Source organism: Amaranthus tricolor, chromosome 3 (assembly GCF_026212465.1).
Source record: "Amaranthus tricolor cultivar Red isolate AtriRed21 chromosome 3, ASM2621246v1, whole genome shotgun sequence".
Lineage (NCBI taxonomy): Eukaryota > Viridiplantae > Streptophyta > Magnoliopsida > Caryophyllales > Amaranthaceae > Amaranthus > Amaranthus tricolor.
The window spans coordinates 10,101,359-10,165,631 of record NC_080049.1 but is presented as its reverse complement, the minus strand read 5'-3'; the positions used below and the strand labels follow the sequence as shown (position 1 = coordinate 10,165,631).

The following is a 64,273-nucleotide window of genomic DNA, read 5'->3' as shown; positions in this document are numbered from 1 at the left end:
GCTAGCTACATAATCTTTAGAAAGTAGACGCTAGTCACCTTCTCTTGCTTGTAATACTCAGTATTGTACCCTCCACTGTTGCCACTCTCACAGTCCAGCTAGTCATGGACTCGGTAATCTTTTACACAGTCTTACAAAGGTGGATCAGGGGACTACATTGATTCAATTTTTAGGAGACTCCTTGCTAGAAGGCTATAAGCTGTTGGAACATTCTAGATTCATTTTATGGTTTTTAAAATTTTGTCAAAGTTTCATAACAATGGCATATAGTTGTTGTATTTACCAGATTCATTTTATGATAAATATGATAATAATGATAATGAAAAGAGGATTTTGCCATGATATATACATTAAGCTTTTATATAGTATATTATCGAGATGGTGAAGACGATGGTGACAATTTATTTGGAAGTTAATATGAAAATATATTTGGGAAGAGTGGTTGAACATGACTGGTTTAACATGGTGATGATGCACCGTAGATGATGATGGTGAAGACGATGATCAACAAAGGTGATGAGACTTCCCTGCATCTCTTGTACCGCCCTCAATGTCGCCTGCAGCCGCCAGACGATCAGCCCTCACAGCCACCACGTACAGCCGAACACTAGCCTCAATTAGCTAGCTGTCTATGCAAGTTTTCATTGTGTGACACTAGGTATTTGACACCAACAACTAAAAAAATGCAGCAAAAAATACAAGTCATGAAAACGCTGCCATTCCGTTTTAGTGAAACAGCATTTTCCCCCTTATCTGATTTGAACCCAGGTCCCAGCCCATTAGGATACAAAAATTCCCTAAAAGCTTATTTTTGCAAATAATTCCGCATGACACTTATTTTCAAATAGTTTAAAAAATAAGTTAAAAAAAAATTTACTTTTGTGTTTTATTGCTATATTTCATGGGGAAAAAGGTTGTAATACATAGCATAGGCCATAGGCTCCTGTGTTTGCTGAACCTATCCCAATATATTTCTATCATAAATATAAATAAATAATAAATAAATACTAATAAAACAACTGAAAAAAAATACATGACGGCTTTTTAGAATTTTCTCAAATATATTTAGAGTTAAATTAGGTAAGTATTTTTAGTAAGACTATAATTATTGATTGCATGGAAATTTATTTTCCTGAATAAATTTATAACTAAATAAAGACAAGTATTAAAAGAGTTCATCACATTAATTTTTTATACTAAAACAAAAATCTTTAAGAAATTGAGAGTCTATTCCCACAATATTGCAAAATAAAAAAATAATTCCCACTTTCCTTAAAATGGGAAAGTAATTCCCACTTTACCGTCCACGTAGGATTATTTTGAAATTTTTTTTTTTTTTTATTTTTAATATAACCGCTACTTGAGGTAGCGGTTTTGTTTAGGGAATTGAAGAAAATCGCCAGATGAAATGGCGGTTTGGTAATTTTTTTATTTTTAAAAAAAAAAAAAATTTGGGTAAACCGCCACTTGAAGTGGCGGTTTTATACCTGTACAAAACGGCAGTATCTGTTCTTTTTCTTCACTCATTTCATTTGCTTCCTTCCCTTCGCTGCTGCCGGTTATCTAAAAAAAAAAGTCTTCAATTCTCATTTACTTCATATTCACAATTCCTCTCATTTAACTAAATTAATCAACTACATTCTCATCTTCTCCTTCTTTACTTGTTCATATTCATCATCATTTAAGGTAATAACATAACCCTAATTTATTTCAATTTGCAAATTGAATATTTGTTCATTATTGTTTTCAATTGAAGTTATAAATACATTGATTGTTTGATAAATTCTCTTGTTTTCATGATATAAGCTTACATTTTACACATTTGTAGTTGAATTTTAGGATTTGGTTTGTATGCATATAAAGTGTTTGATGATATGCTTCAATGAAAGTTTATTACTTTGTATTTGCAGAATATGGATCATTATCCCGTTATAGTGTATTGGGGTGGGGAAGTAAGTTATACTGGATCCGATGTTGGGTATAATGGAGGAATAAATACAGTGATGTTTATCCATCGTCAAAATACGACTTTTGAGGTGTTTGTTAGCAAAGTCTATGATGTAATTGGTTGTGATCGCAACTCTTTTATGTTAAAATTGGAGATAAAATATCCGGTGACTGGGAAAAATGTGTTAGTCCCGATTAAGAATGATGAAAGCATAAGTGCTCTTGCTTATACGGCATCACAAGCCCCTGGAACGGCAATGGAGGTTTATGTTGAATTGGTTGCAAGTTTGGATAATGCGAGGGAAGTCATGAGTAGCATGGAACTTCCAGAATCAGGTCCTAGTGTACGCCATGATACATTCACAGAAATGTTAAGTAACCCAAATTACGTTAATGAGCACTTGGATGAGAATAGCTCTCCAACTCATTCACGTGGCATTGGTGGTGGTGTAATGAACACCTTTTCCACGAGTCACTTGGGTAGCCTTAATGCGAACGAGGTTGACTCTTTAGATCAGGAGGATGAGCATATTGATTCTGATTCAGAAGAGGATGATGAAAGAAGAGAAGCTCTAGATGCAGCGATTAGAAATGGTGCTCCATCTCAAGATTGGCTTAGAATTGATGAGGTTGATCAAAGATTGATTGATGCATGGATGACCTGGAACGATGACAACTCCATGAATGAAAATGGAGACTTTAGGATAGGGCAAGAGTTTAGCTCCTTAGACCACCTTAAGAAGAATGTTAAAGCATGGGCGATTTCTAATAATAGAAACTTCCGTGTAATTGAGTCGGAGCCTTCAAAGTACGTTATCCAATGCACTAATGCGGAGGATATAGGTTGTGAATGGAGGATGCGAGCTGTTATGACCGCAACGGGATCATTTAAGATTGTGCGATATAAGGGTCATAATCAAGATTGCTCAGTACATTACAGTGACGACCATCCCCTCCTTACTTCTGAATTTGTTGCTGATCTTATCGTGGATATGATTAGAGTTGATCCAGCGTTTAAGGTGAAGTCAATCGTTAATTTTGTAAAAAATAAATACGGATTTGTAATAACATATAAGAGAGCTTGGTTGGCCAAAAATAAGGCTATAACAAAAGTGTTTGGGGATTGGGATAAGTCCTTTGAGGAGCTTCCACGGTACGTGCAGGCATTAATGCAATCTAATCCAGGAACAGTGGTGCAATGGGAAGTCCAACCAACAATGGATCCTACCAAAGTGATGTTTCAGCGAATGTTCTGGGCTTTCGGACCATCCATTAAGGGTTTTCCCCACTGTCGTCCCCTTATTTCTATAGATGGTACACATTTGTACGGAAAGTACAGAGGCACACTTATGATTGGTATGTCCATAGATGCAAATTCTCAGTTGTTCCCACTTGCCTTTGCCGTTGTGGAGGGAGAGAGCAGCGACACATGGAGTTGGTTCTTGGATTGTATAAGGCATTATGTCACTAAGAGGGACGGCTTATGTGTTATATCTGATCGTCACAAGGGAATTTTGCATGCAATGAACAGAGTTGGAAAAGATTGGGAAGAACCATATGCATTCGGTTTTGTAAACGTCATCTAGCTTCAAACGTGCATAAGAAGTTTAAAAACATAGCGGTTAAGAACTTATTTGGAAAAGCTTCTGAACAAACAAAGATTCGGAAGTATAATTTTTACATGAATCGCCTTAAAGAGCTTAATGAGGACGCGTACAAGTACTTAGTGGACGGTTCTATTCCCGAGCGCCAATGGACTTTGATTCATGACGGTGGGCATCGATATGGAGTGAGAACTACAAACATGTCTGAAGCGTTCAACGGCGTTATGAAAGGGGCCAGGTCACTCCCAATCACTTCATTAGTTAGGATGACATTCTACCGGGTAAACGAATACTTTGCCACAAGGAGGGATTTAGGGAGAAGCAGATTAGATAGTGGACATGTGTATGCGAAGAAACCAAGTGATACGATTGATAAGAATGCTGAAAAAGCACGCTTTCATGATGTTAGGATATATGACACAGTGCGTGGATATTCGAGGTCACCACTGGTTGTGGCAATAGGATAGCAGAAAAAGGTGGAAAATCCTACATGGTTGACCTCACAGCAACATCATGCACATGTCAGAAACTAACCATCTTCAAGTTACCGTGCTCACATGTTCTTGCAGTATGTCGAGCTCGTAACATATCGTACGATGCTTTTGTGGACCCTTCATTTCGCACTACAAAATACGTATCGACATATAAGAAGTCTTTCATGCCCGTTCCAGACATGTTTACTTGCGATCCTTGGAATGGTCCTACAGTTGTTCCAGATCCCTCAACGAAGCGTGCAAAGGGTCGTCCGCGATCAACTCGTATACGGAACGAAATGGATGCACCGTTGAAGCGTCCTCGTAACTCGTGTACCTTTTGTGGATGTAGTGGTCATAATAAGAAAACATGCCCTCGAAGGTCAACAAAGTATGTTTTTTTTTTAAATTTTGTAACAACATGTTCAATCTGATAATATTTAAATGATTTTAATAACACTTATGTATGTTTCAGCGATCATGGCGATGTCGGGCCCAGTAGCGGAGGTTGACGAGTTCACACCATCTCATCGACCGGTGTGCAAAACAAAAGGGGTCGGGGGTTGTAGTTTAACAAGCTTTGTATATTCTTATACGACTTGAACTTCTTGTATGAGTTTCCATAATTGTAATATATCTTTGCATTAGTTTCATAATTATTTTTTTCAAAACAATCCGGTTCGTAATTGATTATTATGGAATAGATGGTATTGAACTAGTTTAATGCATGTTGCGTTCACTATTTTAAAATGAAAGAAAAAAAAACTTAAGGCAATTAAAAAAAAAAAAAAAAAAGTCACAAGCAAACCGCCACATGAAGTGGCGGTTTACCTGGACCAAACCGCCACTTCAGATGACGTTTTTGTGGTTAAGGCAAACCGCCACTTGAGATGGCGGTTTTATCTAGAAAAAAAAAAAAATTTTAATTTTCCACGTGGACGGTATTGTGGGAAATACTTTCCCAAATAATGCAAAGTGGGAATTATTTTTTTATTTTGCAACATTTTGGGAATAGACTCAGAAATTGATTGTTTCAAAAAAAAAATATTTTACATGTAAGTAAAGAAATACTTTTAAAGATTTTATTTATTTAAATTATTAAATGTTGTTTGAATTAGTTCAAAAATAAAACCTTATAAATTAGTTTAAATCAACTCAAAATAAACTCAATTCATTTATAAATAGTTACTTTATTTTATTTGATTGAATTTTAGGACACCGTTAAAAATTATCTTTTAGTTAAATTTACGAGATAAATTAGATTAAATATTTTATTAAGTTATATTGTTATCCAAAGTAATTATTTTATTAAAATATGAAATATTGACATACTTTTCTTAAACACTTCATGCATTGTACGGGCTTCTAAACTAGTTATACTATAATTTAAGAATAATTTAGCAGGCAAAGTGTGTCGAAATTGAAAAAACTGTTCTCTATCGATTGAATTTCCTATCCGACTTAAAACAGTATGGCAGATGACAACATTCAATTGTTGGTATCACTGAAAATCACGAGTAAGAGCGAGGGGGAGTCACTCGTCAGTGTTCTCATACCTTACCTTCCCACAGCTTTTGTAGTGGCAACAAATGTAGCAATGTGTTTTTGGGAGATCAATCAGGAGGCACAAGCACAAGTTTATAAGACATCCTGGTTCTTCAAAGTCATTATGATTCTTCCTGGTCCCTGATTCTTGTACAACGTAAATATATATCCTCTAAAATTATCCTTCAGTTCTTATCCATGTCAGAATATCAGCACAATCTTCTTGTGAAACAAAATGCCTTCAAATGTGAGCGAAATAATTGATCTCAGAAATAGTCCCAATTTCAATCTCAAAGATAACGTGTTAACTATTGTACCTATTTCTTGTCCTGTATGCCTTTAGTTCAGCCATTTCTCGATGATTAGAAATATTATTCTTCATTCTCAGGGATTCTGGTACTGTCAAAGTTGTATTTTGGTCAAGGTATGCGTCCTGGATGAAATTCAGGACCTGCTCCTGCAGAGATCATGCAGATGAATATTGTATTAGAAGCTTAATGGATCTCTGCCACCAACCCGATCAAACTAAAGGTGCACGAGAAGGAATGCATACCATGGGTCTAGAAGCATTGAGCCAATGATAAATAGGCTCATTACGGAACCATGTCAGTTGCCTCTTTGCAAAATTCCTGAAAATGTCAGCAGTACTGTCATGTTAAAAGTTGAAGTACAAGAAACTACAGAGTGGAAGTGAACTAGGTTATTAGAATATATTTCGGACACTCTTTCTGAAATTAAGCTTGATCTTGTGGTGATTATTACTGGCTACCGATTGTCATTCTTCCTTTTCGTGAAGTGCTTTTGAATGCTTGATCTTGTGAAAGCATCTAAAAGTAACACATTTTTTTAACCTAAAGATATCTTGCTCAAACATCAGAAGGGAAAAGAATCGAACTCATAATTCCAAACCATCTTCTGTCATTAGGCTTGTGCAACGGGCCGGGTTCGGATCTTACAAATATATAAATGGGCTTTAAACGCGTCAAGTCTATCAAGCCCAATCCAACCCGCTCCGATCCGGCCTGTGTATTTTATATCTTCAAAATTTAGTATTAATTAGGGCATGCTTGGATAGGGTGTAAATATTTAAGGGGTAAAAAAAGTAAGTAAGAAAATAAAGTTGTTAAATGAGAAATTAGTGAAATTTAATTGTTGTAAAAATGAAAGAATAGTTGCAAAGTAATGAAAAATAAAGGAAGCTCTCAATTTTGTGGCGTAAATATTTACCCTAGGGGAGGGTGGGGGAATGTATTACCTCCATAATAGGGGAAATCAACTTCTTTTTCCTTTATTATTTTTATTTCATGCTCATTTTAATTTCTTCACAACTATCTCAACTGCTTCAAATGCATCTCTATTTGCTTTCTTTTCATTAATTTGACTTTATTTCTCCCCTTAAATATTTACACCCTTCCAAGCATGCCCTTAATGTGAAATGGAGAAGTATAGCGTGAAATAATTAATATTTCACAAATTATTGTGAGAGACGATCTCCCGAGAGACGCATTAGATATATGGGCTAAATAGCTCAAATAATACAAATCAATGAGAAAATAAAAAGGTGAGCCTTTTGTTTTGAGGTCATCTCTTTGAAAGACGGTCTCTCAGAAGAGTAGCCGTTAATATTTAAGTAGAGTATTAAATTTGTAACATTAAGATAACTAGCAAAAATGTCCATTTCTCATCAAAATAATTCTATGATTCTAAAACGAGTAAAAAAAATTAAATAAATATTGACACAAATTTAACAAACATCAATAGTGAGGCCTGAGGTATTGCCGAGAACAGAGAGGAAGTTATCCAGTGAACAATGCAAGTAGAAGATGAGAAAACTAATGGAGATCCAAGACAATAACAATGACGAGACCGAGTATGCAACCCTTTGTTTTTAATTGGTACAACCCATTTACAACCCTTTTAGAACTCTAAACTAACCCTTATCTTTTATGTTTTCTGAAGTTTAGTTTTCAGCCCAATCCTTTCACAACCCACCCCGTTTACAACCCTTATTGAGGGTCGAATCAGGGGCCCCAATGGGGGTCCAACCCATTGCACAGGTATATATGTCACCCATTTACCAACACGACGAACTTAACCAAATCCTTGATTCTTCATCACCTTATCTGAATAACTTGGAAAAACTTTATCAAATTTATACCAGTACATGACATCCAATCTCTATGAAAATCATTCATCACCTCAGTAAACTGCAATAAGCCACAAACAGCAACAAAATGTGTCTCTTCCACCCCTTCCCCCTCCCCCACCCCCCCCCCCCCCCCCCCCCCCCCCGAATAAGTACTATGGCTATTTGAAATCATACTAGGTATTACCACAATCAAAATCTTAGAAATACTCATAAGTGGAGTAATGTGTTTGAATCTTACCAATGTTTACTCCTAAGCAACTAAGGTATAAGGTATAGTTCAAACTCATCCTATCACCAGAAAGGAACACTCCTCAGAACAAGTTTTAAATTCCGTTAATATTTGGAGAAATCTCTAAAGACCTGCAAGCACGTTTAAGAGCAGCCTTCACACTGAAAAATTCCAATGACGCTAATCAACATCTAAAAATCTCTCAAGCCAATCCACTCATCCTTGGACGGGAACTCACACATAGAATAAATTTCTAGAGTAGTATTATGTTCACCAGTAAAATCCCTTCTTACTAATTAATGAAACTTCTACCCGTGACAACCAACAAACTTTTGAACAAACTCTTTAAATGTTGCACTTTTAGCCAGTTTAGACTCACTTTCAAAATTATCTTGTAATCTTTTAACATATTCTTTAACGACACCAAATTATGCGCCAACTTTTGACCAACTTTTAACTTAAATGCCTTTCACAATAGTATTACATCATCAATACAACACTCCACCCCTGCGCAACTCAGGTCCCATCTTTCCCTTCTCCACTCTATTCTCACCATTATCTCTCTCATAGAAGTTGTGCTCATTGCAGCTCAACATTCATGTTAACTCTACGATTTGAATCTTTACATTATGGTTTAAGACCCACATACATTTTAAAACCACTCATTTATCAACTTCGGGATGTAATCTAATGTTATCACCAAGAGTAAAATTGCGTACTTCCGACCCTCCCAAACCCAACCCTAGGTGAGAGCCAATTAATCGCATTTGGTTAATGTAATGTAATGTAATACCAACTTCGGGATGTAATCAAACCAGTTATTCACAAGCATAGTTCTATCCAGCTTAGAGGTCACACAATGATTCCCCAAAACAAACAACATAAACTGGTCATCTAACTAGGGCAATACCATCTTTTTTACTACCTAAGATAAGCATCAAACCCTCTTAGTGATGGAACCACCTTTCTCTCCCTACCACACCTAATCACATATAGAGAAACCCCTAAAACCCATTGAGATAAACACAAACCACGAGATTTCAATAGCCTAAAGAAGAGTTCTTAACAGTCATAAAACCACCTTTTCTCTCCCTAGCACAAATACATATATTGAAGCCCCTAAAACCCATTGAGATAGACACAAACTACAAGATGTCAATATCCTAAAGAAGTGTTCTCAATAATCGTAAAGCCACCTCTTCTTTCCCTATCACCAATTACATATAGAGAATCCCCTAACCAATGAGATAGACATAAACCACAAGATCTCAATAACCTTCCCTGCCTTCACATAGCCTAACTATGACTTGTTCGCATAGGGTGCTCCTTTATAAGGTAGCCAAGGTTCTTCTTTTCTGATTCCCTAACAAATTACTATTAAATCACAGATTCTTATTATGTTGTTGCCTGTCATATTAAAATTATGCCACAAAAGTTCTAAAAAAATCATCAAAATTAAAACCGGATATCCATGTCCCGACCGGATTTATATTGGGTACCCGGATAAATCGGATCGGTACACGGGCTGTTAAAATAGGTACCTGACTTTTGGGGTACCTGAAATGCCAGGCACCCGGTTATGAACACCCCTAGCAACTGCTCACTCAATGAACTATCCTCATTGAAACTCATTCTTACAAAATGAGCAATACTTAAACCCAATTCCTGTCGAGGATGCACTCAATCTTGTGATAGTCCTCAGAGCTCAATAATAGCCTTCAATAAACCTATTTGTTTAACAAAAGCTTCATAGATTGTCCGATAACTCAATTGTGACAGCAACCGTATTTTTGCACTAAGCTAACAACAAAAAATGTCTTATAGTTAGGGATTTGGAAATGCACTCATTATACAGAGGCTATTTACTTGATGCCTCAACACCTGGATAAGCGTTGGAGGTGGCTGGCCATCCATTTATGGTAGTTACCACGGCAGAACTTTTTTTGCAGTAGTCCAGCTACTCTTAGTTTCCTTGTCTGCTATTATTTTACTTTTTGTAGTTTGAATTTGATTAAGTAATTGTTTCTGGTTCTAATACAATCTTATTGCACCACTTGAAACTCACTGATCGAAGTAGAGGAAGTTGCTAGTAATAATTTATCAATCAAAATCATAAAAAAAAAAAAATAAAACAAAGCACTCTTCCACCCTTGGGTTACCGAACCTGGATGCTTTTTGAAATTCAGATAGGAAAGACAAGAATTCCCTTGCAGAGCTTTGACCTCCTTCCCTACATCTCAACAAATACTCCATACCCTGAATATTAGTTGATAGGATGAGTCTAAATATGCTCACAATGAAAAGCTAAACAAGGTGTGAAGGTAAACATATAAAATTGTAAACCAGTTACTCATCCAATACTTTTTTATATGATGAAATTACTTGGCCTTTTTCTTACTCTAATTTTGGGCAGTTATTACCTACATAACAACATGAGATGCTAATTAACAAATCAAGAAATGTTTCCTTCCAGCCTAATCAAATGGAATGTCTAAAGATAGATAGAATATATATGAGTGGATCGCAATTGTATTAGTCAAAGCCAAATTTGTTATTGTTGAGGAGTGATTATCATGTTAAATTTTTGAAGGTAATAGCACAAACCAGGCCACATAGAAAGATGCAAGCTAAAATGTTTTCTGAAAATCACATGAAAATAATCATCTTATGGTGGTGATTGTTTTTCTTGTAGTGAATCTATTTCATTTGTACACCTTTCACTATTTATATTTTAGTAATGCCTAAATATAACAAAAAAAAAAAAAACTAATATTGAAACACAGAGCTAAATCAAAAACACACCTGTCGGTAACCAATAGCTCGAGTAGCAGAGTTTGAATTGGGAGGAATACCAATATCAAGAAGCCATTTGGCCTCTGACAAAATCCCATCACAGCCTGCAGGTGCAGTACAAACTAAAATATTATATAAAACACATATTAAATGCCAGTTTATTCATTTTAAAAAAAAGATATAAAAAAATAATGCAGATATAGGGATTATAAGCAATACATTTAATACATAATATAAACATGCAAGTTATTTTGACTCTTCATTTAAGCTTGCATATCAGTGTTAGCAACTTCATGGGTAAGACACTTAGGAATTTGCAGATTTGGCACTACATTTTGGATAAAAAAAACATAAGAATTTTTCATACATTTGACCCTTAATATAATCTAAGTGTGTAATTTTGACTCTTCACTTGGCTTGCATACCCATGTCAAATACTACATTTTGAACCAAAAGCATGGGATGTGTCATAAAATTGTCGAGTTAGACACTAAAACACCAATCTGTGTTGGAGATGAGTTCCCTACTCCAAGTAACATTAATAAATGGGTAACACGCTTAGAATAACCTATTTCAATATCACTTCAACTTTTCCTTCCTTATCCTATACCCATCCCACTTTGAGCTTAAAAAGGAATAAAAAAAACAGTATGAAAGTAAATTTTCTATGAAACGATGATGAGCAGTGAGATGCTAGAACAGCCCAAAAGATTATAGAAAAGGCTTTGGTCTACTCTTCTTTGTCTAGTCAGCTTAGAGTTTAGTCAATTATTTGCTGAAGGTCGAGTTATTAGGTTCTAAAGAAGATGCAAAAAGTATAAAGAAACAAATAACATACCCAACAACATATCTTCACACCGAAAATCAATAGACCTATACAAATCCAGTCGAGGGCTTGAAAGGAAAAAACAAGCGAAGTCATAGTCCAAATCTTTCAATCGACTCCCTTCAATTTCATCTTTATTGAGACAATCATTTGCTGCAGCCGAATCTAATTGCTCTTTGAAAGAATCATATGGTAATGGGAAGGCTGATGGAGGAGATCCACTTGACTTCCAAGTAAAAAAAAACATACATAATTCATGTGAGAATGTGATTACTCATGAGTTGTACATTGCAAATCAATTAATAAATGAAAAGATAGAACTTTCTAGTCCCAAGGAAATTAACAACCTAATCTTGTGGACCAATTCATTTGCCTAAGACATAGAACTCTTTTTTCACTTAGAAAAGTTTGAGAAGAGAACTTTTTCAATTCTCAAGGCTACAAAATCTATGAAACTACCAAACACCGAAGAAAATGTGGTCAAGAACTACAGTTGATGGCACAAACCATCTGCTATGAACGAATATTTGGATACTTGTTTTACGAAGGGGTAATTAGGTAATTAATATGTTAGTGGTAACTTGAGAAATAAGTTAGTATTAAGTGGCAATTTTATTATAAATAGGGGGTAATAGGGAGTCATAGAAATCACAGAAATCATGAATATTGTTAAACAATTGGTGGGCGAGTTAATACTCATTTGGGGAGATTACAAGCATCTCAAATAGCTTGTTTTATCTTCTATTATGTGCTTTTAGGTTGTAATCTTTTTTAATCATCAAATTTTATAATATCATTTCTCTCTGTCTAATTTATCATTTTATTTTCTATTTTACTGTTTTAGTCCAATTGGCCCACTCATAGAAAACATAGTATCAGAGCAGTACGATTCCGGTGACCGGAAAGTAGCCGAAGATGGTGCAAGTCCATAAAATACTAAAGTAAATGAACTTGATGTATTTTTTGGGGGTTTTGGAACTGACGTTACACCCTTATAGATGCTTAAAAGGGTTGTCCAAAATAAGGTCATTCACTCATTCAAACCTACTTTTACGAAGGAGATTTATGAAAAATGGGGAAAAGAAATTTGTGAGTTTTGTGATGAACTAGATGAAACAGAACTTTCGGAACACAATTGTAGCCACAGGGCATTCTCAATGCTCTAAAACTTGGTAATTGTTTACCAAGAAACAACAGAAAAGGCAGAAAATAAAGAGGAACATCTGGAAAAATGTGAGGAGCAGCTAATAAATCTTGATGAGAAAATGGTATACAAAGAAAGAATCAGTAAAACAAGAGTTATGAGGAAGAGAAGACCAAGAAATGAAAACACACAGCGCAAAAAAGATAAAATAAGAAAGAAAAAGGGTACGAAGGCTAGAAAAAGGAACAAAAAAAGAGGGTCAATAGGTGGAAGGGCAGTGTGGAGCACATGGAAAAGCGAACCGAGGAGAAAACATAAGAAAAGTGATAAAACTTTTGATGTTCATGAATAGGGAAAATTAAATCATGTAGGTTGTGGATCTGGGGGAGGTCCTGGCTAGTGGTGCTGGAACGAAGGGAAGGAAGAGATAACAAAGGTGGTTGTCAAAAAGGCTAACAACAACGAAGGCAACACTCGATGGGGTGGCGGCGCTAGCAGAAAAAAATAGAGAGAGGAGAGATAAACTAGTACAAGAGAAGGCGTAGATTTGGCTAGAGATTGCTACATGGTCGTTGGGAATGGAGATGAAGATGCCGACGTCGGAAGGCGGGCTGGAGAAATTTAGATCTGGAAATACGCATGGCTGAAGATGGGGTTGGCGGCGGCAGTTTAGGTAGAAATTTAGATCTAGAAATAAGTCTTCTAAAGTTTTGGGATAAAAGAGGGGTTATAATTTTGGGGTTTTTGGGTTGGAAGGAGAGAAATGGAGAAATGAAGAAATCATGAATGCAGCTGGGGAAGAAAAAGTTGGGTTAATTTCTAATGATGACGTCAGTGATGATGACAGGGTGGCTAGGAGGATTTGGGTTTTTGATGGGCTTTATAATTTCCTTTAAAAAGTAGGCCAAGTCATTTTAAGCTCTAGACATTGGGCAAATTGGGGGATTTTTACGATGGAAGGCCAAACTAATTTTTATCCACTTTGAAGACAAGGTGGAACTTCAGGCGACCGATATTGCTATGAACAAATATTTTGTATACTTGTTTTACGAAGGGGTGATTAGGTAATTAAAATGTTAGTGGTAACTTGGGAAATGAGTTAGTATCAAGTGGTAGTTTTATTAAAAATAGGGGGTATTAGGGAGTTATAGAAATCAGGAATATTGTTAAACAATAATTGGCGGGTGAATTTATACTCATTTGGGAAGATTGCAAGCATCTCGAATAGCTTGTGTTGAGATTAATGGTGACTTGAGTGCACCAAATTGATTTTGCATTCATGTGTGAATTATGGGATAGAATCTTATGAGTATGTTTAATGGGTGTGTTAAGTGTGAGACTTAAAGTGTGTGTTTATGATGATGGTTTAAGTTTGTGATTCAATGCTTGAAGTAATAAAGGTAATGAAGTATGACTTAATCATGAGAGTTATGGGGCTTAATGAGATTTAAGGAAGAAGTGCAAAAGGTTTTTGTAGATGCTCTACTATGTTCAGTCGAGCAAAACTGTTTCAGAAGGTCCCTGTACCTCGCTGGACCAGGTCGCGTAACTGAGAAGTTTTTCTGATGGGTCAAGCAGATAGTCTAAATACTTTCAACAACTTCCTGTGGCTCCCTCGATCAGGTCGCTCAATCGAACGAACCTTTTTTTGGTCGAGCAGATCGTCTGTGTTAACTTTGGATTCTTTTTTGACTCTTCAAGTCTTTGGAGCTGTTTGAAACTTATTAATTCATAGCTTTAATGTATTGAATGTTGATTAGTGTAATCTCCCCTATAAATAGGGAGCTCATTTGTTCATCCAAAAACATAAAACACAAACCCCTAAGCTTAAACACATAGCCTTTGTTATTCTCTTACTCGATTGTAATACTTCATTATAAGAGTTGTTTTACTCCATTGAAATAATATAATCAAGAAACTACACACCACGAAGGACGTAGTCATCATTGGGTGAATCTCCTTAAATCATCGTGTCAATTTTGCATTTTATTTCTTTTAAATGTTGTTAAGTTCATTGAAATTCGTTATCGTTCATCAAGGTACTTTGGACCTTATTGATCTTAGCTCACATTTCAATTGGTATCAGACCCAAGTCGTTATTACGGTGGTATAAGAAGTCGTTTGTTGGTGAAACATGTCGACAATGAAGCTTGACATAGAAAAGTTTGATAGGAGTGTGAATTTTAGCTTATGGCAAGTCAAGATGAAAGTCACTTTGAAGCAAAATGGTGTGCAAAAGGCCATTGATGGTGTAGACAAAATGCCAGAAAGAATGACGCAGCGAGATAGGAAGAGATTGACACAATGGCACTATCGACAATTCAACTTTGCCTTTCAAATGAAGTGCTAAGAGAGGTTGTTAAAGAAACTACGACCAAGGGTATGAGGGAGAAATTGGAATCACTCTATATGGCCAAGAGTGTTACCAATAGACTACTTTTGAAGAGTAGACTCTACGATCTACCCTTGGGGGAAGGTAAACCTTTAAAACCACACTTAGATGAGATTTATTCCCTTGTTATGGATTCGTTATTTACCTTTTATGTTCTCTACCTCCATCTTACAAGAATTTTAGAGAAACTCTACTTTATGGTAGAGAAAACTTGAGTACTGATGATGTGAAAAAGTCTTTAACACAACTGGATTTGATCGATACACAATTGTCACAAAATTCACAGGGTGGCTCGAGTGATGGAGTATTTGTGAGAGGGAGGACTTTTGAGAAAGGTTCCACTTGTGGGGGTGGAAACAAGGGTAAAGGGAAGTCAAAGTCACGGGGGCCTAATAAAAATAAGACTTGTAACTATTGTAAGCTTAAAGGCCACATCAAGAAGGATTGTTGGAAATGGAAAAAGAAAAAGAAAAATGCTAGTGATGATGGGGCTAGAGACGCAACTAGTAATGCCGATGCTAGTTACGTGAATGACAATGATGATGGTGGTGTTTTAGTCGCCACACATGGGTACAAAGATAGTGATGAGTGGATTCTTGACTCGAGGTGCACATTCCATATGACACCCAACAAAAATTTCTTCCAAACATGTGAGCGTTGATGGGGAAATGTGACCATGGGAAACAATACTACATGTAAGGTGGTCGGGGTTGGGAGTGTGAAAATGAGAATGTTTGATGGGATGGTGAGAACCTTGACGGATGGGAGGCATGTTCCGGGTTTGAAAAAGAATCTCATATCTTTACGTACTCTTGATAAGATCGCGTGTAAGATCATTTGTGAAGGTGGAGTTATGAAGATTGCTAGAGGGTCGCTTGATGAAGGGGAAGATGAATGGGAGTCTGTATGCTCTTGAAGGTTCAACTATCTCCGGCTCGGCGAATGTTTCCACAAACACAATGTGCGATCATGAAACAAAGCTTTGGCACTTGAGACATAAAACTTGTGCCGGACATCCTCAACAAAATGGTGTTGCGGAGGATGAATAAAACATTGTTGGAGAAGGCTCGGTGTATGCTAAGCAAAATTGGGGAAGCATTTTGCATGTTACTTGATCAATCGCTCACCTCATACCGCCTTAAAATTCAAGTCACCACAAGAAGTGTGGTACAACACTTCGGCAAACTATTCTAATCTTAGAGTGTTTGGTTGTTCGGCTTATATTCATGTAAATGATGGAAAGTTAGAACCTAGAGCTAGAAAATGCATATTTGTGGGATATGGAGTGGGTGTAAAGGGGTACAGGGTGTGGTGTAATAAGTCCAAAAGAATAATCACTTCTAGAGATGTTGTGTTTGATGAGAATAGCATGTTAGTCTCTAGTGTAAAGAAGTCCATTGAACATGATATAAATGATGTTGTAATTGATCCCATTGATGCACAAGAGGAGGTTCAACCTCCCAATATTGAGGAAGTTGAAATTATGATGATGTTTAACAAAGATCTCCTCCTTTGTCTACATCAAGGCAAAAGAGGAAGATCGTGGCTCCAAAGAGGTACATTGAAGAGTGTGAATATGTTGTATATGCTCTCAACATTGCTAGCGAAGTCGAAGGGTTGCATGAACCAAGTACTACAAGGAGGCTATGGCCTCAAATGACTCAAGCAAATGGTTGATAGCCATGAAGCAAGAGATGGAATCACTTGCAAAAAATAAAACTTGAGATATCGTTGAAGCACCAAAGAAAAGAAAATTGTTGGGTCCAAGTGGATATTCAAGAGGAAGGAGGGCCCTTCTAGTGATGTTACCCCATCTACAAAGTAACAGTAGTAGCTAAGAGATACTCTCAAATTGAGGGTGTCGATTTTCATGATGTATTTTCACCGGTCGTGAAGCACTCTTCTATAAGGGCACTACTAGCTTTGGTGGCGATGGAGGATTTGGAGTTGCATCAATTGGATGTGAAAACGGTGTTTCTTCATGGTGACGATAAGGAAGGTCATGTGTTTAGATTGAAAAGATCATTGTGTGGGTTGAATTAATTGGCAAAGCAATGGTACAAGAGGTTTGATTCTTTCATGATTTCACATGATTTTATTAGAAGTTCTTATGATAATTGTGTTTATCTTAAAAAACTTGAAAATGGTTATTTATTGTATTTGCTCTTGTATGTTGATGATATGCTGATAGCCGGTAATACTTTGTTTGAGGTGGAGAACTTGAAAGAATTGCTTTTAAGAGAGTTTGATATGAAGGATCTTGATGAAGCTAAGAAGATCCTTGGGATAGAGATTTAGATAGATCGGGTTAAGGGTGTCTTATACCTTAGCCAAAGGAAGTATATTGAGAAAGTTGTGCAACACTTCTCCATGGGTGATGCTAAAGGTGTGTTTACTCCTCTTGCCTCTCATTTTAAATTATCCAAGAAGTTGTGTCCACAAACAAAGGTAAAAGAAGAGCAAATGCTAAGAATTTCGTACACTAGTGCCGTTGCTAGTGTGATGTATGTTATGGTATGTTCTAGGCCCGACATAGCTCATGCAGGTGAGTTTGGTAAGTAGATATATGTCGAATCCGGGGAAGGGATAAGTGGTTATTGAGGTATTTGAAATGTACTTCTAATGTTTGTCTCATGTATGGGACGGATTCAAGCAAGCTAACCGGGTATTGTGACTCGGACTATGAAGGTGATCTAGATGCTAGAAAATCCACAAGTGGATTTGTGTTTACATTGGGTGGTTCGGCGATAAGTTGGCAATCATCACTTTAAGATGTGGTTGCACTTTCAACAACCGAAGCGGAGTGCATAGCCGTTGCCGAGTCATTCTAAGAAGCAAAGTGGCTCAAAGGTCTAGTTGGTGAGATGTGCAACAAGATGTGTTCGCTAATCGTGAATTGTGATAGTCAAAGTGCAATTCACTTGGCTAGGATTCAAAATACATTTCATAGAAGGTCCAAACACATTGATATAAATATAATTTCATCCGGGATGAAGTTGAGCACAAAAAAGTGGGTTTGAAGAAGAATGATACTAAAGGTAACCCGGCCAACATGACGACAAAGCCATTGCCTACAACCAAGTTTAATTTTTGTGTCGACTTGGTTGGTCTAGCTCCTTGCTTGATGTGATTGCCTTTGGGCATATGAGGTGTGTATGTTGTTTTAATCTTGTTTATATTCTTGAGATGAAGTAGATTGATGAATGATTTGACTTAGGTAAACTCAAGTCAAGGTGGAGATTGTTGAGATTAATGGTAGCTTGAGTGCACCAAATTGATTGTGCATTCATGTGTGAATTATGGGATGGAATCCTATGAGTTAAGTGTGAGACTTAATGTGTGTGTTTATGATGATGGTTTAAGTTTGTGATTCAATGCTTGAAGTAATGAAGGAAATAAAGTATGACTTAATCATGGGAGTTATGAGGCTTGATGAGATTTAATGAAGAAGTGCAAAAGGTTTATGTAGATGCTCTACTATGTTCAGTCGAGCAAAACTGTTTCAGAAGGTCCCTGTACCTCGTTCGACCAGGTTGATAAACCGAACGGTTTTTCTGATGGGTCGATCAACTAGTCCGAATACTTCCAGTAACTTCATATGGCTCGCTCGACCAAGCAAACCTCTGCTTTGGTCGAGCGGATTGTTTGTGTTAACTTTGGATTTGTTTTTGACTCTTCAAGTCTTTGGAGCTGTTTCAAGGTTATTAATTCATAGCTTTAATGTATTGAATGTTGATTAGTGTAATCTCCCCTATAAAAAAAGAGCTTATTTGTTCATCTAAAAACATAAAACACAAATCCCTAAGCCTAAACACATAGCCTTTGTTATTCTCATACTCAATTGTAATACTTTATTGTAAGAGTTGTTTTACAACATTGAAATAATATAATCAAGAAACTACACACCACGGAGGACGTAGCCATCATTGGGTGAACCTCCTTAAACCATTGTGTCAATTTTGCATTTTATTTCTTTCAAATGTTGTTAAGTTCATTGAAATTCGTTATCGTTCATTAAGGTACTTCGAACCTTATCGATCTTAGCTCACATTTCAGCTTGTTTTATCTTTTATTATTTGCTTTTAGGTTGTAATCTTTCTTTAATCTTCAAATTTTATAATATAATTTCTCTTTGTCTAGTTTATCATTTTATTTTCTATTTTACTGTTTTAGTCCAATTGGCTGGTTCATAGTACCATCCAAACTAATTCTTCATGAAAAAGAATATGCATTTGACATAAAGAATCACTTGAAGGTTGAACCAAAAACTATGGCAAGTAACCAAATATTGAAGTCATAATTTTAATTGCGACGAAATGAAGGGAGTATGACCTTATGGGTGCATTATATGATTGTTAAATAGAGACAAGAAAAAAGATAATTAAAGAAAAATAAACCTTAACAATCTCAAGGCTACGCCGTAAGCGATACCAATTATTTTTTGGGAAAGATGGGGCATTTGGGACTCCTGCTTCAACCACCAACTTTACAGCTGCATCCCAATCCTCGTCTAATTGATGATTTTCAAGCTCAGCATACACTTGAGAAGTAATATTATGAGATGCTTTCGGAACATCAGGCTTTCCATATATGAACCTAGAATTAGGGAAATAACTTGTAACATCTACACATAAAACTAAACATTATAATAGCAGAATATGATCAGTTGAAGAGGCAATAAAATACAGAGCACACAAATAAAAATAACAATAGCAATGCCTTCATCCAGACAAGATGTAGTAATTACATCATGTATGGAATTTGCAAAGGCCACATCAACTAAATCATATCAAGGGAATGCAAAAATTTAATTTATACTCAAGGTTCCACATACATATAAGCATTCATCAGTGAATTATAGCTAACAAGATAGCAAATATGAGTCATGGGATAATACAAATCCCTATCTCTTTTCTATATTGCATCAAAATTAATGCATACTAGAACCCATTTGAGAAAAAAAATAAAACAGAGCAGTTATAGAGACATACCACCGCAGATACAAACCAGTTCCTCCCGTAACTATAGGAACACGACCCTTGTTAAGAACATCTCTTGTGGCTTGTCTTGCATCCTCATAGAATTGACCAACAGAATATTCTATATATACAGCATGTGCAAAGCTTTTAAATAAGAAACATTAACATAAATGAAGATACAAAACACATTTAAAATGAGAACAGTCACTCATTTCCATATGTTGGATCATCACCTTGAATTAGTTCCATCTCATAGTTATACATCTTAAACAAGTAGTGTTTTGAGTGTTTCTTATTCAACTTTTTTTAAATATTTATACTAGAAGTACAACAATTTAATACTGGATAAAATTTCAGGCTTTAATAGTAGAAGTACAACAAGTAGAATAACTCATGATTGGAGATAGTGCTTCATTACCATGGGATTCACATGAGACTTTTCTAGAAATTTCAGGCTAAAACTCATTACCATTGTCTTCATTTAGTACTGGCTACTACATGTGACTAACAGGTCTCTAACGACCACAATTTTTTTCTTTAGTTTAGGCACTTGTAAGTCAGTAAGAATCAGAGCTCACAAATTCTATTCTTACCTTCAGATGGGTGCAAAATGTCTAGCAAATGATGAGGTACCTCCTGAAACATACATTGTAAAATTAATGTTAAAAGAACCAACAAATGAATTGCAGCTCAACTACTTGTCAAAGAGTTCCTACTAACCTACACTAACTAGACATAGGAAAGAAAAAATTATGTTGTCAAGCTTTAAAATATGTTTAGAAAACAACAAAAAATGGCATCTATGTTACTCGGACTTTATGGTTTACCTTAAGTACACATGTCAGATCCTCGACACTTCAACATCGGTAGGACAAATGGAAATATTTTGGAAAAAAACTACGGAATTTTTCCATACATTAACCGAGTGTGACAATCGGACATGTTTGCATGCCGCATATGAGTTTTTGAATCATAGTAAGATAGATGACATAACACATTAGAATAGAACTAACAACAGCACCTTCCTCTCAGCGGGTGTAGGCTTGGCAGAGCCAACATCAAGACCTTGGTAAACCTGTATTACAAGGATGGAAACATAAAGAATAATGCAAGAAAGTGAACAGCAACATAAAATCTTGATGATACCAACAAAAAAAATTCAAGCCTCATCAATTAGTGAACTGTATGTCATTGGCACATTGTCACAGACATACACATACAGAGAAAGAAACAATATGCTAGTACCCAACAGAAAAAGAACATAATTATAGTATGTTCAATAAACTTCAGGATTAGAGGGCAAAAAGTAGGTACAAAGTATTAATGTGCAGCAGTAACTCCACATCTCAACTATCAAATCCAGGGCATTACATTATCAGTGAAGCCAATGGATGCTACTCCCTTAATCTTGTGATACATAAGGTATGCTACATTTCACTTCAAATTAGACAAAGGCGTGCAAAAGGTTTTATAAAACACAAGTATCCACCAATCCAAAGATTTTAATGTATACAATAAAAAATATGAAAGCAAGACTCATGCTAGTTAGTTGTGCATAAGTTAACAGAACAAATGATGGAGTGTGATGGATTTGAGAGCATTGCTAGGTACGAAACTTATCCCATATTCGTTATATGGACAACAAATGAGGGATTTATAGATTTATATTCTTACCTACTAGACTAGTCTTTTGGAATAAGCTCTCTTGTTTGATCCATGACATTGATATCAGAGCCGAACATGATGAGGTGTCCAGTAACTAAAGTGGCTAACGATGAGGTTGGACCTTACGAGGTCGAATGTGACATATTTAAAGTCATTGTAAAGTATGAGCAGTTAACTATATGGGCAACAATCAGGAATATATACATCAAATGAGTTCATCACCTACTAGACTAGTTTTTTGGAAGCAAACCTGGGATATAACTTACAGATGACGGAGTCCCATTTTTAATCCTCTGTAATAGATAAAAATAACACAATGAACTTATTGCTTCCTTATCAACTTAACATGAAAATTGTGTTAAAATTGTAAACCACTTTTTGTCTAATTTAGTATTTTTCATGTCTCCATATAAGCATACAATGTTCAGCATATTTGACCTCAAAAACATGACAAATATTGGATATTAAACAATAAAAATTCAGCAAAAGCAATATATTAATACAATTTTAGAATTAATTGAGTAAATATGAGCAAGAACAAAATCACAAAAAAGGAAGAAGGCATGAAAAATAAGGAAAGAAAAACAAAAAAAACCTGAACAGAATCGGCACTGATAATTTCTCCATTAATACGCTTAGCAAGCTCGAGTGCGAGGCGGGATTTACCGGCGCCAGTAGGACCGGAGATAACGATTATCTTCTCTTTTCTGTCGCTTTTGAAGGAAGCAGAACAGCATAGTTCCCGACGCACGGGAAAAGTTGAAGGAGAGTAGTCAAAGAAGAGGTGAAAACTCCATGGACGAACACGCAGTCCTATTACTCCATTCATCTCTCTACTCTCACTATTTTACTTCTCTAGTTGAGGTTCTATTCTGTTCAAAGTATTTCACGATATCTCTTTAAAATGAAAAAAAAAATGGCCATTCGTCACTGTTCGTACGTAGAGGTGTTCATTCGGGTGATCGAGTCGGTTTCAGATGGGTGTCATTCGGTTCAGTTGTATTTCGAATTGGTTATTTTTCGGATGCGTGTTACAGCGGGTCACACTCGGGTCAGGTCGGTTAGTCACGGTTTGGTTGAAGATCGGTTATTTGAGCTATCGGGTTAGCATCGGTTCGGTGTCGGTTGAAGTTCGCGTCGAGTAGTCAATCGGTTTCGAACTGTCATCGATTAATAATTGGTTCGGTTTTACCAGGTACAGATCGGGTTCGGGTATTATTTTCTAGTAGAATTCAGTTACGAATTAATAATTACTATAGATCAAGTCAATATCAGATTAAGTTGTTAGACATTTTTTAATTGATGATAAGATTCCCCTTAGTCTAGGCAAAATAGTTAAAATGCAAATCAATTAGTGATTATTCCTTTATTAGTTTTACTTGTTTGACTGTAAGTTAAAATTAAAGTGTTATCATTTTTCATCTAAATTGATTAAAAATAGTTAAATAAACATTGACCATTGATTATTAACTCTAAATATATGAAATCATGTATGTATAAAATTTAATTTATTAAAATTTCTATTACTTTATTAGATTAACTAATAAGATGATTGAATATGAGTCGATCATACCTCTATGTTATAAATTGGTTCAGATTTACAGCATTTCGATTAAAAATTCGTTGGGGTTAAGTCGGTTTTAGCCGGATCAAGTTCGGTTTTGAGCATGATTCGGGTCGAGTATGACTCAGGTCGGTCAATAATAGGTTCGGGTAATCTCGGTTAACTGTTATATGTCGGTTATAAAAGTCAGTCGTAGTTCGAGTTCGATTTTACGATTTTCGGTCGTAAATCGGTTCGGGCGCAACTTCGATTCGGATAATGTCGGTTCGATAAACCTAAAAAAGAAACATACTTTCGGGTCGGTTAACTTTCGGTTTCGGTTCGAATTTTCGAGTCGGGTCACATTTGAACAGCTCTATTCGTATGATAATTTCCAAGTGTCTTTAATGACTTTTCATAACTTTATCTTTCTAACATCTCTCTAAAAACACTCACCCAACTAAAATTCAATATCGAAACACCATGGCTATGCAAATGATCACAAAAATGATTTTGTACGAATCGATAGCGATCGTTAATTTCAACAAAAATTGATTGTATTGAAATTTGATATATGTTCACTCTTTCAGCCATAACTTTTGATAGGAAAATCACATAATGCAATGTTTGCGACATTAGAACTTAGACTTCAAGATCTTTCCACTTATATATTATATGCTCACTTTCGATAATCGAGTGAGAAATGACGATCGTTTAAAGTTTGCTAGTGCTAAAATTTGATACATGTTCAATCTTTTGAACATAACTTTTTATAAAAACTTTGCATTGATGTAAGGCGGCATTACAAACTAGATTTCAATAGCTTTCCAACGATATATTATACGCTCAATTCCGATTACCGAGCGAGAAATGACAACTGTTTAAAGTTTGCAGTGGTTTTTAGTACATTCAATCGCGTAAAACACGCGATCAGATCGCGGTTTGGTTGTGTAAAACACACGATCGGTACGCTACTCAACTGTGGTACGGTCGCGCATTTTACGGGACTGGATGTACTAAAAATCATTGCAAACTTTAAACAGTCGTCATTTCTCGTTCGGTTATAGAATTGGGCATATAATATATCGTTGGAAAGTTCTTGAAGCCTAGTTTCTAATTCCGCAAACTTTACATTAATTCCATTTTTCTATAAAACGGTAACGCCAAAAGATTGAACATGTATCAAATTTCAGCACAAGCAAACTTTAAACGATCGTCATTTCTTACTCGGTTATCGAAACTGGGCATATAGTATATCAGTGGAAAAATCTTAAAGTCTAGGTTCTAATGCCGCTAACATTGCTTTAATGTGATTTTCTTATCCAAAATCATGGCCGAAAGAGTGAACTTGTATCAAATTTCAGCACAAAACGTGTGACTAGATTTAAATTCCGATTTTTAAAATTTTAAGAAAATTACAAATAACTGCCGCAAAGTTTGAGTGTTTTGCGAATTAGAGCGGCAAAGTTTAATTTTACGAAAAAATTCTATCAAATATTATTGTTGACAGTGTTCAGGCCAAATGACCGGTTCCGTACATTTTAACCTAGTTTTGCCGGTTTTAACTTTGACTTTTCACTTTCACCCTTGAATTAACTACAATAGTTAGCACCCAACTCCCTCATTCACTCTTCTTTCATCATTATCATCATCATCATCATCATCACATTCATCTTATTTTCTCTTACTATTTCTCAACTTAACCATTTCTTAAAACCTCCATTATTATCCCTTTCTCTCAAAAAAAGCGATTGAAATAACTCCATCATTTCCACCATAGAATTTCTTGCCTAACTTTTCCCCTAAATGGATCCCACTCTAACGATAAACAAGGTAAAAACCACCATAGCTCCCCTCCAAAATATATACCCATGTCTTCCATTAAGGAAGAACCTCAACCCCATGACTGAAAACAAACAGGGTGTTTTAATTAAATGAAAATAAAGTATTAATTAACACTCAAAACATATCCATAATTTAACTGTATTCAAAATTTCAAGCTACCAACATCAGTTACAACATAAAATCATAGAAAATTAAAAACCCATTAGTTAAAAATTACTACTTGGAATCCCTAAAAGTACAAGAATCAAATTAACATAAAGTATTAATTAAAATTTCAGAATCTAGCAAACAAGTTGGTTGCCTAATAAACAACCCGATAATCAAACTCCGGTAATAAGAAGTTAGGGTTCTTATTGAAAGTAAATTGGGGGTTTCCATCAAGAAGATTAATTGAAGATTAGAAGTTTCAAGTTAGGGTTTATATTAATTTGGGGATTTTCGGATTGAAGTAAAGATTAATAGAAAATAAAGCAATTAAAGATCAAATGAGCAATTGAAGCTATATATTCTTATGATGTTGGTCATCATTAATGGCTTTGAAATTCCTTGAGTTTTCCTTGATGAATTGAGATAACCTCATAATTACAAAAAAATCACGTCATTTACGGTTAGTAATTTTTATGCTGTTGAAAATGGTGGATTATTTCAATGGTTTCTTTGGGAGAAAGGAGTAATGATGGAGGTTTGAGGAAATAGTTAACTTGAGAAATTGTAAGAGAAAATAAGGTGAATGTGATGATTAAGATGATGATGATGATGATGAAAGAAGAGTGAATGACGGTGTTGGAAGTTAAGTACTATAGTTAATTCATGGGTGAGAGTAGAAAGTCAAAGTTAAAATCGACAAAAATAGATCATAATGTACGGATTCGGTCATGTGACCTGAACACTATCAACAATTAATATTTGATGGTAATAATTCGCAAAAATTAAACTTTGTGGCAGTAATTCACCAAATTTTGCGGCAGTTATTTGCAATTTTCTCTAAAAATTTTTCTTTTTTAAAATTAATATTTGCGAAGACTTGTCATAAGCCTTGCGAAGACTGAATATTTGCAATACGAATTCAGTGGGACATAACTGATAGATGGGCCAAAGGTGACCATTGGTGGTGAAGTGTTGCATGTACTACCATGTTCAAGTATCTGGGATCGGTAATTCAGAGTAATGGAGAGATTGACGGAGATGTTACTCACCGTATACAAGCGGGTTGGCTTAAATGACGAGCAGCAACCAGGGTGTTTTGTGATAAAAAGTTCCCTAGTAGATTAAAAGGTAAATTTTTTCGTGTTGCCATTAGCCCGGTTTTGTTGTATAGGATAAAATGTTGGCCCGTGAAGAAGGTTTTTGAACAGAGGATGAAAGTTACAGAAATGCGTATGCTGAGGTGGATGTGTGGTCACACTATGATGGATAAGACCTAGGAGAACATGGGAGGCACAGATAAAAAGTGACCTGCATGAGCTACACCTCTCTAAGGACCTGATCAGGGATAGGGGTAGGTGGAGACGCCTTATTCATGTCTTAGATTACTGACTATGTTCCCCATACCTGTCGTTTTATTGTTTCTTACGCTTTACATAGCGTTCTCCTACTCTTTCTATCTTACTACCTTCTCGTTTTTGCTTTTTATTTTTACTTTTATTTTCTTTATATGCATTTATTTATTTATGTACTATCCTTTCTTGCATTATTGTTAATGGACGACGTGTGTTGTAAGCTGCAGGCTTCCAGGTAGCTACACTCTCTTTGAAGTTTTTTCTTGAGCCGAGGGACTCTTTGACCGCATTCTCCTTTATGGGTATGAGTTGCCGTCTTTCTTCCCTCCCTAGACCTTGACCATAGTTCCTATGAGCGGGATATACTAGTTATGATGATGTTTGATTTTATAACTAAAAATATATTTAAGGGCATTTTAGTAATTTTATTAAAAAAAAAGTGGCAATAATGAAAAAGGTGGCAAATTTAAAAGATTGGTATAAAGTTTATTGATGGATATTTTAGCATTTTACTAATTTAAGGGGAGAAAAATATGTGGAAAGCAATACAAGAAACTTAGCAAGGTAGTAATGTTTTATGAGTAAAAGTCAACATTCACCATGTTTGGCATTTATTTGGTAAAAATAAATTAACTTCAGTGATTGTGAATTTTTTCTAACAAACTAAACAGAAAAAGCTGCAAACATTCAAAATTGAAGTTAACGAATATCTATCAACAAAACAATAAATACAAAATCCAAAAATATCCCAATGATTTTCATATTTAGGAAAAAAAGATATTGTTAGGGTTTATTGAATGTTGTATAGTAAGTCTTTAGCCTATTATGTGTAGTAGTAGTTTTGGGTCTATCAACATAGCAATACATTTCCTAACATAGTATCAGGCCTGATTCAATTTCTTCTCTTATTTTTAATCAAATTTTTTTAGCCTAGGGTTATAGCCTTTAGATTATCTTCTCGATGGTGGTGATTTCGTCCATTAGAAGTTATCATTGTGTTCTTCAATTTGATAGTTAGGTTTGTTTCCTTATTCTTTTGTGATTTTCGAAGGTTTTGATATTAATCATTTTCCATCAGTAGTTGGTATATAAAATGAAATAAAATTCAAATGGAAGTATCGAGCAACTTAAAGCTCGTTTAGTTATGTTTGGAAATCATCAAGCTCCAAGGATTGATTATACAAACACTTTTGCTCACATTGCATGCCAAGATGACTACTATTCGTGCATTTCTAACTGTGGCTACATCTAAAACTGGGCGTTGCATCAAATGGATGTGCACAATGCTTTCTTACATGGGGATTTGTCCAAAGATATAACATGAAATGCCTCCTGGTTTTCATGGCGCTCAATTACGTAAGTTTTGTCGCTTAAGAAAATCTCTTTACGGTACGGTCTGAAACATGCTTCTCATTGTCGGTTTGCCAAACTGGCCAATTCTCTTCACCAAATGGTTTTGAACAATCATATTCAGAATAGTCTTTTCACCCATCAGAAATTTGTTAATTGAGTGTTCTTATTTATGTGGATGATATAATTCTTTCTAGTAACAATCCTACTGCTATTCATGCTTTCAAACAATATTTGTGTTCTTGTTTCCATATGAAAGATCTTGGAATTCTCAAGTATTTTCTGGGTATAGAAGTTTCTAAAGTCTAAATGGTATTTACTTATGTCAACGAAAATATGCTTTTGATATTATTGTTGAAACTGGTAATCATGGTTCTAAACCAATATCTTTTCCTATGGAGACGAATTATCAATTATCATAGTCTACTAGTTTTTTGTTTGGCATATGTATTTCATGTTTTATTTTAGTTTCTTCATGCTCCATGTCGTGACCATTGGGATGTAGTTTTTGTGTCGCTTACTACCTTAAGGGTTTTCCTGGTCAAAGAATTCTTCTTCATTCTGATTGTGACTTATCTTTGTCTAGTTGGTGTGATTTCCGTTTGGGCTGCTTGCCCTCTTACTCGTCGATCAGTAACGAGGTGGATAGTGTTTCTTAGGAAGTCCCCTATTTCCTAGAAGACAAAGAAATAAGTCACTATTTCTAGATCCTCTACCGAAGTCGAGTATCGTTCTATGATTGCAGTCACTTGTAACTGAAATGGTTGAAATATCTGCACTCTATCTTGCTCATAACCCGGTGTTTCACATGAGGACTAAACATATTGAAGTAAATTGCCACTCTATTCGTGATGCTATTGTAAAAACCCAACTTACCATTGACTGAGTAAACAGGGTCATCACGGGGTTCATTTCCCAAGAAACTAAAATCACACTTCCAAAACTTGAGTAAAGGGGTCACCAGCTCTTTAACGTAACTAACTCAGCTACATATCAAAACAAACATCTAACTAAAACACAAGATAATCATACAATTCTCTACAAGTCCAATATAACCAACTCAACCAAATCAAATTTGCATTTATCCAAAATCCTAATACAAAACTACAAATTCCTACGTGCTCAGCTCAATATACATCCTTGGAACCTCTAATCACCTCCGCTATTCCATTATTCCCGACTAGTTTTGATCTGTAGACAAACTAAAAGTTGGAAACCACAGAGAGATTAAACTGAATGAGAAGTAACAATCCATAACAACAAAACACAGTAATCCAAATCATAGGTTTAAAAGCAACATCAGTTTCCTAGATCTATGTGCGCATAAGGAGTCTAGTTTGAGAGGTGTCCCATAGCTCTAAGGCTATGTCGTTCTCGGGTGAAGCTAGTCAATATCTGAATGAAAATTCGCTTCAAAAACAGGGAGTAGGGAACAATGTTCCTGAACTCCTTCCACAACTTCGTCAATGACCAGCTCGCAAGACCGATCCATTGACCATATCATAATATCAGCATACGCATTCACAACAACATTTGTCTCAACAATTTCCAATTCAAAAGAGCTTTAGTAAAAAGTTTATTTTCAAGAATATAATCTGGCCAGACCCTTTATGGGACTGCTTCTACTCACCAAAAAGTACGCTTCAAGAAGCTAAGTTTGGTACTTCGCAATCACTAGAAGGGCTCCTCTATGATATCGTCTCCTGAAGCATACACATATAGCATCACAACAAAGCATACAATTCAAACACTTCCATGTTCATCTGAACTCAAAACACTTCCATAATTCCCTTTGTATTCCAATTCAAACACTTCCATGTTCATCTGAACTCAAAACCAAGAAACTAACAAGATTAACAAACTATCCAAAAAGAAGGACTCAGTTAGGTAGTTTATCCATTCAACTAATAATTTCCACACGAACCCTAGATACTTTCAAAAACAACCAATCAATCAATATTTAACCATTACCATAATTTGAAAAGGTTAATATTACATCCAAGAACACTGAACTAACCACAACTAAATCATTTGAATAATCTACTACTAAAATCATAGCCCACACTTAAATTCTCAACATCACATAACTCACCAATAACACATTTCCCATAAGTTTTCCAATTAAGAACTCATCTAACTAACTCATATACATTCCAAGATTCAACATCATTTAGGGTTTAACTGATGAGAATTCAGTCGACAAAGTCCAAGATCATCAAGTTACGGTTCCTACAACACAAGCTACGGTCCATGCTTTACTTAGCCACGCAAATGTCAAGCAAATGGCTACTAATTTTGTGGGATTCTCTTCAAAGCAATCCTTTATTACTTGCCTTAAATGGGAAGTTGAATAAGGCACAATTGCCTTAAATGGGAAGTTGAATACAAGCAGCAACTTGAATTCTAGCTTTAATGCTTAAATGGGAGTTTTTTTTAGGAGAATATGGACGGTTCAAAGTAGCTTAATTAGCCTTAATTTGCTGTTTAAATAGCTATTAATAAAGGGTCAATATTAGCCTTAAATGCTTAACATTAAAAAGGCTTAATTTTAGCTTTAGTTTAATACTTTGTTTTCTAATTTTTTGTAAGGGGGAAAGTTAAAAGGTTCCTTGAAGGGGAAGTTAAAAGGTTCCTTGAGGGAAGTTGAAAGGTTCCTTGAAGACTTGTAACACTTGCATTATTTTTAGTATAAAAGGAACTCATTGCCATGCATTTTAGGCAAGTGAGATTGAAAACAAAATTCTGATTTTCTTTGTGAATTTCTTTGTGCTTACTTTGTGTTGCACGCCCCTTTTATTCTTATTACTTAGTGTTTGAGAGTAAAAGCTTTGAGAGTTTAAAATACGTAGTGAATTTTTGCTGCTCAAAGAAACCATCCAATCTAGAATAAGTTTCTAAGTTGCGTAGGTGTTCTCTTGTTTCGTTCCTTGTTGAGCTTGTTCTTTAGCTAACTCATACACTCTAAAACGGTCCCATTACACTTCCACATCATTAACACATGAATGAAAAATTATACAAGTGAAAGTAAACGAATAAGAGTACAATTATTTATAAAAACAGAAAAAGAAAGCAAGAAGGATTACCTTCTGTTTGCGGCTACAAGAAACGAACTAGAAAATCAGATTAAATGCTTGATTTTCGGCTTGGATTTGATGTCTAATCAACAGGACCAAATTTCATTTATTTTTTCCCCATTTCGACAGAATTCAAGGGTTTAGAAAGGGAATTTGGGCTGCTGCTATGTTAACCACTTCTTCAATGGAAGAAAAGGCTCACAATTACTGATATTGCTCGAAAATCAGATCAGAGGTAAGCTATGGTTTGATTCTTTGAGAGAAGAAGAAGGAAGGAATCAAACAATAATACATAGTGATTAGAAAGATTCGAACCTTAATCTTTACACCAAAACTCGATAAGAAGAAAAATGCCTCCATAAATTGCTTCGAATCATCCAATAATGGTGGCAAGAGATGAAGACTTGCTATGTATCTTGTGAAAACCCAAAGTAGGAGATGATTAGAGTTTGGTTTGCCCTAATTTTCGAGTGTTAGAAGGAGGGGCATTTATTCTGATTTCTCTTTTGATCTGAATTTCGAGGATGGAGAATGTGAAGAAATGGAGACTGATTCGAATGGCTTGAAGAAGGAGGATGATGAATGTCTGCTTCTCTTTTGGGTTCATACGCGTGAGGGAGAAAGAGAAGAGGGCTTTTGGGTTGTTTTTGCTTTTTTTTTCCAATTTAAAGGAAAAGGAAAAGAAGAGAAATTAAATTGAGAATATTTTATGTCATGTGGATTTAAGATTATTCTCACACTGATAATTCTCTTAAACTTACTCGTCTTAAATTATTAATTTCTCAAATGAGCTATTTAAGATCAAACTCTCACTACCTCTTAATATGTTCCTACTTATAATCCATTGTCAATTTCAATTTCTTCTTCTCAAGTTGGGCATTTGTGATCTGTATGCTCCAACTTGAGGAGGGGTGTTAGTGTTTATTGATTGATGTATAATAGTCTTGGGCCTATTATGTGTAGAAGTAGTTTCCATTAGCTCATAAATATTTGTTATGTTCTCATTGTTAGATAATGAAAAATTGGGCAATACATTTCCCAACAAAAAAGGGAAGCAGTTAAAACCCTAAAAATGGGCTAATTGCAGAATGAAATTTGAAGAAACATACATAGTCAAATCATAAAATGTGGAGATTGCAAACAGGATAGCATTTTTACAATCAATAACTCAACATCTTTATCTTCATCATCTTCTTCATCGTTAAACATTTCAGATAAACAATGATCAGAGGACGACGAAAGTGAGATCAACATCGAAGACGACAAAATGATAATTTAGCCTTGATTTCGCTTGATTGTATTGCTATTGAAGAAGGAACTTTTTTTCCCTGGAAATATTTACTCCGGGGTTATAAGAGAAATATAACCGCCTGTTTTGGGGTAATAGAGTGTACCTTGTATTAAGTTCTCCCATTTGGGGTAAACAAAATAGAGTTGTTCATAGGCGAGCTACCTGCCAAGTTTGGGGCATAGACAGCGTTTTTCAAAAAAATTTAAAGTTTGGACGGGTTACACCCGCTCACCAAGATAAACGGGCGGGTAGCAACACCAAATAAATACCCACAGGTATAACCACCCGCCCGCTTTGTGTAACATTTTATTTATTAAATAAATAATTCTATTAATTATTAAATTAGTACTACTACATGACCCATACCCAACTTTAGTTCATTACTCTTGTACTAGCCCTAGGGTTTGCTTCTTTTAGATTTTAAAGTTTTTAATTCACTGTCTACATTCAGTATTTTTAATCCTTAAAGCACTCAAGCAGTCAACTATCAAAGTTCAAACAAGTAGCCGACTATACCGTCTATATTCAATATTCATGTACGTTGAGTATTTTGAGACTTTATATATAATTAGAGTATTTTAGACAATGTATTATATTTTAATTGTTATTAAAACTTAACTTTATAATATGATTTATATTTTTAATTTTTATATAAGAAATAACTGCGTACCCGCGGGTCTCGCCCACTTCAAAAATGGGCGGGTAGCGACAGAAAAATATGGCCGCAAATGTATATTTGAGCCTGCGGGTAGACTTTTTAGATACTATCCGGTTAGCTTCCCGCCCATGAATCGCTCTAAAACAAAATGTCCGCTTCTTAAATGTCTCTATCTTTTTTAATGTGTAGCCACCTTTTAAAATGAAATTACGAAATGCCCTTAAATTTATTTTTTATTATAAAATAAAAAATTATTATTATCAAACTAAAATTATTAATAATAATTAAATTTAAAAAATAAATATTAATTAAAAAATAAAATAAAATTAAAAAAAATCAGAAAATGGACCTAGTAGCACGTTTTGTATGACTCGACCTAAGCAAGTCCAACGTTTTGTACAAACGGGTCTAATTTATTTATTTAATTAATATTTATACTTTTTAATTTTAGCTCAACCAAAGATGCTTTACAACGAAGAGAAGCAAAAGAGAAGAAATAATGCAAAAGTTTTGTGCTAAAATTTGATACATATTCACTATTTTGGTCATAAATTTTGATAGAAAAATTCCATTAGTGCACAATTTACTGCATTAGAAATTAGACTTCAAGAGCTTTCCAATGATATATTTCATACCCAATTTCAATAATCGATCGAGAAGTGACGACTGTTTAAAGCTTGCTTTAATTTTTAGTACACTCGTAAATGGAAACTAACCGCACAAATCGCACAATTGGATCGCGATAGAGTTACACAAAACACGCAACTGAACTGCGGTAGAGTCACACAAAACTCCATAAACACATTCAAAGGGAGAACTTATATCATGACTATAATATCAAAGTATTTATATACTATTAGTCATGGATAGCATCTAGGTTGGGTCCAAACGGACACGTAGACCCATTAAATTATGGTGGACCCATACCCAAATTTAAACGTAAGTGTCTAAAAATTTTGGACACAAAACTAGACTCGTTGGGTCTAATGGATCTAGCTAGGGTCCTTAATGGGTTGTAATTTAATTAATTATAATTAAACTTTTTTTTACATTTCAAAGATTTTATTAGTTCTAAAATGGAATTTTGGATAGTATACAAGTTCAAATTGAGTCCTAATAAATATAGAGCGAAATTAAAATCAATTCTAGGTTGTATAATAAATGGGCTCTAGAGCGGGTCTAAAGGTTTAAAACGGGTCTAGTAGGTATAGATTTTAAATGGTTCATAGAGAGGGTCTGGATCTAAAGACCCTAAACCCGAACACAAACCCAAACCCATTCATTTTTTTAGACCCAAAATCAAATCTGGATTCTTTGGGTCTCAAAAAATTTAATATAGACCCTGAAAATAGGGGCAGGTCTTAAAAAAGTCCAATAGGATCTTGGACTCATAATCATCCCTATATCTCATTATTGAGTTGAGGTAGCCTCTTACCAATTCTAATAAGGAATATCTTTTTTGACCCTCGTACGTCACCGCTTTAAATTCTCTCTAATCTTTCATCGTTCTCTAGCTTTTTTCTTTCAGAGTCATCTGAATCCACATACGTGACACCTATTAGAAATGCTAATAAAAAAAATCTAGAAGATGATTATCTTGAACTATATAGTGTTAAGTAAGAAGTAATAGTTAGAATATACTAGAATATAGTAGAAGGAAGGTGTGAAGTAAGAAAAGAAATATTTAGATAAAATCCTAATTTAACTACTAGAATGTTCTATAGCATCATATAGAGCAAGAAACTCCCATAAAAACAAAGGATTAAGCCATGGGCTCAAATCACAAAATATTTACACAAAATAGAGATATTGATAAGTGAGACATGTGCTCACACATAAAAACATAATTGAAGAGAGTATAGGTGCAGAACAAGTGTCCCACCAAAATATTATTGTACAAATTATGATGTAATCAAATTAATATGTATTCAGTTAATGTAATACAATAATTATTTGGGTCCAACTACAATTCCGTGTGTGCCCCAAAACTTCTATCATGGTATCAGAGCTGAAAAATCGGGAGACCAAGAATAAAGTACGAAGTGGTCGAAGAGAGGATCGCAAGAGCACAACAAGATCTATGGTAAGTATTTTTGATATCTTACAAGAATAGACTAATAAAGAAAAGTTATAATGAGAAAAAAAACAAAATAAAAATTAATGAAGGATGTTGGTGACAAGAGCAGTAATAAAAATTTTAAAAATGACATGAGCAATAACAAAAGAATTTGAAGAAATTTGACAATAAAAGAGGATTGAGAAATTAAAATTTATAAAAAAAATATGAAAAGTTGGTGACATGAGCACTAACTAGAGAAAAAATGAAGAGCAAATTTGAAGAAAAATTGGTGGGATTAGTTGATAACAAGACTAAAAAAGGGAGAAGACAAAAAGAAATGAACCCAAAGAAATTAAGAGAAAAGTAAAAGAACATTGGTGAAAAGTATGTGATGGCTAGTAACAAGATTATCTAAAAAATAAGAGAAGAAAACAAAATAAAATGAAACAAGAAATTATGAAGAAGTTTAAGATGAAAATATAAGATTGTTACATGTATGACATGAGGTGGTGACGTGTGCACTAATAATTAAAAATTTCAGAGAAAGAAAATATTTTGGAAAACGAGTGGTGACATGAGCATAGTCCACAAGAAGATATGCTACAGATGAATAGTAGCTAGAAGATGCTTGTAATAAGAATACCAACAAGAAGACATAAGAAGACAAATGCACTTTGATGACAAGGGATAATTGGCGACATGGGGGTCAAAAAAGAAAATTCAAGGTACGAGATCGTAAGTGTTGGTGACAGGTGCATCGACAATTTCTCACGATATATGCAAAGATTTTTGAAGTCTAGTTTTTTCAGATTAGGAGGGAGTACTAGAAATGCTAATCAGAAAAATCTAGAAGATGATTATCTAGAACTATGTAGTGTTAAGTAAGAGGTAATACTTCAAATATACTAGAATATAGTGGAAGGCAGGTGTGAAGTAAAAAAAGAAATTTCTAAATAAAATCCTAATTTAACTACTAGAATGTTTTATAGCAAGTATAAATAGAGTATTATGATATTTGCATCATATAGAGCAAGAAACTCACATAAAAACAAAGGATTGAGCCATGAGCTCAAATCACAAAATTTTTACACAAAATAGAGAGATTGATAAGTGAAACATGAATTCACGCATAAAAATATAATTGAAGAGAGAATAAGTGTAGAACAAGTGTCCCACCAAAATATTATTGTACAAATCATAATGTAATCAAATTAATATTTATATTCAATTAATGTAAAATAATATTTATTTGGATCCAACTATAATTACGCCCCAAAACTTCCATCAACACCTTTCATTGGTTGTTCCATTGAGCATTGGCACAAAAAGTTTGCCTTTTGCGCATTCGGTTGGAACTTTCACATTTTCTTAGAAAAAGCATAGTCCTACTACATTATACGGTGAGACTACACATTGTTGTTGTACTTTCTTTCTTAGCTTTGCATTAAAGGCTACGTCTTTAAGGAATTAATTGAGATCTGACTCTAATCCAGACACATACAATTGCGTTTCATGATGATTTATTTAAATTTCACAATGTGAAATGAAGGCACATGAAGAATAAAACTTGCATCACATCCTTGAATGAGTATGAATACACTTAAACGAATCATATTTGTTGATTTTTCATCTATTTTCCCTTAGGGCCTTTCCGTCCACCATGTTAATGATTGCTATATTAGGATTAGGATTTTTTGCACCTTTTGTATCCAAATACCCGACAATTTGATAAGTAGGAATTACAGGTGTTCATTCAGTTTCGAATTAGATATTTTGTCCGTGTCAGTGTTTACAATTGTTAATATAATTTAACGTTGGGTCAAATCGATTTCGTTACAGAGACGGATATATATCAAACTATCAAATCTATTTTTAACTCCTCTGGCTGAGGTAGATTTGTGCCTTATTTCTTATAAATGAGCTGGTTCTTGACATCTCTCATAAAATTGAAAATTTTATGAATAATATTTGATCTAAAAAAGATTTCATCAAGATTAAGTTATATATGTTGTTTCAAGCTAATTAATTATCACGCATTGAAGTTCATGAAATAGGTTCACTATACTACTTATCATGAGTAACTATGTCCCTAATTTAATGTCCCCAAAGATTAATACTATTTTGGTTTCAAATTATACTTAACTATATTAAAAAAAAATTATTAATTTATATACACATTTTAATTGATGTGAAATTGTAGATAATATTTTGCTACTAAAAATCCATCGAAAACATCTTTTTAACTAACACAGGTAATCATAAGGTTGCATACATATGATCCCCTCCCACTACAAAAAAAAAAAAGAAGAAAAGGACTACATCACATGTCCTCGCCACTTGAATCCCATATCGCTCGGGCATAAGCCGTCGTTACACGCTAAAAATAAGCCGACCCCGATCCACAACTTTGGTAATGTTGTATTTCTCACCATGAACAAATTGTATGGACTAACTTGTATCCCTTGAAATAATGTAATTCTAAACTCCATGTAACAATCACCAAGAAGAAGCAAACTTAAGGATTAGAAGAGTTAACACAAAGACACCTAATAAAGATACATTACCAACCGGTTGTTGCATGAACAACTTCTAAAAATGCTTGGATCTAAAGTTAACACAAAATCATATCAAAAAATGTATTAAAAATACTAAAATCCTACAAAATTTTCTTCCTTCCTTCCTCCCTTCCATCCTCGAAAACTCGAAATGACAACCCAACCATCTTCGAATCGAAAATACATATCCATTTTACCCATTGCATTAGGCTGTGTACTACTTTTAGGCACTGCAAGACTGGTTTTTGATAACTTGAAAAATAGTAAGGAAACAAGTATTTTTCAATGGCAATTTTGGTTGCAAGGAAGTGGAATTGACAAGTATTTTATCAATGTTTTTGATAATAATAATAATAATAATAATAATAATAATAATAATATTTATGAAGATATTGAAGATTGTAATGTGTTTGAAGGAAAATGGGTTTGGGATAATCTCACCCGTCCATTCTATACTGAACAGAGCTGTCCTTATTTGGTTAAACAAGTTACTTGTCAAAAAAATGGAAGGCCTGATGATTTTTATCAGTTTTGGAGATGGCAGCCTAATGACTGCAATTTACCAAGGTAATTTATCCTTTTGCAATTTTCGTATTGGGTGTGCATCCGCTATCATATAAGCACTAATGCCTTGGATCCCATCAAATGTATTTTATTCCCTTTTTCCCGTTCCCTACATACGTTTTTTTTACAAAAACATTTCACTATCATTTACCTCAATGTTGTTATATGGCTCCTGCCTAAGGTCGGAGTTGAACACGACTAAATCAAAAACAACAGTCTAATTCATAAACATGGTTATATATATGTAGATGTGTATCCGCTACCATATCATCACTAATGTATTGGATCCAATCACAATGTACTTAGTTCCCTTTTCCTTATTCCCAACATACAATATTTATAACTACACTTCAGTATTTATTTATCCCTATGTTGTTAAGTGGCTCACAGTGAGGATTGGACATGACTAAAATAAAAACAACAGAGTCTAATTCATAAACTTGGTTAAATATATGTCGATGTGCATCCGTAATCATATCAGCACAAATACATCAGATTCCATCAAATGTATTTCCCTTTTTCCTTGTTTCCTTCATACGTTACTTACAACAATGTTTTAGTACCATTTTATCAAATGCTGTTAAGTGGCTTCTGCTTAGGATGGGGATTGGGCATGTCTAAAACAAAAACAACACAGTCTAATTCATAAACTTGGTTAAATATATGTAGATGTGTACAAGGATTCCTGATGAATGTTGATCATGATAACAGGTTTAGTGCAGTGAAGCTATTACATATACTTAGGAACAAACGGTTGATGTTCGTAGGCGACTCGATTCAAAGAGGTCAATTTGATTCCATGGTTTGTTTGTTACAGTCCGTAATTCCTGAAGGAAAAAAATCACTACACAAAGTTCCTTCCAAGAAGATCTTCCATGCTCAGGTTTTTATCTTTTAATGTTCACAGTGGTTACCGATATAAATACATTATTCACTGTCAAGAAATCAACTCAACAAAAAGCATAAGTTGATGGTTAAGGCTCCAGCATATGTTACATACTCTAACACGCCCTCTAACGCGAGAGCCCTTTAGGCTATAAATGTGGATGGAACACAGACCTTCTCCATACAATCAAAAGCTTAAGCTGATGATGGAAGCCCCAGGATATGTTATATACTCTTAACACGCCTCCTCACACGAGAGCCTTTTAGACTAGAAGTGTGGATGCAACACATACCCTCCTCACACGATATCATGATCCCAATGATAAATTATGGTTGTATGTTTGCAGGAATATAATGCAACAATTGAGTTTTACTGGGCTCCTTTCATAGTTGAGTCAAATTCAGACCATTCTACAAATCATACAGTGCTTAAAAGACTGGTCAAGCTTGATCGTATTTCTAATCACACCCAAAATTGGGAGGGAGTGGACTATTTAGTATTTGAAAGCTATGTTTGGTGGATGTACAAGCCTATAATTAACGCAACGTAAGTCTTAATTAATTGTTGTGGTAATATACTTTAGAATTGTCAAGGAACCAATACTTAAAAGGAATAATGATTGTTGCGCGATATAATCTATTACGTTTCTTCACATGAGAGACTTTGTGCTAGAAGCTGTGGCTAAGCTACTTGGGGAGCTGAAATATAGTACGACATATGCCCCTTTTATTAATTTATAAAGATATAATTAAAAGAATTAATTAATATTTATAAAAATTCTTAAAATTTGAGGTATGTTGACTAGAAGTATGGATACAACACATGTCTTCCTCATACTAACGTTGAATAACTCCAATTTAAATAAGAGGATGGAATTCGAACCCATGACCTTCCATCACGTTGACTTCTAAGCAAAGAACCAACCTAATCAAAAACATACTCCCTCTGCCGCATATAGTTGGCAACATTTAAGTTCCCAAAGTGATAACTTTTGGGGGGAATATGTTACAAACTATATGGGACTGTAGGCCTGAGACAGTACGTGGATGATTGTAGTCCCATAACATGTTATATACTTTATTGGTGAATATTTAGCTGATTGAACCTTTTTTTTCCCTGGTTTTGTTGGAAACATGTTTCAGGTATGGAAATCCCAATGACATAAAAGAGTACAATGTTACAACAGCTTACAAAATGGCATTGGAAACATGGGCAAACTGGTTGGATTCTAACATCAATCCTCAGACACAGAAAGTCTACTTCATAAGCTTGTCTCCTACTCATTTGTGGTAACCTTTTCTTATTTTAACAAGCAACAACAAATACTATAAATCTTGTAAACAGTTCTGATCATGACTAGTTCAGTTTGGGTCATATGAAAATTATCGAACATTCAATCTGGGTTGGTTTGGTTCGTTTAAGGTCAAATGTCAAGTACAATTGAATTCGAGTAGCATTACTCCAGGATAAGTACTGAATGTAATTGAAAATGATTGATTATCTGCAAATGACAGGAGCTCAGAATGGAACCCTGGCAGCGACGGAAACTGCTTCAACGAAAAGGAACCGATCCATGGACCGTATTGGGGGATCGGTACGAGCCTTGACATCATGAAAATTGTGCAAGAAACATTGCAAAATCTAAAGACTGAAGTAACATTTCTCAACATCACACAGTTATCAGACTTCAGAAAAGATGCACATACCACAATTTACACAGAAAGGAAAGGCAAACTGTTAACAAAGGAACAAAAAGCTGACCCAAAAAATTATGCTGATTGCATTCATTGGTGTTTACCAGGAGTTCCTGATACATGGAATGAGATTTTGTATGCACATATGTTACAAGACTTTTACAACTGATCACTCTATATTCCTCCTAGCAGGACCAAATTTTGATTCATTTTTATCATGTAAATGAGAAAATTGAGTTTTTTAATCGAAAAAGAATAATTTGCAAGTAAAATCATGGCACTAAGACCAATAAATACCAAAAATTATGGCTTGAAGGTGTACTAATGAACATGATAAATATTGCAAGTAAAATCATGAAATTAACAAGAAATAAATGACAAGGAAAATTTGGAATATATAAACTAATATATATTAAGAGTTGGGGAAAACACTAGCTTCCTGAGATTGTTCAATCAAAGAAAGCTGGTTTTCAACAAAACTTACAGACTGGGTTTCTTCACCAGCATCCCTTTCCTGGATTACAACACCTATATCATATTCACCAAATTTTTCTGATAAATGCTTTCCTAAACTACCTTCTTTGCCCAACGATTCTGAGTCGCCAATAGGTTCCGCACCTGTTTCCATGACTTCGACAGCAGTTTCTTTGTCTTCCTGAATCGTTCCCGAAATATCCCTTTCGTTGCTTATTTCCGTTTCGCTACCATTCTTTACATCATTTCCGGCCTCTGAATCCACTAAATTTGCACTGTCGTTTACAGCTTCTGATTCCATGTTTTGAACGGCAGCTTCTTTCCCCGACTCCACATGAACCAACTTGGTTGTAGTATTTGCAGACGAGTTACTTGAAACCATAATTTTACTCGTATCACTCTCCGCTCCTAATTTTATGCCCGTGAAAGCTTCATCTTCCCTCACATCTTCATTATCTCTCACATTGCTTACAGTCTCACTTCCAGAAGATTGCTCATCTTCTTTTTCTGCCTCCAAATTCACTGTTTCGGTAGCTACATATTTACTACTGTCAGTGACAGTATCTACATCCATGGCTTCAGCAGCTTGTATGTCTCCTTTCACCACCCCTAGATTCTCCAAGTTCGGAAGTAACATGTATCCAGATTCCATAATTAAGCTCTCAGGATTAGTGACAACATCGCATGTTACTTCTACATGTGTTTCCTTTTCTCCGAAAACAGACACACCTAAACAATCCGTGCATTTAGGAACTTCTGAAAGTTTAGTAGGCTTATCCGCAGATACTGATTCAGCTCTGCTACTGGCATTGTTCCTGGCAGGCGGAATTTCCAAGCGTTCAACAGTGTCAACAATATCTTGATCTTTAACAACTTCCAAACAATTACTCTGATCTTGAATCCCATGTTTAATTTCTGACTCCACAGCAGAAACTCGAGAATCCATCAGACTCTCATCTTCAGCTGTTCTTAATGAACAAGACTGCAAATTTTCGTTCTCATAAGCCTCCTCATTCATTCCCATTGAACACTCAACTGGTACATCGAAAAACTCCTCTAATCTAAAACCTGTAGTTTCATCAGTTACCGTAACCTCCTCTAAGTTACCCAAATGCAGGCTCTCAATTTCAGCAACGCCACCACTGTTTTGAGTGTCGCTAGTCTTCATATCAGGGAAGCGTATCAGCTTAACTTTTAGCTCATTTGCATTTCCCTTAAGAGTGTTCTCTTCACTATTTCCATTTACAACATCTGTTTTAGGATCCCCATCAAAGCAATTTTGATCAATATCAGTTAATCACTTAATCAAAAATTCAATTTAACAGGGGTGACTACGACTATCATTGAACATGAATTCACCTTTTTGTAAGTCTGTAGCTTGATTCACGTAAAGCATCTTTTTCAGCATTACGGTACCCGGAAAGACCATTAAGTTGATATTGTTCAAGCTTCTTTTCTCCTCCTCTTCCACAGGGACAAAGCCAAAACCAATTGTCCAGGTTTCAACTACATCAGAAATTGCAGTAATTACAAGCTTCTCGACCTTCAAGGAAATGAGCATCTGGAACCATAAAAGGTCAAAAAGTGGAGTGAGTTTGATAGACAAGGAAAGGTAAAAGGAAGAGAATAAATTTACAGGAACTAATCCCGATGAAGTCGTATTGTGCTAATATTCATGCCTTGCTTCCGGGAAAGATACCAGAGGAAGATAGAAACAATCCTGCTAGCACTACCAACCCAATGCCAAAAAAAAAAAAAAGAAACCAGTTACAAAGTAAAATACCTTCTCAACAGAGTTTAGCAAAAGGCGACACATTCCCTGTCGACGATACTTACTACAAGTGGCGATGAGTGGCATTTCTGCAACAGCTACTCCATGCACCCTGTGACATTAATGTTAAATTCTGATCAAAACCGTCATCTTAAGTGTGACGACAACTAACAGCGTAGACATAGGTTACACAAATATAAAAGACCCTCACAGCAATTTGATCATCATAAATGGTACTGCCAACGAAATAACTCACAATTTGATCCCCAATAACCAAGTCCAGATAGCCAAATATATAGGTGCACAAAATTACTTCTATGAGATAGGTCAATCAACCTATATCTAGTTGATGTGAAAATATCAGTGCAGAAGATTTATAGCTATAGTCAAGAGCAGTGTTACCTAATCCCCCTACGAATTGCTTATAGTCAATTATGGTTTATATTTGGCCATTTTTGTTTGAAACATGAATTCATAGGGTGAATTACATAGCACATCAGGCAACACTGATCAAGGATCATGATAAACAGAGGATTTTCAAGGTCCATAGGCAAGTTAGTCTGAGAGATCATTTACAGCATAACCAACAAAGAAGGGGGAACCACCCAACTTAAAAATTGAATACACATGCCGCAAGGCTAAAACCTAACTTCTAAAAGCATTCTTGGAAACGATGACTAAAATAGTAGACAAAATAAAGGGGTTGTTTAAATCATAGTTACCGGAAACCAAAAAATTTCCTTTGTATCCCATTTCGGATCCTTCGTTTCCGAAACTCTAGAACAATCCAAAACTACATTCCCCAAATATTTTTTTTCAAGCCCAAAAGCATATAATACCATAAGCCTTTCTTTTCTTTTTTCTTATCTTTTCTTTTTAATCATTTTCTTTTCTTTTACCCTTTTTGGAGTAAAATAAAATTGCACCTATGTTTTCTATGTGTTTAAAACTAAAATTAATGTTTCTTGAATTCGTTTTCATTTCTCGTATTGGATCGAATTTCGTTTCAGGTAACATTGGTTCAAATATTGGTTACAATTTTTTTTCAGTTTAACAATTGATGATATTGGTTGTTTGTATTGGCTTTTAAAGTCTAGTTGAGTTGTAATTGTTTAACATGTTTGAAATTAGCACTCTAGGCTATCATCTTAGGATTTAGGAAGCTTAATACAATGCAGAATAGAAGACCTAAAATTGAATTCACATAGATGCATTATGTGTTTGAGGGATAAAAGAAAATAATGATTATTTTTTTATGCATTTGCAGATTTGCAAAGGGTCTTTAGACCAGTCATTTTAAGATTGGTAGACAAGAGTGGGTTGCTCTAGGATTTTGGAAGAATTGGGAATTTCTTATTTACTAATTTCCATGAGTTTGGTGGCAATCAAGACCTCAAGAAATTAAGGATGTGTTGTTGTAATGCAATTCTACGGTCTATCTGAATAGGCGAATTTTTAAGGATTGATTCTGGTCCTTAGAAATTAGTGGGATGAAGAAAAAATTTTAGCCTCGTTATGGGCCAAGGTCAATGGCCTCTATCAACATTGTTCTTCGAATGGGCTATGTAGAGAAGAATGGAACATATTAATGTAGTTAGATAGCTGAACTTTCCAGGGTTCTCTCATTCCTTTTCTTCATTGATAAAATTTTTCTTTATTAAAAAATGACACAAAATGTGAGCCAACAGCCAAAAACTAACCAAAAAAGCCACTAAGGGCAAAATTTTTCCATTTGTTCTTGCTTATCGTTTACCAAACTTGCTTTAGCTACTTGACAATATAAATATTTATAAGCTATAGCCAACTAGAAACCAACTAATAGCCCTTTACCAAACACAGCCTAAACCATTCTACTACATGACAAGTAAAGAAGAGCTTTCAAAATGAGTAGAATACAGTGGAAAACTAAATTAAAATATAGCATTTTTAAATACCTGATAGATGCAACAGATACCAATACATCATCCTTCTCTAATACCACAGTATAAAATCCATGATAGTCTAGTCTGGGAAACTCCGACCTGATATAACAGAAACATAAAAGGAGTCAAACAATAAATATGAAAGGCACTTAAAAAGTTAAGAAGTATTATCTTTAAAGAAAAATTGAGTAGAAGCAAATAATTAAATTAGGGCTGAAAGTTCAGGAGAAATCCTACTATAGGAGTAAGAAAATTGCACAAGACATTTGATCTTAATTATTTGTTCTTATATGTTGAAGAGTCTAAGACACAAGGATTCAGGATTATACTGCTGGTAAAATTAATCAGGTATAAGATGAATGAATTTCAAACCCTGAAGTATCTGCAAATGTGATCTCCCACAAGGTATAAAATGAACATCTTTACATGGTTTGTAGGTGAAAATTGCTATTAACAACAGGTTGTACTTCTGAGTTTTGATTAAAGAGGAAACATGAATCAGTATTTCTAGATAAAAGTTTGAAAAGCTTGCAAAAGAAAGACAGAGGGACCGACGAGTCGTTGGTTGTCCTCTTTGTTGGTTGGAATTATTCCAGTATGGCGACTAGTCAGTCTTGGGCGACATCTTGTGCTAGGATTTTGAATGTTTCTATCAGTTTCTTTTGCACGGATTTAGGTGCAATAAGATACCATTATCTTGAGTTATGTGTGCAGCTAATAGCTGGACACAATGGGGGATCATCACCTATGTAACACGATAGGAGTTCACTTAAGATACTCATGAGTCATAAGTTACTCAATGGGGTTTACACACTGGATAACCCTCATGAATAGTCACTAGCATGAGAAAAATTAATCATTCATTGGTGATTTGGAATCAGAAAATTTCTGATGAAATGCTCTCAAACTCTTCCAAAAATTTCATAGATCTTGCAAACAATTTGTAACTTCTATTACTTTGAATAATGTTCATAACACCACAAATCTTTCATTCACCTTAATCTTGCTTAAGTGAGGTATGGTTACATTGTATCTCTTGAGCTTACTTACTGAAGTTTAACATGGCAAGTAGGGGGAATTGACTCTTAAGGAAAGTGCATTACGCGTGCCTTGTATGTTATCTAAGTATCTCATAGAAAATCATCTCAAGTTACGCTCATGGTCATGTGCTCATAGAGGTATCAAGTAATTGTTCAATCAAGTCAAGTTTCCACTTAAGTATCAATCATTCTATTATTGTTTGTAATCTTTGTGATTGTGCTTACCATGCACATTATTGTGATCAAGCAGTAAACGTCTCCTGAAATATGTCATTGTTGTGCGTTCTGAGTGCGTACATTTGTATTTCTGTACTTAAATATGTATAACCCAACAGAATTATGCTATCATTGCTATATTTTAACTTATTGAAGTAAATTGATACTATTTCTTATTTATTCATCCTAATGTCTAAAAAGGATGTTCTTTTTTATTCTTTCTACTTTTTATTATATAATTTAGGTAATTGAACCTTCATTTTGTTAGACAATGATCCCTATACTCGTTATTACCCCCAAAATAAAATTCTCACACCATGAACTAAACGGTGTTTTCACCCTACACCAAACCCCTAAATCCATTGTCCACCCTCCCCCCTACCCCCAGATAACTCTCCTCCTTAATGCATAATCCCCCACACTAACCTGCCTCCCATATACCATTCCCTTGAATTTCTTGAAAACGGTTCCCTCTAAAGTAGAAAGCTGCAAACAGACCCCTATAACGGACTTAAATTTTGATACGTTTAGCTTCTATATCTAGAATTTTTTTTATTGGTATCCTATACAGTGACTTAACATCTGACATGAACTCTCCTGTCCAGAACAAGGTCTTTTGGATGAGATTTATTGATAAAAACGTAAGCTAATTTAATTACATATAACCTGATCTCTATAATCCTATTATGCTTCAATTCATCAGCGCAAACCGCATATATAGAAGGTACTTCAATTGTTCAACTGATACTTTTATTATTTTTCCTTTCCCTGTTTTATTATGATCCAGTCAATGTCTTTATAGACAATTCTTCCCTTAAACACTAATGCTATGTAGCCAAAATAACTCTCCTGGTGCTGACTGCTCCATCATGATCCCAAATCCACAAACCATACTTCTGAATTTGTGCAAGCTAGTCAATCCTAAGAACTGAATTACATCATTTACTATTGTAGCAAGTACCTCGCTGTCATTAAAGCCAAGTGAAACTCATTCTGTATTAAATTTTAAGGGACGCTTAAAAATATAAAATAAACTAGAATGGGCATCACAAGCCAAAAAGGTAAAGATATGAACACAAGTAGTTGGACAACCGTCATAAAATTTCTGGATGGAAAACAATTCTAAAGTTTAATAGGTAGCAAGATAAAGCATTTTTTGTGAGACAGGCCAATATTAGAAAATTTATGACTTGTTCTTTCAAGCGGATAACATTTTACATATTGCTTGGTTGTCTCATAAAAACATCCTATAAAGCTCTAGCCTAGAAGTCATTCAGCACACCTATCCATGAACTTGCCAGGCTTAGTGGTAGCAACGTAAGGCTGCAGAGTATCTATGTTACTTGGCCTAACTAGATTACGACCCGAAGGTAGAACTTAACCTGAATTGCTTGCTCCAAGCCAGAAAGACCAAATCACATGAAGTCGTGTCAACCATTCAACATAAATTTTTGCTAAAGCCTATAGATGGAACTGAAAAGAACTTGGGTGGGAATTGGGATCAGTGTCTCCTCACTTAATTCCCATGAGGAAGTTATCATGTATTGGCACAATTGTGAAAAAATAACTGGATAAACATGGAAAATGTTAGGCCCCTAAATTTCCAGTCCCTAGCATACCTTTTATTGATAAACTATGATCAATTATCATCACCTTTAAACCCCAAGACAGAACAAAGAGCATAAAGAAAGACAAGTCCTTGGTCTTCAAAAAAATGCAAAGTAATCCATATCTTACACCACTGTAATCAGGGAGTCATATCTAGGCTGAAACATAACATCACGACTGCATAATAAAGCTTTCACACATGTCTCCATGCAGTTTTTTGAAACTGTAATCCCAATGCCCCATCCAAGACCCTGATTTTATTCTATTAGTTAGAGGTAATATAAGAACAATGCCTCAGAGTCACCAAGGTCTGATCTTTTTAAGTAGCAGGTGAACATTGGACAATTCCAAATGGTCACTCCTCAACAATATATTATGCTCCAAATTAGAATACCTTGATTGAAATGGCCCAATTCTTATGCTTCTTATTAAAAAGTATGTCGGTCAATTCATTTCAAATCTAGAGTTTCAAGGAAACAACTCCTTCACATTTACAGAGATAATAATGTGTATAATTAATCGCATTCTCAACAGTGATGGTACGGAAAATCAAAACCCATGCATACTAATATTTGCGCAAAACTTATTATATTGCATTTAATGTCTAGCCCAATTACTCATAACCTGTATTACTGTAACACAATTTATGGCACTGCTATTTGTATACTCTACGCCATGGAAAATGGTCTTTACCTCTTAAAGAAACCATGTATTTCCATGTTAAAATTTAACACACAATCAGGATATTTGGGCCAAACCTTCAGCTATAAATGTGAATGCTACCACAAGCCTCACATGATCAGCAGTATCAAGCTCTCTTTCCTAAGTGAATCCCAAACTTTCACTTAAAAACAACGATAGACTTCAGACTGTTAGAACCAAATGTGTTGCCTTTTGAAAGTTAGACCATGATGAATGGCAACAACGTCAGCTATTGAAGGTTGTAATGAACCTATATTCATATTAGAGAGAGTTTTTTTCGAAATGGAAGTCTATAGAAGTATGAAGGATGATAGGATTATTCTACACGTAATATCTATGTTCTCCTAAAATTAGACTGTCTGCAAGAGCATTATAAAGTGGTGCATAGTAAATAATCATGCACCTAATAGATAAAATAAACTTATTATAATATTTCGAAACATGAAAATTAATAATCCAACTTATTTCTTTTCAGTTGAAAATAAACCTGCCCCTTGAGGATTATGAAAAATTCCACCTATTGCATATGTCCACTTAAAATATACCCAACCTTTGATAATGGGTTATTGTAGGTAAAAACTAGTTGTTGGAAGCTCAATCTTCTTATTATGTTTTTCAACCATTGAAGCACAATAAAAGATTCAATTTTTCTTAGAAATTTTCATCCTTCTTCACTTCTCCAATCTCCACTAGTGCTCAAAACTTCTTCCATACCCTATAATCTCCAATACTGTCGAAAACTTCCCTTCCATATTCTCTAATTACCATTACTGCCCAAATTTCCCCTTCCTTATTCTCCAATTACTATTACTGTCTAATAAAAAGAAACACAAATCTCTACTCTATTAAGCATTATTTGGGAAAATCATTTAGCTTCCGCAACTTATTGCTCAAGTCACACAATATAAATGAAAGAAAAAACGCTTGTTCTTCATTCATCTTCATAATTTTTCATTCAATATCCTTATACATCACCATTTTCAATATAACTAATTGGTCAGGCACTCAGATTCACTCACCTTAGATATTTTCCACAGCTTGAATTTCTTCTCCACAAATCCTTGACATTATTAAGTACCTAACTGCCGCTTAAACCATCTCAAAACCCACCATTTTCAATCCCTCCATTCCTCGCTAAATCACCGATCCATTCTCTTTCAAAAAGGCCAGAACTCATTTTACATACTTCATTTTAATATCTCTTTACCAAACAAAAATCCACCTTTGCATTCATATACCTCATTTCTTGAAGAATGGCTTCCACTTTCCTTCCAATTCCAGATTTCTAAAAGGATTTAGGGATGTTTTGTATTCAAAAGTAAAAAATTGAATTTAGTTTGCAAGGTTTTCCGATAATAATTTGATTTTGTTGTTGAGATTGAGGGAATACAAAGTTGTTGTAAAGAGACATCAAGATGAACGTTTCAAGGATTACTTTTATTTGTAGTTTCACATAAGATGACTATCAATGCAGCCAATGTTTACACAATGGTTGTATAAAATATAGAATTGACAAGTTATAGGGAAGGAATTAGCTTTATTTTAAGTTAATGTATCGTGATTCGTGAGTTATCCTTGTGCTAATTTTGAGGTCTTAAGAATTAATTGTGCAAAATGTGCAAGAACATCCAAATTATTAAGCTTTATCTCCCTTTCTATGGAAAAGTTTCTGGTTTGAGCAAGTACTGTTTTTAATGAGTTCTAGCTGATGTTGCTAATTAATTAATTCCTATCATATTGAGGGGTACGACTGAGTATACCATGACATGGAACGAATTTTGCCCAAAGCATGCTCAATAGAAATTTGTATTTCTTCGTGTTGGATAGTAATGGTGACTGGACAATATCGAAGAAGTTTTGGGCAATAATGGAAGACATGAAAAAAGTTTTAAGCAATATTGGAGATTGTGAGGAAAATAAGGGGAAAATTTTTTAAATAAGGGTGAAACTTTGAAACCCAATTAGAGGTCACTTGGGCATATTTTTAGCGGACACATTCGAGTATTCGACATGTGGAATAATTCATGAATAATTCAAATGTAGATTTATTTTCAGCGAATAAGAAATACGTTGGATTACTAATGTCTAATTTTTCCTATTATTTCCATGAAGTGGATGTAAGAACTATCAACTCTTCTTTGTTTCAGATATTAGAAGCAAAGAGTAAAATATCGCCCGCATCACCATATCCGACCGTATTATAAAAGATTTTGAGCTTACCGCGACCAAAATATAGGTTGAAACAACTTTGAAACCATCTGCATCGACCATAAAAGCCGTTTTGTGAATGTTAACATGACCATATTCGAGACTTTGCACTATGATTAGTACATTGAATAATTTATACTACCATAATCATCAAAATGAAAGACCTTACCCCCAATTGTACACCACTTGTGGTATCATATCTATGCCGGTTCTTGGGTCGATCATGGAGAGGAAGCACTCCTCCATAATGGTAGCAGCAACAGCTAAATTAGAGTTGCATTCAGCTTTTAGAGCAAAACGTTGAGCAGAAGGGATTTTTTGGTCATCATGAATACATCTCAAAACTGTCCAGCAATAGTCATCAGCAATATGGTTGGACATGCCAATAAAAGATTGTAGACCATTAAAGATCTGCACAACCAACACAGAGGATTCGGAGGTCAAAATAAAGGAATAAAAGTATACACTTCATGCAAAAGAGTGCTACTTTATAGCCATAGTATTCCCATTTTTGATGGGGAATAAAGTTACAAACTAGATTACCTCTTCACAACCTGAGCTACAGAACCAAGGAGCACCATCTACTTTGCCAAGATCATTGTCCATCAAGCAAGCTTCATGATCTGTGAACAGCTCAAACGGTTACAGATACATCCTTGACAAATGAAGGATTATGTCCTATCATTACCATCCTTGACAGTTTATAAATATTGAAAATCTGAAGAGTAGTTCATGCTTTTAATGAAGCCACTCTGATCAAATTTGATACAAGTACAAATTTCAAAAAAATTATTTGAGATATAACAGAACAGTAAAGGCACATACACTTTTTGTCGCATTGTGAACACTTCAGAGCAGAATTAGAATTTAATGTTCCTGCATTTACAGCCAAAGCTCCACAAACCTGACATGTGCAGTTTGAGCAATACCAACTTCCTTCAGGAATTTCCTGTGACAAATGAAAGTTAAAAATAAGCAAATCTTGTACAAACACAATCACCTTAGAAAACTAACACAAGAATAGAAGACATGCTACAGATTTCAACCATCAAGACAAACACAGGTACAACGACCAAACGTAGCATAAACCGCATACGAGCACACATACAAGTTGTGCCAATGTTTTTAGTATTCGCTATGAATGTTGAATTGTAGACAGAAGCAACTGTACAGCAACTAAAGAAAATTTATACTTCATCTGTTTTTCTTTTTAGTAGCAACATTTCCCCCCAAAAGCTCTTACATACTTGAGAGAAATGCTGCAACTAAAGAAGACTTAGGAATTATAACAGTAAGTCAATTTGTCAGACAGACATCTACTCCACTCACCATGATACAGGAGAAATTAACAAGAGAAGCGTCAAATTACAACAATTTGGCCTTATAGGCACAAACACAACACACCAAACATCACTCATGGAGATTACAATGACAAGAGATCTCTCCAGGCTTCCAAGGAAAATGAACAGTCATTAGCTAACTATCCTTAATTGGAAAACCAACAAAACAGTGGATACATGGATCATAACCTCCAACACTACTAACAGTTGTAGAACACACAACGGAGTAAACCTTATTTTTACATACATTTACATTTAACTCTTGACTAACATCCTATATCAAAGGCCAAAAAGTATCATGGAACATTAATTGATTCATCCATTTGATTTTTTTTATCCAATAGTGAATTCTTAACTATATTTGCATATGGTCCATTTCTACCCAATGCAAACACTTTACTTCTTTTCCCATATCGCTAATCATTTTTTTGATGAAGCCCATGTCACTATTTTTTTTGTAAAGTCAATATCGCAAATCATTAGAAAATGAAACAAGCTCAAAGAAAAAATTGTAATGCGGAAAATCTTCAACCAGGAAAGAAATTCATGTAGGTCACAGGGAAGATGAAGGTCAAATTACATCAAATGATTTCTTCTATAATCAACAAAGTTAGTTGTACAAGGAACACAAAACAGATATGGTGTTGCTTTGTTTCGTCTTCAAAAAGGAGCACCACACTAAAGCAACTCCATTCCCATGGATTCCTATTCTTAGCAGAGAAGACCTGTGGGCTGTGAGCAAGTAACAGAAAGCGCGGCACAGAAAAATTACACGATTGAAAGAAATTCCAGCCAATGGAATAAAAAAGAAGTTGCCACGAGAATTCATCATCTAGTCATATATTTACACATCTTAGAAGTGCACATAGCTTGAATTGAGACAATCAGAATCTGGATTTCACATTCAACAGATTTAAACAAACACTTTCATGTCAACCTACACAGCTTAATCATGACATTCTCATATCTGCACACATCATCAGCAAAGTCCTAAAGAGCTCCCACACAAGGCATGATAGAAAATAGAATGTACATTTCTTTAAAATTGATTTTATTAGATCCTTGGCAAACACAACTGTATGCTAACTTACATTCACAAAAAAGATTAGGAAGCCCAATGTAAAATGACCCATTCTGCGCCACTAAAAAAGAAATTTACATCTCGTTAACTATCTGTAGGGTAAAGAATTATACTAGATCTATCCTCCCCAATTTATTTTCAATTCTGTTAAGCTTAAATTCTCGCAAGTTTTCTCAATCACTTTTACTCTAATATTCCGATACCCATTATCTTTGGTTCAGTTTTTATAGTCTACTTGAGAGTTCCAAAGAGTTCGGAAAAACATGCCCTAATCATTAGGCCACCATAGTGCAGCCCGAATCGATATTGCACCGTAAAGATTTTTAATCTTATTGCGACCAAATTTAGGCTGAGAGCCCAGGACTGCCACAAAATCAGTCATATGGACCACGGAAGCCATTTTACGGCCATTAATGCAACCGTGACTAATACTTTGCACAACCAGGTTTTACATGCATGTAACCTGAAAAGGTCCAATACCAAATTAAACATGTATTAACACATAGGAATTTGACACCATCTCTAACTAAGAAGGGGTATTGGACAAAACTTCATATAGCCAATGGTAACAATGGTACACATCCCTTGCAACAACATGAACGCTTAGTTCGAATCGGACTTCAACTAAGGAGTCGGAATCAAGAATTATGGGAAGTAGAAAAGGAAAAATGCTAGGACATGAATAGGAATCAAGGGAGTGAGACAAATTCAGAAAGTAATAACCGTATCATCAAATAACTAATCCTAAAAAGACATGATATTTGATTGCCATAAATGACAGCACATTTCCAACCAAAAACAGAGCAAGAAAGTAACTGAACAACCCACATCAGCACCAATTTAAAAAAATCTCCTTATTGGCCATCATCACCCCCACAATCCTACTTAAAGCCTTGATGCTGTTCATACATGGCTACTCCACATCTAATTACTTTTGTTTTAAGAAGTTATATCAGCTAAAAGAAAATTAGCCAATATACTTGAGATTGATATCAAACACAAGAAAAAGACATAAGCATAAAATCTACAAACAGACCTCTGCTGACAAGCATGACTGGTGATAAGTGGAAGGACAGTTGTCGCAACAAAGCAATTCTCCTCCTTCACCACAAAGTCCACAAGAATCGTCATTTTTGTCATACTCATCAAGTGGCACAAGTGGAGTGCCTGTGCCACTTCTCCTGACTTTGTACTCAGCCGACCAAGCTTGAAGCTGGCATAAAGTATACGGCTTACCAGACCCAACAAAAAGATTCAAACAAGGACGATTCAGATTAAAACCGGCATGGATCTTAAACTTCGAGACAGAAAACATCTCACTGCAACAATTACATAGAATCCCATCCTTGGTAATGAGACCTTCTTTAACCACGGTGTCATCCTTCAGATCACGATACTGGACAGCTTCATTTATAAGTATTGTCCCAGAACTAATTAACCATGAAAATATTGTCCGTTTGCCAACCAAAGTCCACTTATCTGTTAAATTTTTCCCACCCTTACCAATGCCCCGCAGAAGTAACCTGCAACTACCTTTCTGAGTCTTGCGTTTCTTCAGATATTTATATTTTGACTTTCTAGGCTTTGTGCCAGAATCTTTAATGCTGGATCTAAAGCTTCTTTTCTTTAATATTGCTGAAACCAACAAGTCATCATCCTTGGGCTGGCAGCCCATTGATCTCTTCTTGCTATTGCGAAGCTTTTTAGGTTTCATTTCTGACTTGCAAGACTGAGGTTCAAAAAAGACATTACATTCATGTGGTTGTTTTTCAATATCAACACAATCCATGGGCCAACCCCTATCATTAGCCAGATGCATATCATTATCATCGTCCATGTATAGCTTGGAGATATCAAGAAAAGCTTCAGATTTACAGTATGTTTTCTTCACTCTTGCATCAATAACTCCTCCCTCCAAGCTTCTCTTACTAAATTCAAGACTTTGTTTACTACTGCTTGGAGTGCTTATACTAATTTGATGAGGTGAAGATTGTCGACATATCGCATTTGTCTCAGCACTGCCTACAGGAACATCATATGTGCAAGCAGGATGATGTAAACACATGCCATCAGACTCAACAGCTGATAAGTGACACGAATTCATCTTTTCATCTGTACAAGTTCCTCTACATTGGTTTTCGTTGTCAGCAATTGTAGTTACAAGACGCATACTATTTCCTTCAGAAACATAAATTGATCTGGTTTTATGCGTCTCCACCAGACTAGAGGTCAAAGAAGGATCACAAACCATTTTCTCCGCATGCCTATTTAAAAGCCTTTTCTTATCACCTTTCCTAGCTTCTATCTCAACTTTTCTATCAACATCAATTGCACTACTTTGCCTAGCTTTGAATAGTTTACCGGTTCTAAGTGCATGAATCTTTCTGTTAACAAAAACTAAATCCACAAAGGGATCCAGAAGTCTACATAGAAAAGTCAATGAACACTTGGGATCCCAATTACTACCATTATTATCAATGTATCTTAATGTCTCATACAGATCAGAACAGAACTCGTTAACATTAGTCCACTGTTTATCATCTCTAGAAACATCATTACTGCCATGAACACCTAAACTCTGACGGAGAATTTCCCAAACTTTAGGGAATCCCCGAACAGGCCTTCCTTCAGGTGATCTGTAAACATAACGATACCTCCCATCATTTCTTACCTGCTTCTCAAGAGACCATTTTGTTCTTTCAAGCAAGAGATCAACTCTAGAACGAAGAATAGCAAGGGCATCCTTCATGATGTCGCCAGTCAATACTTCATCTTCACATTCAGAAAAAAAAGCTTTATTGGGTCTTTCTTCAGCATGTTGAAGTGATCCAGATTCAATGCCTGCTACAACAGAGGGATTGGGAATCAAAAGTTTTGTAGCAGAACTTTCCTGGGAAATAGGTGAGGCTATAGATTTACTACTGCCAACCTGCTTTATTTCACTTCCATCTGAGCCCGACACACAACCATTAAGAGCACTACTGTCTCCTAAATTTCCAGCTTGGTCAGATTCAGGACATTGCTTCAACAGGTAACAACTAGATGACACACCTTCATTGCATGATTCAACCACATGACACATAAGAATTTGACAGGGAGCAAGTTGTGTAGGAGGGTGGATTTCAGATACAACTTGCTTCAAGGGAATAGATGAAGCCACAGACTTGTCAAGGTAAGGTTTAAAATTAGACAACTCATTAACTGAATACCTCATCCGCTTTGTATGAAAATCATGATCAAACCTTTCATATGTAATACACCCTTTTGCGCAACTTAATGCTTGAGAATTCTCCAGAAGCTTAGCAGAGGCTGCATCACATATTGGAGAAGCTTGATTTGTTATGGCTGAATTTTCACTGTGAGAACAAGGCGAAATCTCAAGCATCTTATCAAGCGCACTTAAAGATCCACAAGCTTCATCAACATCGCACTTCATAGTACAACCAAGTGCATCATTTCCATAGAACACCTCTTCAGAAATGCGTAGCTCATCATTTAGTTCATCAAATCCATCATCTTCCAAATCAAATAGATCTTGGACAAACATCTTGTGGGATCTCAGACTATTCACAATTCACTGGAATTCCCCTTCTTTTTTTTTCTTGCCACGCTAATGAGCTCAACTTCAATATTTTCATAAAGCATCTTGAACCCTGCGCCAAAAATGGGAGGTATTAAAGCAAATCAGGTTCACCTAGAAGAACTCATGGAATTTTAAATAGAAAACCCAAATATCAGATTCTTTTCCTATTGTAACCTTTCCATTCCTGGCAGAGTTAAGAATAGAAAGGAATCTTATCTATGAATACAATGATGTAGATACCTCGTAAGTCCTAAAGGGACACTCGATTCCACATAACGAGATAACAACAAACGAAAATCAAATTTAACCTAGAACAAGTTTTTTAATGCAAAATTTAGAAGATTTCATTAAAGCTACAATAAAGCTTCAGTTAGCAAACTAAAAGGTGCGATTTAATTAAATAAGTTGAATTGATGCAAGTCCAAACCACATGTTTCAAAAAAAATTACAACAAAATTCATATTTGGAGTAATATTAACTTTAATGAACAAGAAAGAAACAGGAAAGACAACTAAAGAGAGAACACGGGAACAAATTTTCACATTAATTTGAAGTTCACTCTTCCAAAAATTTACAAAAATTTAACTTCAACATTATTGAAGAAACATTTAATCGTCTTTAAATGCAATGATCACATTTACTATTTTGGGATAGATAAATTAATTATTGTCATAAATAAGTAGATCATGATTTTCTCATAATCCGCCCTTAGATTGATTTATGCAATGAAGAAGGGTTTAGCACAACTAAAACATGTCCTATTACGGTGTGAACTATAGTCTAATACCATACTATGAGCATAGTTTGGAGATGTGGAATCGATCATGATTGTAATATAACAGGGATAATTAATCGCGCAAAATATAGGTTGAAACCACAACAGCATTGCCAAAGCCCTAATCTCAACAATACGAACAATATGGGGTCAGCTACAAGAACCACAACAAAACGGTGTGGAATATTTTGGCTAACAGAAACCATACTTTATTTGTCGCTATCTAATGCTAAGCGGATTTTTTACACCTTTATGATCCAGGTAGTGGGTTTTTTCAAATCAGCCAATACAATATGAAGCAACCTTGTTTTGACACCATGACTATGAAGAGATGGCAACAACAAGCAACGTGTATGCCATCTTTTCAAGGATGAAATGCACATACCTAATCTTCAACCTCTTGTCTTTGGCTTCATTAACTAGAGTGCATGTACAATCTTGTATTCTCCTTTTGTAAGAAGCATTTACCCAAAATGCTTAATTAGTTCTTTCTTTGCATGCAAAAATCAGAGTGAAAATTTTCTTTAACATTACATTACTTTCCATTATTTCAAAAAAAAAAAATTAAGTGCAAAAGTACTCTAATGCTGCTTTGATATCCAGATGATACACATTGAATAATTACTAACAAAGTATATACTCCAAAAGTAAAGAGAGACAATGAAAGGGGAAAATGGAATGGAAATGAAACTATAAACTGAGAATAGTAGAATAGTTTATACAATCATTTTTCAAAAGAACATACTAGTTATAAACAAAATAATTGAGAGTTTCCAAAATCAAATACAAATCTTTTTTCCATGAAGGGAAAATCAAATACAAACCTAAAAACATTAAAAGAATCCCAAATCGACAACAAATTTGTGAATAAACTACCTAGTAATAGAAGGGAACCTGATCTATGAATACAATGATGTAGTACCTCGTAAGTCCTAAAGGGACACTCAATTCCACATAACGAGATAACAACAAACGAAAATCACATTTAAACTAGAACAAGTTTTTTGATGCAAAATTTAGAAGATTTCATCAAAGGTACAATAAAGCTTCAGTTAGCAAACTAAAAGGCGCGATTCAATTAAATAAGTTGAACTGATGCAAACCAAACCACATGTTTCAAAATAAATTACAAAAAAATTCAAATTCGGATTATATTACCTTTAATGAACAAGAAACAAACAGGAAAAACAACTAAAGAGAGAACACGGGAACAAATTTTCACATTAATTTGAAGTTCACTCTTCCAAAAATTTACAAAAATTAAACTTCAACATTATTGAAGAAACTTTTAATATTCTTTAAATGCAATGATCACATTTACTATTTTGGGATATTAGATAAATTAATTACTGTCATAAATAAGTAGATCATGAATTTCCCATAATCCCCCCTTAGATTGATTTGTGCAATGAAGAAGGGGTTAGCACAACTAAAATGTGCCCTATTTTGGCGTGAACTAAAGTCTAATACCATACTATGAGCATAGTATGGAAATGTGGATTCGATCATGATTGTGATATAACAGGGATAATAATTAATTGCGCCAAATATAGGTTGAAACCACAACAGCATTGCCAAAGCCCTAATCCCAACAATACGAACAATATAGGGTCAACTACAAGAACCACAACAAAACGGTATGGAAAATTATCGCCAACAGAAATTATACTTTACTTGGCGCTATCTAATGCTAAGCGGATTTTTTACACCTTTATGATCCACGTAGTCGTGGTGGAGTTTTTCAAATAAGCCAATACAATAAGAAGAAACCTTGTTTTGACACCATGATTATGAAGAGATGGCAACAACGAGGAACGTGTATGTCATCTTTTCAGTGATGAAATGCATGTCCTAATCTTCAACCTCATCTCTCTGGCTTCATTAACCAGAGTGCATCTTATAATCTTATATTCTTATTTTTTAAGTACCATTTACCCACAATGCTTAATTAGTTCGTTCTTTGCATGCAAAAATCAGGGTATAAATTTTCTTTATTATCACATTACTTACCATTATTTCAAAAAAAAAATTAAGTGCAAAAGTAATCTACTGCTGCTTTGTAATCCAGATGATACACATTAAATAATTACTAACAAATTATATACTCCAGAAGTAAAGAGAGACAATGAATGGGAAAGGGAAAGAAACTATAAACTGAGAATAGTAGAACAGTTTATACAATCATTTTCCAAAAGAACATACTAATTATAAACAAAATCAATGAGAGTTTCCAAAATCATATACAAATCTTTTTTCATGAAGGGAAAATCAAATACAAACCTAAAAACATTAATAGAATCCCAAATCGACAACAAATTTGCGAATAAACTACCAATAAGCAAATGGGTTGCAAACAAAATCACCACAAAAGTGCAAGGAATAAGAAAATGTAAAGATCTGAGTGACATTCAACAAAATCCGGAAAAAAAAAAACAAAAAAAAACAAAAAAAAAAAACAGATGTTAAACTGAAATAGAGATCTACTGACCTTTCAAAAGTAAACCCAGAACAACATGTGCGATAAACTTGAAAATTTGAAATTAAGGGTATGGAATTGGAGAAATCTTGGCTCAAAATCGGATGAAAATCCCAAAAATTTCCGTACCCAATTGCAATTAGGTAAAAACTTGGAAAAATAAGGTGGGATTTTGTCCCAAAGTGTTGTCAAAGAACAACAGATGGCAACGGGTTTCTCTCTCGAGGATGTAGCTTTCTAACAGTAACTTGACAAAGCCATGGATAGGCAGTGAAGTCACTTTGGTGCATGTATTGTGCTCCTATTCTCCTCTATCAAAACTTTGTTCAGAGTTCAGACCTCTTATCTTTGATGTTGTCATAGAATTACATGATTGTCTAAAAAAGTTTTTTTATGCCCATAACATCTGAAAATTTTTAAAATTTATCAAGTGTAAATGTGTAATGCAATTCATTAATCCTACTCCCTTGTTTTTCAAAAGTTTGTCTTAATTAAAATTTTTGATTTAAAGACAGATAAACTTCAACGCAATTTATGATATTTTTTTGATATATTCATATGAGATGTTGGAATGATGAATGAAATGAATATTACAACTGATTGTTGAACAAGATGAATATTAGAACTAAGATGACTTATTTTATCATATCACCATTTGTGTCAGGTGTTCCTTTATAATTGACTGAACTTGCTAGGTATCCATTTCTTCCTTTTTTCCTGTTTTTAGAACTTCTTAGAGTCAGTTCTTGTGTCATGAAAAGAAAGATGTTTATATTTCCATCAAAAACACAATCTACACTAGTATCATAAAGTGGTTTAGCCGTACCACACGTGAACATGATTTCAGGTATGAATCTTTTGGATAGAATTTCTTTATGTGGCTTTGTCGATATTGGTGTTAGTAATAAGTTTGCTCAGTTTTGATTATGTAAAAAACTTCTCATCTATATGGACTATATTTGACAATGTTCTTGTACGTAATTGTGTTTGAACCAACATCCAACTTAAGTTTATAAAGGCAAAAGATTTAACTTGTCATGTTTATTCTTATTAGTTAAGGTAGGCTTTTTATTACATTGGTATTTTTTTGAAAGGTTTTTCTTCTTTCCATTTCCAAATTGTTGGCTTTACTCATAGTGCCTACTGCTAATATGCTTGGTTATTATGTTCTTCCTCTTGTTGCCTACGATAATGACAAACCATCTTATTATTGTTGTTTAACTATTGCCCAAAATGCTAGTAATAGTCATTCTTCTCACACTGTGCTTCTTGGTCAAGTCATTAATGACTCCACAATTTGGCGTGTCATCCTTGATTTTATGGCAGGAATAAGTTGCTGCATTTATTTATTTCTGGTTTTGTCATCTAATCTTTTGTTGTGGGGTGCTAATGTTATGATGCAGTAACTGTTTTGTGTGTTCGAGTTAATGTGTTTTGGGTGGAGTAAATGATATGACTGTGATTAGAGGTGTTCATTCGGGTTATCGGGTCGGTTTCCGACGGGTGTCATTTGATTCGGTTGTATTTCGGATCGGTTATATTTCGGATGCGACGGGTCATACTCGGGTCCGGTCGATTAGTCACGGTTCGGTTAAAGATCGGTTATTCGAACTATCGGGTTAGTATCAGGTCGGTGTCGGTTAAAGTTCGTGTTGAGTTTCAATCGGTCTCGGGTAGTCATCAGTTAATAATTGGTTCGGTTTTACCAGGTACAGATCGGGTTCAGGTATTTTTCAAGTAGAATTCGGCTACGAATTGCGAATTACTAATTACTATTGATCGAATCAGTATCAGATTGAGTTGTTAGTCATTTTCTAATTGATGATGAGGTTCCTTTACTTAAAGCAAAATAGTGAAAATGCAAATCAATTAGTGATCATTATTACATTGTTACTTTTACTTGTTTGACTGGAAATTAAAATTATAAAGTTCATTCAATTTTCATCTAATTCGATTAAAAGTAGTTAAATAATCATTGACCATTGATTACTAACTCTAAATATATGACATCATGTATTTATAAAATTTATTCTATTAAAATATTTATGACTTTATTAGAATAACTAATAGATGATTGAATATGAGTCAATCATACTTCTATGTAAAAAATTGGTTCGCGTTTATAGCAGTTCAATCTAAACTTCGTTCGGGTTAAGTCGGTTTTAGCCGAATCGAGTTCGGTTTTGAGCATGATTCGGGTCGGATATGACTCGGGTGGGTCATTATTAGGTTCGAGTAATTTCGGTTAACGGTTATGTGTCGTTTAGAAAAATCGGTTACAGCTCGGGTTCAGTTTTCCCATTTTTGGTTGTCAACCGGTTCGTATATAGCTTCGAGTCGGGTAATGTTGGTTCGATAAAACCTAAAAAAGGAACACGTTTTCAGGTCGATTTACTTTCGATTTCGGATCGGATTTTCGGGTCGAGTCACTTTTGAACAGCTCTAACTGTGATTCTCCCTTTTAAAAAAAAGTTAAGCCTTCGCTGCTAAAAAATGGTGTCTGTTTTTTGAGATCAAATTTTAATTGGAGTGTTGTAATTTTTAAAATTTTATCTGTTTGTAGCTAAAACTTATTTATGCAGCTTTTTTTATTATTCTAAAGTCGATGAAAGTCATGAAGTTTGCGGTCATTTGGAAAGAATTGGGTGCTCGTTTTCGGTTGTTATCAACGAAGTCTTAAAAAACTCGATGAATGAAAAAAACTGTAATTTTGAGTTTGGTGAAAACTTCTAAGAAAGATGTATTTATGTGTTTGTTAGAAATTTGAACAGTTATGTTTTGAGTTTTGGAGGGTAAAACTACGGAGAAATATCAGCATTTATGAAATTTAAATAAGTAGTTTCATCTTTTGGTGGGAAATTTCCCAAATTTCTATATTTTTGGATTATTATGTTAAATTCTGCTTTTTGAAGGTTAGCCTTTAAGATCTAAAATTAAGGTCGTAAAAAACAAAAAAAATATTTTGGACCCTTGAATACATTGTGTTATGGGAAGCATGTATGTCAATCAAGTTTGAGATATATTGCAAATAACTTACAAAAGAACAAACAAATGAAGTATAAAAAAGATCTAAAATTGATTTTCTTATATCCAAGTATAAACACATTTATGGAGCCCAAAGAATCAATTCAATAAATGTTTACTAGTTTTACTTTCATAACAAATTAACTTGTATCTCTTTAAAAAAATATCTCCTTCAAAAAACAAAGGACTTCACAAATTTTAACATAACAGAGTTGACATGAGTTTTTATAACGCTTAAGTTATATCTACAAACCTTAGATTGAGAGAGGTCTATACTACAAAGTAGAAGGTCTTACTAAATAAAGTCACTAAACGAGATGAATCTGATAATGATAAAAAAAGAGGTTGATATACTTGTTCGAACATTTAAAAGTGTATATAAGAATTGAATTTAAAGAACTATATGAACAAGGGCAAGAGAGTCCTAAGTTCCAAGTGTGACTCTAGCCCTTACATTAAAATTAATCAATATATGAGTGAAGTTCAAAATTTTAAAAATAATTTCATAAATCTTCCTCTTAAGTTTAGAATTTTAGTTTCATCTATTTAAAACTTAGATCTTATCTTTATTCATAAAAATAAATAATTATATCATAAAGTAATAAATTTATTGATCATTAATTACAACACCTTACATTACCAAATATGTAAAAAATTTATGACAATTAATATCTCTATAACATTTTTGATCTTAGTACGTAAAACTAAAATTCATTCGAAGATCAAATCATTCTCATATAATTGTTTTTGATTACTTGAACATGTTTTGTATAAAATATTTTGATTTTAAAATTTATTTTTGGGGCATGACATTCGAAAATTATGGCCCTAGTTATAATATTTAATTGTCGTTAAGTATATTCTTGTGATAAAATGTTTATGCTTTGCCTATGATTGTCACATATTTAGAATGAGTTTTATAAGAAAAAACTCCATAAATAAATAAATAAAATTTGGAATTTTTTATAATTTGATCATATGAAAGTTTAGTCTTGAGATATCAAGAATTTAAATTAAGTTAACATGATATTTGAGTTAAATGGTGGATTGATAAAAAGTAAAAAAATAATGTTGTTGTGTGGTGTTGAGAAGTGGCAGAGTGGTTTGATCTTTTGGGCCTAAATTTCTGTCATTTATGAGTTGTTTAAAGTTTAAATATGTGTGTTGGATAATTAATATATAACTTAAGTCGTTACAAGTACATGTGTATTGGGTGTTGTTTAGGTGTCTAAATAGCTTAAAGTTTTAAATTATGACATTTAATGCCCAAATGATTAAGTACCTTTCAA

At 34.6% G+C, this 64,273-nt stretch overlaps 3 protein-coding genes across 6 annotated transcripts; 1 reads left to right on the top strand and 2 right to left on the bottom strand.

Annotated features, from left to right (window-relative positions):
- Positions 1–5,311: 5,311 nt before the first annotated feature.
- On the bottom strand, positions 5,312–22,616 carry LOC130809513 (tRNA dimethylallyltransferase 9). Of its 2 annotated transcripts, XM_057675322.1 has the most exons (12): positions 22,342–22,610; positions 22,013–22,039; positions 21,103–21,156; positions 20,675–20,717; positions 20,094–20,202; positions 19,500–19,698; positions 11,579–11,792; positions 10,750–10,844; positions 10,112–10,203; positions 6,123–6,198; positions 5,887–6,026; positions 5,312–5,808 (listed from the first exon to the last, which is right to left on the bottom strand). In XM_057675322.1, the coding sequence occupies exons 1-12, from the start codon at positions 22,573–22,575 to the stop codon at positions 5,748–5,750; spliced, it is 1,344 nt and encodes a 447-aa protein (XP_057531305.1). In that variant the 5' UTR covers positions 22,576–22,610; the 3' UTR covers positions 5,312–5,747. The 2 variants fall into 2 exon arrangements, with proteins under 2 accessions (XP_057531305.1, XP_057531306.1); XM_057675323.1 differs by lacking the exon at positions 22,013–22,039 and having other exon boundaries at positions 22,342–22,616.
- Positions 22,617–37,717: 15,101 nt separating this feature from the next.
- Positions 37,718–41,082, top strand: LOC130809512 (protein trichome birefringence-like 31). The gene is made up of 5 exons (XM_057675321.1): positions 37,718–38,187; positions 38,896–39,067; positions 39,417–39,616; positions 40,213–40,359; positions 40,585–41,082. Exons 1-5 carry the CDS (start codon positions 37,772–37,774, stop codon positions 40,931–40,933), a joined length of 1,284 nt encoding a protein of 427 aa, XP_057531304.1. The 5' UTR covers positions 37,718–37,771; the 3' UTR covers positions 40,934–41,082.
- A 57-nt stretch (positions 41,083–41,139) lies between these two features.
- Positions 41,140–60,391, bottom strand: LOC130809511 (increased DNA methylation 1). Of its 3 annotated transcripts, none has more exons than XM_057675320.1 (10): positions 59,973–60,391; positions 57,870–57,932; positions 54,163–56,779; positions 51,531–51,654; positions 51,249–51,328; positions 50,875–51,116; positions 44,944–45,030; positions 43,022–43,121; positions 42,598–42,799; positions 41,140–42,489 (listed from the first exon to the last, which is right to left on the bottom strand). In XM_057675320.1, the coding sequence occupies exons 3-10, from the start codon at positions 56,671–56,673 to the stop codon at positions 41,177–41,179; spliced, it is 4,659 nt and encodes a 1,552-aa protein (XP_057531303.1). In that variant the 5' UTR covers positions 56,674–56,779; positions 57,870–57,932; positions 59,973–60,391; the 3' UTR covers positions 41,140–41,176. The 3 variants fall into 3 exon arrangements, with proteins under 3 accessions (XP_057531303.1, XP_057531302.1, XP_057531300.1); XM_057675319.1 differs by having other exon boundaries at positions 57,870–57,975; positions 59,973–60,357; XM_057675317.1 differs by lacking the exon at positions 57,870–57,932.
- Positions 60,392–64,273: the final 3,882 nt, after the last annotated feature.

Coding starts and splice junctions, on each gene's coding strand:
- LOC130809513 (XM_057675322.1), bottom strand. CDS start 22,575: ATGAATGGAGTAATAGGACTGCGTGTTCGTCCATGGAGTTTTCACCTC. Junction 22,040..22,341: donor TCAGTGCCGATTCTGTTCAG/GTTTTTTTTGTT, acceptor TATCTATTACAG/AGGATTAAAAATGGGACTCC. Junction 20,718..21,102: donor CTACACCCGCTGAGAGGAAG/GTGCTGTTGTTA, acceptor TGTATGTTTCAG/GAGGTACCTCATCATTTGCT.
- LOC130809512 (XM_057675321.1), top strand. CDS start 37,772: ATGACAACCCAACCATCTTCGAATCGAAAATACATATCCATTTTACCC. Junction 39,068..39,416: donor AGAAGATCTTCCATGCTCAG/GTTTTTATCTTT, acceptor GTATGTTTGCAG/GAATATAATGCAACAATTGA. Junction 40,360..40,584: donor TTGTCTCCTACTCATTTGTG/GTAACCTTTTCT, acceptor TGCAAATGACAG/GAGCTCAGAATGGAACCCTG.
- LOC130809511 (XM_057675320.1), bottom strand. CDS start 56,673: ATGTTTGTCCAAGATCTATTTGATTTGGAAGATGATGGATTTGATGAA. Junction 43,122..44,943: donor GTATCTGTTGCATCTATCAG/GTATTTAAAAAT, acceptor TTAATGTCACAG/GGTGCATGGAGTAGCTGTTG. Junction 42,490..42,597: donor AGCTACAGACTTACAAAAAG/GTGAATTCATGT, acceptor ATCCTAAAACAG/ATGTTGTAAATGGAAATAGT.